At 37.5% G+C, this 72,089-nt stretch overlaps 1 protein-coding gene across 3 annotated transcripts; it reads right to left on the bottom strand.

Moving 5' to 3' along the window:
- Positions 1–28,696: 28,696 nt before the first annotated feature.
- Positions 28,697–71,612, bottom strand: LOC131046907 (uncharacterized). Of its 3 annotated transcripts, none has more exons than XR_009358860.1 (6): positions 70,706–71,612; positions 30,401–30,740; positions 30,149–30,247; positions 29,744–29,864; positions 29,274–29,604; positions 28,697–29,156 (listed from the first exon to the last, which is right to left on the bottom strand). XR_009358860.1 is itself a non-coding variant. In XM_057980739.2 (5 exons), exons 1-5 carry the CDS (start codon positions 71,488–71,490, stop codon positions 29,390–29,392), a joined length of 1,560 nt encoding a protein of 519 aa, XP_057836722.2. In that variant the 5' UTR covers positions 71,491–71,612; the 3' UTR covers positions 28,697–29,389. The 3 variants fall into 3 exon arrangements, 1 of the variants encoding a protein (XP_057836722.2); XR_009358861.1 differs by having other exon boundaries at positions 28,697–29,149; XM_057980739.2 differs by having other exon boundaries at positions 28,697–29,604.
- Positions 71,613–72,089: the final 477 nt, after the last annotated feature.

Below are 72,089 nucleotides of genomic sequence, written 5' to 3'. Positions count from 1 at the left end.
TGCAGTCTTTATGCTCTTTTTATCTAAGATTTGAATTTATATTAATAAATTTGGTGTGAAATAACTACCTAAAGCAAGTGATCTCAAAGCAAGTTCTTTCTTTTTGGGAAGTTGTTGTGAGTATTTTGTAGGTTCATGCCCACAACAAATTCAAGTGAAGAAATTATTTTACCTTTACAAAAAGACATTTTATCCTGCAAGTGGAAAAGGGGGTTGATAAGCATAGCAAGAGAAGAAGAGTTTGATGTTGAAGCAAGATTTCTGAAGATGGAGGCTAACATTGCTAGCCTTTATCAATCCATGGAGAACATAAAAAGCCTAATAGAGTATCTCGTGGAAAGGTTGGACAAAAGAAATGGCAAGGATTTCTACTAATGAAAAACTAGACTTCAACCCCATGATATGCCATTTAGAGTTTGGGTTCATAGCTGAAAATTAGGTCGTCTCATATTGCTAAGCCTTTTAAGTCCAATTTTTTTCTTCAGTTTACCCTTAACCAGAGACTAGAACTGAGTACAAGTTCATTACGTAAGGAAAACTTGGTTACAACAAAGCTTTGCAGACTGTAACGTATAAACTTCTTGCTAAGAAAACAATGAAAGCATATGAGAGGGACTACTATCGACCACTTCCTTTGGTTAAAAAAAAAAATTACTTAATACAAAACTTAAGCATTCAATCAAGAGCACCATACTTGGTTTTCTAAAAATAAATGTTTCTCAAAACAAAGGCCTAAATTACTTGCCTGAAATTAAACTGTGGTTGCAGAGTATACACTATCCTTTCCCTCGAGCATATTCTCTACCAATTGCGCTTCACAACAAACTATAGTTTCAAAATTTCTAATCGCAAATTACAGTCCTTCTCCACCTACCAGATCGTAATGAACTTCTTTTTCCAAAACAAGTAAAAAAAGTCAATCGCCAGAAGATTTGTTTCAAATCAACATTTTTGCTTCTAATACTGCGGACTCCAAATGTTTCCCTTATACAATTGATCAAGAATTAGTTATATCAAAATTTGCTTGATTACTGATGAAATTTCATTTCACCTATGATGGAGGGGTTCGATAACAGATTTCCCCGATTATAGTAAGGTGGTGGTTGGTACACAATGCAAGGCTTTGCATATAGATAATATCTATTATATATATATATGAATGATTGTATTGTATTGTATTGTTTTATTAATTCAAAACAAATGCCACCACAATAACATGTGATACAATTTCTTACCTCAAACTTAATTAAATAAGAGCTTATGCCCACATTAAAAGTTCACTTTATAGAAAAAAAAACCCTAATGACTCAACTGTCTTTCTAGGGCTTGACACCTTGAAACCTAGACCTAGATATTGCAACACTAGACAATGACAACCTTAGACATGGCATTTACTTACAGGCTTCATGCGACTCAGATGGCGATTCGACCTTCCATATATTTTACACCCTCTATCAGATGATACTTACCCTCCCTTCTCGAAGGATACTAAGATACCTGCATCCACTTAGTCATAAGAATGTAGTTAGCCAAATTTTTGTTAACATTCAAGCATATACATAGCAAACCATAAATTTTCTTAATTGATTAACGAAAACATTTCTCAATGGAATTACTGAACCACTATTCATTGCAATCACTTGCTAAACATCATATTACAATGTAATAAAAAAATAGCAAAATGTTTTATGAAAAGGAGGGATGTAACAACATCAAAGGTTCAATTGATGGATCTTCATTCTTACCAAATTCCAATTGGGTCGTAGCATGCACCATCTCATTCTCCCTTGATACAATAGCATTTCAAAGTTCAACACTTTGTAATAAATCCACTACTTTAACTAGTACGGTAGTTTGAAGTACTTTCCTTGTAATATTTTTCTTGAATTGTAATTGACTTCTTATTAGACTTGCATTTGTATTTGAGTGATGATACTCATTATCCATAGCATTATTCACTTCAACCCTTGCTTTACGAAGCCTTCATTTTTGCACATGGGTCCAAGTATATATCCTTTTTTGCTTAGGCACAAGTAATGGCCATTAATTCATTTTTCTTGTCAACATCAATTAGATTGATGCCAACCTTTTGCTTCAAAAATCCAATGTCTTCAAAATCTCCAAGTACACACCATTTGCACAATAATTGCACTTTGTCTTTCTCATTCTGGTAATCTCTTGCAAAATGTCCCCATTCCCTACATTGTTGACATTGTATGATAGGGTGTCCTTTGGGGTCATACTGGATTTGGTTTTACCTTCGTTGATTTGATAACCACCTAGAGATGCATTGTGTTAATTTGATGGACTGCTCTCCCTACATAAAAAGTACTTGTGTACTCCAACTCTTCAAATCGTATGGGCACTCCTTTATTGAATGACCCATAACCTAGCAAATCTCACAAAACATCTTTCTAGGACAATTACCCTTTGTGTGCCCCTTAATTTTGCACTCAGTGCACCATAGTTCATTAGTTTCTTGGTTGGTTTCTTTATTTGACTTCAATTCTTACCTCATTTGGAGAAGGTTCGTCTAGAGTGCATGTATTGTTTTCAATTCATTGTCATAATTCCGTCTTCCTTTATTTTTGTTTTACTATGTGAGGACATTCTATTGTCAATTTCTATGTCCAATGCTTGATTGTAGGCTTCAAAATAGGACAAGGGTGGTATTGCCTTCGCCTTTTTTCTTAATGATAGAAGTAGACCTTCAATGATCCATCGCTTTTTTAAACCATCAATCAATTTTGTTTCTAATTTTACCAAAAAATCTTTAAGTCTGCAATTATAAGCTCCTAATTCTTTGTGCTTACCTTGTTTTGTATTGTAAATTCCCGCTACTATTTCATTATCATTACAATGCAATTTAAACTCGTCTTTGGAGGCCTTCTTCAATCTCTCCCATGCATTTATGGGGGCTTGGTCAATTTCTATATACCAATCAATTGCTAAATCTTGTAGGGTGACTAGAAAATATTGTAGCCAAATTGATTTATCATCTTGCCCATTTGTTGTCTTGATTGTTTCATAAGTCATACAATGCCTAATGAGATCCTCTAATCCATTTCCTGTAAACTTGGGCAACTTTTTCTTTTCTCCACTAAGGTCAATTTCTATGTCCAATGCTTGATTGTAGGCTTCAAAATAGGACAAGGGTGGTATTGCCTTCATCTTTTTTCTTAATGACAAAAGTAGACCTTCAATGATCCATCACTTTTTTCAACCATCAATCAATTTTGTTTCTAATTTTACCAAAAAATCTTTAAGTTTGTAATTATAAGCTCCTAATTTTTTGTGCTTACCTTGTTTTGTATTGTAAATTCCTGCTACTATTTCATTATTGTTACAATGCAATTTAAACTCATCATTGAAGGCCTTCTTCAATCTCTCCCATGCATTTATGGGGGCTTGGTCAATTTCTATATACCAATCAATTGCTAAATCTTGTAGGGCAGCTAGAAAATATTGTAGCCAAATTGATTTATCATCTTGCCCATTTGTTGTCTTGATTGTTTCATAAGTCATACAATGCCTAATGAGATCCCTGATCCATTTCTTGTAAACTTGGGCAACTTTTTCTTTTCTCCACCAAGGTCAATTTCTATGTCCAATGCTTGATTGTAGGCTTCAAAATAGGACAAGGGTGGTATTGCCTTCGTCTTTTTTCTTAATGATAGAAGTAGACCTTCAATGATCCATCGCTTTTTTAAACCATCAATCAATTTTGTTTCTAATTTTACCAAAAAATCTTTAAGTTTGTAATTATAAGCTCCTAATTTTTTGTGCTTACCTTGTTTTGTATTGCAAATTCCTGCTACTATTTCATCATCGTTACAATGCAATTTAAACTCGTCTTTGAAGGCCTTCTTCAATCTCTCCCATGCATTTATGGGGGCTTGGTCAATTTCTATATACCAATCAATTGCTACATCTTGTAGGGCGGCTAGAAAATATTGTAGCCAAATTGATTTATCATCTTGCCCATTTGTTGTCTTGATTGTTTCATAAGTCATACAGTGCCTAATGAGATCCTCAAATCCATTTCCTGTAAACTTGGGCAACTTTTTCTTTTCTCCACTAAGGCTTGCTATGGTTTTATTTTGATGCAAACCTAATGCCTAGAATTTGTCTGCTCAAGAATTTTGATTTGGACATTCTAGTGCTTCTCTCACACTCTCGGTCATGTAGGAATCATCAACTCTTCCCTCAACTTCAACCTTCTGCGCATTTGTTTCGCCTTCAAACTTTCTTTTATACACCCTTGGCTCGACTTCTCCTTCAATTGGCAATCTTTCAATGCCCGAAGGCTACTCTCATACAATTATATGAAGGAGCATAGCTTCGTCTCCCAACTTCCCTTGTCTAGAGAAGGTTTTCTTGACTTTTCAACTTGATTAATTTCTTAGGAAGGGTTCTGACTTGGGAATTTTGAGTTATATTTCCCTCAAGTGTTTCTCATAATCTTCTATGTCTTTCACTTTTCTTGATGATCCTTAAAGATCGTTTGATCTCATCATCTTTACCATGTTGTGGCATCTTCTCACCTTTATTAGGTTTTAAGGGCATGAATCACTCAAATCTAACTCAATTTCATTGAAGACAACAACATCAAATGTTTACAAGATTTATCTAATAAAATAAATACATGAATTAATGATAGAGATGACAATGCATACCAAATACAAAATAAAATATATCTTTATTCCCACATGAAATCATTATAGAAGACCAAAGATGCTCGGCCATAGCTCAAAGTTGATCCAACTAGATCATACTCCTTTCCACAAACCTACGGAAAACAAACAAGGTTGGAGGTGAGTAAGAGTGGCACATAGGTAGAGTTTTGAAGCAATTTAAAATGTTTTCTAAATGTGCTTTCTTGATCAAACCATAAAGGGAAACGAAAGGAAGAGAAAAGGAAAAAGAAGAAAATAGTAGATCTAGGGTGATTTTGCTAAAATGGCAAAATAAATTACAAAGTGTGCTTTTCTACTTTAGAATGAAATGACAACAACGTGAAGGGAATAAATAGAACATATGGATAGGACCATTTAGAACACCATAGATCAAGCATTGACTTTTGGCTAAACAAGTGGACATGAGTTATGGAACCAACTTTAGAAAATTGTAATACTAATGACATGTTCACTTAGAGTGTGACAAAGTCCACGCCCATTCTTCTTATTTTATTTTGTTGCAATAATTGAGGTTGTTTGTTTTGCCTCCCTAGATTGAGGTTTCAGTTGAGTAATAACTCCTTTAGTGTCTCCACATTGGACTGCTCTATGTCCCCAGGATTACATCCGTCCTTGGATAATGGCCTTCTAATGTTGCTAAGATCGGGTTGGATTCCATAAAAACCCTTTACTTAGGCATAGCAATGATACTAGATTAAGGTACAATTTTGTCATGCATTAGGAGCCTCCCTCTCCTTGACAACATCTACATATGATAGAATGGCCTCAACATCCTTAGCTTTAAGGATCCAAATTGTTGAACTAGACTCAATCTCTATAAATACTTCTTGTTTCTTGCACTAAGGTATCCTCCCTTCACTCAATCTTTGGTCTTGCTCAATTCTTTCCTCTCATTGGGGTACTCCCCTCACTTCTAGTTTTCATCCCTACTCTATTCAATGTAAGTAGACATAGCCTCGAGAGAATTCATCCTTAGATTCTTCCAATCTAAAGAAACAATCATACATTGCCTCTCTTTCTCGATCCTTGCCTCAACCTAAGAACAATGTTTAGGTTGTCAAACCAAAGAATCCTTATGGGGGTTAGATTATAACCCATTTGAAGTGTTCAAGACCTATTCAAATTCCTAGTTTTATCAAAAAGGTGACTTCTAACAAACAAAAATTCTTAATCCGACTGTCAAGTGAATGCTCCCAAAGATGATGTTTTCAATTTCCATTGGTAAAGGCTTGGCTATGCTCATTTAGTTTCAGATAAGCTTCAGGCAATTTGGCAAAAAAGGGATTAGGTCACATTAATCCCCTTGCTGATCCGCTGTAATTTTTAAAATAATAAACTATATTTTTCCTGTGATTAAGTTAGATTTTTATTTTTTTATTACACAACCTAATCCCTTTTTTGCCAAATTGCCTAAAGATTATATGAAACTAAATGTTTGCTCCTCCATTCATTATGAATCCTCCATTTATCTAATATGAGTGATTTTTTTAATTTATCTAATTACAATTATAACTTAGGTTTAACCCACTGACGTTGAATGCTCCTTTTTAACCAAGCCCTAATTGAATGTTCCTTAAAGATCGTTTGATCTCATCATCTTTACCATGTTGTGGCATCTTCTCGCCTTTATTAGGTTTTAAGGGCATGAATCACTCAAATCTAACTCAATTTCGTTGAAGACAACAACATCAAATGTTTACAAGATTTATCTAATAAAATAAATACATGAATTAATAATAGAGATGACAATGCATACCAAATACAAAATAAAATATATCTTTATTCCCACATGAAATCATTATAGAAGACCAAAGATGCTCGGCCATAGCTCAAAGTTGATCCAACTAGTACATTAAACCCTCTTTGAGAAATATGTTAATTTATTTGTTGGGTTTGTAGTTTTGATCAAGTAGGCAAGTGTTAGATTTTTTTGTAGTTTTGGCCATGCAAATGAATGTCCCAATGGAGTTGCTTACTCTGCAAAGGCTTTCCTATGTCCACAATCTCATAGGAAGGTTGAATATATTGATTCAAATTGGATCCCCATCTACAAGTTTCACCTCCAAACTAAAGATTGGGATCCAACATTGGATGAGTAGATTTGCATTTCCCAAAAACCAGGTGCCTCCTTTCATTATTCAATCCATATCTTATCTATTGTTGTGTAGAATTATGAATAATTTTGTGGACATGAATCAAAGATCCTCATAACCACGACATTTTTTGAGAATCCAAACACATATGGAGTCTACTAAATGTCATATACTCATAAAACAACCAATTAGGGCTTGGTTAAAAAGGCAATAGTTGGATTAAGGATGTTGTCTTTCATGCAGATATCATGGTAATCCAAAGTTGTGCTAATTTGCCAGTGAGCAGATCTTATCTTGAATGTCCATTATTCCTCAACCGTTTTCCCCACACTACTCTCTCCCATTTCACTTCTTTCTTTTCTATATTCCTCTTTTGCCCAACCAAGCCTCTCCACACACTTTTTGTACTTATTCCAATAAACATAAAAAGATTGGTGACTACCCAAGTTATTCACATAACATCGACTCAAATTCAAGGTAATATCTTGAAGTTTTAAAAATATACCTAGATATGTAAGCTCAACAAATTCTACAAAAAAATAGGATAGTGATGAAACCGAATATCAAGGATCACAATACATTCCTATTCAAGGAGTTTCTTTGTTCTATTACTTGAAACATCCTAATAAGCTAGGAAATGGGCTTCAAATGATGGGCCATAGATTTAAGCAAGATTCATATTCTTTTTGATGCCATGATTCTGGAGTTTAGTGCAACTATAATAGTGGTCAATACTTTCCCCATATGAATGACACTCTCGAACAAACTCATTATCCATACATGCTCAAAATAATGAGATTTAAGAGTGATAATGAATTTGTGGGGTATACATCTAGTTATAGATTGTGAAAGAGAAGAGGATGGACCTACTTCCTATGCAAGAATTGTTTATAACTAGATTAAATGAAGGAAGTTGTAAACAAAGCAATCATAAATCTGAACTGAGTATCAATGCACCTATTGGTTGAAAATTTTGTACACTTGAAGAAATATACAAAATTGTGGTTTCAACCACAGCACGTGAGTAAAACTCACCTAATTAAGAGAAGGCTCCCCCTATCTAACTACAACTTTGAAAATAAAATAGGATGGGACGGCAATCTTTATTCTTCTTTCAAGAAAGACAATCATTTTCTCTTCACAGAAAAGGAAGAAAGACAATCCTTTTCTCTTCACAGAAAAGGATAGCAATTGAATATAAACAACAGTAATCACTTTCAAATGAAATGAGAGAAAAGAAATGAAGTTTCCTGAAAGCGCAAAGACTTCTGTCACTTCCTTTGGGATGGGACGACAATATCAAGCTCAAAGACTTGATTATATGAAGTCCTATCTACCCTTTTCTACACTAAATGCTATAAAGAACAAGTTATGACAGCTCAAAGACTGAAATACCTTATTCTTTTCTTCTTTAAAACAATGAGAAGTAGTGTAATCTCAAAGACTTACAGCTATTTCCCAAACAATCTACTTCTAAATTATGTTTAAGAACAAGTGGAAGAACAAAGGCATACAGATTTTTCCAATAGAAATTCTACTTTAACTCAATTAATCTTCAATACTTGCAGCTCAAAGACTGCAAATCAAATTCGATTAAGCTCTCAAAGAAACACTTGCAAAGAAGGAAATATGGAACACCAACTCAAGAATGTAGCACAAAGACTCAAAGTTTGAGTAATTTTCTTCTATTCCTTTCAATCTTTCAATTTACACATAAAAGCTCAAAGACTTTTTTGTTGCAAATTTGACAAAGTTTTTGCTTGCTTTCACAAAGATAAAAATTACAATAGACCCCTCAAGTATTTATAGAAGAGGAGCCTTGAGAAAAAGGTGGGAGGATCCTAACTAACTTGAAACATACTCTCAACCACCAAGACTTATTCAATAACTAACTAAGACTTATTCCAACTACAGTCCTAATTGGACACAACTTGTAGTTGCCTTACATGTAATTACAAAACACCAAGTAATGTGTTAACTTGCTTTTTACAAAAAAAACTTTTACATGTAACTTGTCAAAACAAAATTACAACTAAAGATTACAAAAGTGGGAAAATACAACTAAATGTTGAAAAACACTTAAGTTGCAACACGTGAATACACAAATCCTTTAAACTTATGCATGCTCATTTGTAGTTCCTTGGGATTCGGTTCATGGGTGTTCTTGGCAACAACCATGGTCTTCACAATAGTGTCATGACACCAGAGGAGCGCAGAGTTGTTTTTATCTAGGATGGACTGGATTTCATGCAAAAGGCTTGGTGTTTCATCAATATCTGAATTGAAACAGCTGAAAAATGTTCGCTCCTCCATTCATTATGAATCCTTATCTATAAATCAGCAAGAACTTCTTCTTCTAGAATCATCTCTCCATCCTAACTTAATATGTTGCAAGAGGCCCTTTCACAATGTGAGACAATATCTCGGAAAACTTCACCCCAGAATCTCTTTGCATCACCGATCTCCTCAATGAGGGATTTAAGAACAAGGGCCTTGTTTTCCAGAAGCTCTTCAAATTCCAAGTACATGACCCTAGAAGAGATGATGGCATGCTCCTGTAAAACACTCAGCTGTTGTTGGGGCATGGTACGCCAGATTGTCAAACTCTCTTCAACACTTTCCAGATTCTTTTTGAAAGTATTAGAAGTCTGATTCAGTTTCTCCTCAATGGTCTCTAACTTAGACATCATCTAAAAAATGTCTTTCATTACCTTTGCACATAGATCGTGAAGTTGATCAACCCAGGAATCTAGTGCTTGTACCTTTTGAGCAGCCCTTTCCACTCAATGAATTGATTCTTGGGAACCAGAAGAACCTATGGAGTTACTCCCTTCAGCAGCAGGTTTTGTGATTTTATGAACGGCTGCCATAAGTTGTCGGTTTTCCTCTTCTAGCTTGGCTTTCTTTGCTAGAAGTTCATCACACCTTTGTACCACCGAAGCTACATAAAACTGAGCATCATGCTTAATGACCTGATGTGTTCGTTTGCCCAACTCTATCCTTGTAACCTTATAATCAACAGCTGACATTTCTTCAAGTGGCTTATTTGCAATAGGTTCCACAATTTCAGCTACCTTCATCTTGTTGCTGTCAACAGTTACTCTGGAGATACTCTTGGCCTTCTTAGCAACTTTGGATCTAGATTGTTTCAGTTGTTGATAATCAAAGGCATCAGGTGAGATTTCTTGCTTCTTCCTTTTCCGAGTAAAAGAGCTGAGCCATGGAGGCAAAGTCATCAACTCCCCTTCAGTAGCAGTTGTAGGCAACGGAGAAGTAGTTTCTGTTTGAATCACCGTGGTCATCCTAGGAGGAATATTTGTTTGGACAGCGACCTAGGTTTTCTCAGTTACCATAGGGCATGAAGATTGCCTCATAAACTCTTCAAAATCAGAAGTGGAAGTATCAATTTCTAACAACGGGACGCAAGTAGGAATATCCTCAAGAACTTCCAACACACTCTCTTGTTGATGATCAGGAGGGGGATCATATGCTGAAATGGGAATAGCATTCTGAGGAGATTCATCCACAAGTAAATCAGGAGGAGAAAGAGGTGTATTAATGGAAACTGGAGGAATGATCTCATGAGGCGAGTCTAAAACTGGAGACTTAGGAGCATCATCAGATTTCTGCTCTTCTTTTGGATTCTCCAAATCGATCACCTGAACATGAAACCGTGATTTTTCCTTCCCACGAACTGTAGTCTCCTCAGGAGGAAGCGCTATTGCCCGACAAACTCGCAACTTGATCATTGTGCCCAAAGATGATGCACCTTCCTTGTCAGCCTGAATCTCAAACTTACGTCCAAGAGGCCCCGTAGAATCATCTTCTTTTCCAACCCTGATTTTTATAAGTCTAACAGCATTATTTTTCAGCCATGCGTTAGTGTTAGCCAAGATAGGCTGAAATCTCTCAAGGATGGATATGCACTCTTTGTGTGACCATTGGATCAAAGGAAGTGGAGCTTCCTCAACCCTCCGCGAAATGTATTTAGGATCAAGTATGTGCCCATCATCAATCATCCCTTGTGGGATATCCACCAAAATCAAATCAACAATTTGCTCAACAATGAGCCTGCAGTAATCCATCTTCAGAACTTCGGCCTCTGTGCGGACATCTACCCAAATGTCTTCAATGCGATGCACATGCATAAAGGATTTCTTGATCTTCTCCTTCATACCCCTATAATCAAAATCAGCTCTAGGTTTAAACCTTTTGAGCTTGATTTCCTGCATTTTAGTCACCATAGCCTTAGCTTTCATAGATGTGACAAGGGAATATCGGCCAATTTTCAATGGATTTGTGGTAGAGATCCCCATCCCAACCTTGTGTCTAGAAGACTGAAAAGTGTGGACAGCCATGATTTGTCTTCCCAACTCCATAAGAATGATCTTGTCAGTCAGGTATCTAGGAAGCATATATGGCTGACCACCATAACATCCAATTCTCAGATAAGTGAAAGTGGGGAACTGTAGAAACAAACATCCATATTCGCACACCCTTTCCCATGACTCAACTGATTCTCTTTTGTTCCTCAGAGTTCTACCAAACTGACACATGAAATATCTGAAGAATGCATCTTGGAATCTTCGGAAATACAGTCTGCTGGGTCTCAAAGGCAACTGATTGTAATATCCCAAACTGGCATAAGTGAGCGATCACCCTTGGTAGAAAGACCTGGAAAGTGTCTAAGTGATACTGCCAAGTATACCAAATATGAGTTCATGTAAAAAGTCATGGTGGAAGGGACTGCTGCAAGTTGTTCGCACAAGGCATCGCTAATGACTTCTCCCCATGATATATGATGTAACTACCTTATGAACATGATGAACTGGTACATCCATGGCTCAAAGACATTAGAATGCTTGAGGCCCATCATCCTGCTGAGAAGGATTATGGTGTCTCCTATCTCCCATTTGAAATCGCAACAATACAACTTAGCCCACCTTGAAAAGGAGGCGCGTGGCTCTTGGATCCACCTGTTGATATGTCGCTTACAATCTTTTTTTTCTTTTCACATAGTAATCAGCTGCACTTTCTTTCGAGATTTCCATGTAAACAGGTGCGGGAAGTATTCTGAAAACCTTCTCGATCGTATCTGCATCAAGACGAATTATTGCCTCACCATCATCATTTTTTATGACTCTTGTCTCAATGTCAAAATGATGGGTGCAGGCGAGAACAAATTCAAGTTCTAGGGAAGCCAATGGGAAAGAAGACACATCATGGATATGGTTGTCCAATAGCCGTTGCATGTTATTATCTTGTGGATCTTCCACCCTCTTAACAAACTCTGACATATCCACGTGCCCTATTTATGTGTGTCTGATACGATCCAAAGGGGAAGAAACTTGGGAAGGTGCCACCTCATTTTGATACTTGTCATACTTGTACTTATCTTTTTTGGAACCGGAGATGATGGCAAATCAGACATTGATTGGAAACCTGGAATACTATGATGAAGACTTAAAAGTGTTAAGGCAACATCATAGTTAGCTGCAAATAACATTCTTCCTTCTTCAAATGGGAAAAACTTCGATTCTTGAACTTCACGATTTTGTGAGAGGAAGAGGGGAAATATATGGAAATGGGAAAATCTTGACTTTAACCAATTTTGAATCTTGGGGAAATTTTTGCAAGTATACAAGTTGGAAAGAACATACATTTAATCAGGGTTTTAAAACCCAAGTGCAAGTACACTTGTAAATTTGCAAATGGAGAAATGGATGGAAAATGAGAATTTGACTTGCGGAAAATGACGGAAATGGAAAGTACGGATATGGGAAACATGAATGGATAGAAATGGGAAAATCTGGAAATGTCATTTTCATGAAAATGGGAAGAACTTTTCAACATGTAATCCGGTTTTTAAAACCCAAATTTTAAAGAGGGGGGTATTTCACATCTTTTCAACTTGGAATTTCAACCATAAATGGTTAAATTCATTAACCGTAAGGGAAGAACAAAAATTTCCAGTCAACTTGTAATTGGGATTTAAAATCCTGAATACAAGTTAAAAGGGAAAAAAGGGGAAGAACAATGCAATTCAAAAATTGCATACCAAGGGGAAAATCTCTCTCACAAAAACCAATTTTGGGGAGAAGAATAACATATTTACAAAAATGCAACTAGAAAGGAAAACTAAGAAAACAAAATAATAAAATGAAACAAGAAAGAAAGGAAAACATACCTTGAATGAAACTGAAAAAGCTTCTCCAAAAATGCAATCAATCTTTGGAATGAAGAAGACAATCCAATAAATAGAGACAATCAAAGATGTCAAACCCTAGCCACGTTTTTTGCAAAAACGCCCAAAACTGAAAAATGTGGCAGCAAATGCGTGAGAAATGGCATGGAAAATGTTTGAATCTTCTTTAACCCTCAATGCCTTATCACTCCAAGCCAAAACAATTCATACCATTGAAGATTCGTGGCATTCCAAATGGCAAAAAACGTGGTGGCTATTATAAAGCTAAAAACCAACAAACACAACCTCCATGTGGCATGAAAGGTGTCCAATCATGCATGAAAATCGAGAGCAATCCTAAACGCCTTCCTCCTCCAACAAATTCTCCACAAAATTCGCCTTGAAATGTTCAACAAAAACATTTTTCTTTCAAATCGGGTTTTTGGAGACAAATAGAAAGTTCGAATTTGCATGAACATGTGAAAATCGGGTTTTTTAGAAGATATAACAAGTTCTAATTTTCACTTTTTCCTCAACAAAGCCAAAATTGGGATTTTTGGAACAAAATGCAAGTTTAAAATGTCAAAAATGCACTTTATAAACAAATTCGGGTTTTTTAGAAGATATAACAAGTTCTAATTTTCACTTTTTCCTCAACAAAGCCAAAATCGGGATTTTTGGAACAAAATGCAAGTTTTAAATGTCAAAAATGCACTTTATAAGCAAAATCGGTTTTTTAGACCAAAGTGCAAGTTTTAAATTGTCACTTTTTCAATTACAAGGCAAAATCGGGTTTTTGAGAGAGAAATGCAAGTTTAAAATCACTTGCAAAGGGGAAATAAAACCCCTACAACAAGTTATAATTTACTTGCACACATGTAATAGAGGTTTAAAATCCCTATTACATGTAAAAACCATTAAAGTAGGGGTTTTTGGAAAGAATTACAAGTTTACCTGTAACTTAACCAAAAAATCCCTATTTTAACTGAAACAAGCCAAAAAACAATATAAACAACAAAAACAATAAAGGGGAAATTTAAAACAAATTACAAGTTTTCATTTTTTAATAAAGTGCACATGTAATAAGCTAAAAATTTCCCTACAAAGACCAAAACAATGGAAATCATTAAAACTTGCAGTTCAAGGAAAATTCTCCACCTGCAGTCCGGATTTTAAAACCCGAAATTGAAGGAAAGACATAGCAAACAAACCCAGAATGCGACGAAATTCGAAATGTAGTTCGAGGATGGACTGAAGATTAAGCCTGTCCAAGGATTAGTCAAAATTATGCCTCAGGAAGTGTGCCATGGAGTAAAAAATTTCATTTTTTCACAAAAAAATTATGTTATGGTCCTTCATTTTTTGAAACAAAAATGAGGACAACAATTGGGTCTGACTGGGGAATTCTTTCATTTATCCTTCAAGATTGTGAAAGAAAAGAATCCAGAACTCTGAGTGCCTTCCTCTTATCCATTGGGTCACAGAGTCAAACAAAGCAAAAACAAACAAACAAAAGACGAAAAACAAACAAGAAAAAGACGTTATTTACAAGAAGTTACCTCAAATCTTTATTCAAAGTAATGCTTTAAATGCTAACCATTATAGGCAGTGCAAATGGTGTACCATCATGATAAGCCAAGATAAAACTATCTTCTCCAGCAACACGGTGAATAGTGAAGGGTCCTCGCCAAAGAGAATCAAATTTACCATGTAAACCTTTTGGTTCCCTTCACTTATCCCAAAGCAAAACACGATCACCAACTTGGAATCCTCTTTGCTTTGATTTTTAATCAAAAAGAAATTTGACTTGTTGTTGATGCTGAGCAATCCGATCCACTACTTGTGATCTTTGTTCTTCCAGCTGAGAAAGATACATGATCCTTTTGTCTAAAGCATTCTCATAAGTTTGATCTTCGATTGCTTTACCCAACTTAAGAGCAGGAAGTTCCAAAGTGATGGGTATTTCTGCATTGATCCCATAAAGAAGCTGAAATGGTGACATACCAATAGCCCTTTTGGGTGTAATTTTGTCCGCCCATAAAGCATCAAAAAGAACCTTATGTCGGGACCTTTGATTTTCCTCCACAAGCTTGCGAATAATAGTAATCAAATTTTTGTTACTTGATTCCGCCTGACCATTACCTTGGGGATAATAATCAGATGAATGAGTTAACAAAATACTATATTCAAAGCAAAATTGTGAAATTTCAAAGGAAGAAAAGGTGGTTGCATTATCAGTCACGATTTTGAATGGAACACCAAATCTAGAAATAATATTCTCCTTGAGGAATCTACACACTATCTCAGAAGTAGTGTTCTTTACTGGTATTGCTTCCACCCACTTGGTGAAATAATCCGTAGCAGTAAGAACATACGAATGACCTGCACTTGAAGAAGGATTGATCACACCAATGAAATTAATACCCCACTGTCGGAAAGGCTCTTCAACAATAACCGACTTCAACGGTAACGCTGCAAGCTTTTTTTTGCCCACAAACTGTTGACAATGTATACATTTGCGCACCCATCTAAAAGCATCTTGAAAGAGAGTAGGCCAATAATACTTAGCTCTCAAAATTTTGTGAGCAGTCACTAGTGCAAAAAAATGACCACTACAAGCCTTGTCATGGAAAGATTCCAGCAATTTAGTTTGTTGTGCTCTATCAACACAACAAAGGAAAGTACCATCAATTGCTCTTTTGTACAAACCGGTATCCCATAATACAAAGTTCACAACTTTCAACTTGATACTTCTTTTTTCCTTGAATGACAAATGTTGTGGACATTCACCATAAGTCAAGAAAAATAATATATTAGAGTACCATTCATCAGTAGTACTGACAAACAACACCTTGGGAAGATCTTCAGAATCATTCAATTCTTGCTCCTATGGAATACCTTCCGCCATCAGCTGACAGAGTCCTCTTCCTCGAACAAGCTTTGTAGGCTTAATCTCCAAATCATACTCTTGGATTTTAGCAACCCAATTCCCTCTTTTTGTGCCAAACTCCTGTTGTGTTAAGATAGGCTTGACTGATGTATCAGGAACTAACACAACGGTATGAGAATTCAAGATGTAAAAACGGAAGTTTTTAACTACTTTAACAACCACATAGGCATTCTTCTCAATAGAGGAATACTTGAGTTCATGAGACCTTAAAGGACAACTCATGAAAGCAATAGGAGATTCAATCCCTTCTGAATTTTTCTGCATTAGAATAGCTGACATAGTATGCTCGGAAGCATAACTATACATGATGAACTCCTTGGTGTAGTTGGGACATACCAACACGGGTGCATGAGCAATTGCATCTTTGATATCATTGAATGCAGCTTTGCCTTCTAAATTCCAATGGAAAGCAATCTTTCCTTTCATCATATCCACAATATGACGAGTCTTTTCTACAAAGTCAGGAATGAATATTCACAGAAAAAATTAACCTTACCAAAGAAGGAATGAACAACAGTCTTATTGGACGCCAAAGGCAGATTCTGAATAGATTTAACTCTTTCAGGATCAACTTTTATTCCTTCCTTGGAAACAATATGACCAAGGAGTTTTCCCTCAGTCACCCCAAAAACTGACTTCTTGGGATTAAGGAAGATGTCGTGCTTGTGACATCTTTTAAGTGAAAAAGATGATTCTCACGGTCTTTAGAAAAAACAGTGAGATCATCAAGATACATTACAATATATCTTCCCACAGTACCACGGAAAGCCAAGTCCATAGCTCGTTGGAAAGTAGCCCCTGCATTGATCAACCTGAAAGGCATTCTGCGGTAGGCAAATGTACCCCATGGAGTAGTAAATGCAGTCTTATGTTGATCAGGTTCGCTAACCTCAATCTGATTGTATCCCAAAAATCCATCTAACATAGATTGCATCTCGGAACCTATCACTGTTTGCAAAACTTGATCCATGATTGGCAATGGATAATTTTCCTTGAGTGACAGTTGATTAAGATTTTTGAAATCCACACAAATACGTATTTCTCCATTCTTCTTATGCACCGGCACTATATTTGCCAACCATATTGAATGATGGATGGGAAAGATAATCCGAGCATCAAGCATTTTTTGAATTTCAGAAAGAATGGTACCTGAAATTTTTTAATTATACTAGTGTTGCTTCTATCTAAAAGGTTTTGCACCAAGCTTGAGGGGAATATCATGCTACACTTCCTTCGGTTGAAAGGATTTTAGATCATCATATGAATATGCCAAGACATCATGGTATTGGCACAAAAGTTGAATGAACTGATTTCTTTCATCTGAAGTCCAATTATTGCCAATATTGACAAATTTAAGATCATCATCTGATCCAATATTGTATTTCTCACATCCCATAGGAGAGTCAACACTTTCTTGTTGCCGCTTCTTGATGCAACAGTCATGTTGATCGAAAAGTTTTTCAAGAGAAACCAACCCCTTGGGAATCTTATTTCCTTTCAGCTGAAGGATATTTTCATCTGATTTGGAAGATGTTTCAGACATTGAATCTAATGACAAAGAAGTAGGGGAATTACTTCCTTCAAAATATAAGTTGTTAAAATCATCCTCTGCTTGCAAGAAATTATTAATCTGTTTATCATCATTGAAGATCTGCCAATGATCCCAATTGTCAAGCACACTAGGTCTGCATATTAACTCAATAATGTATTTATCCTGACCAAAGTCAAGATGAGGAACCAACAAAGTAGCTGAAACAGCAAGGGAATCAGCCTTGTCCTTATACTCACGAGGAACAACTGAGATATTAAAAGAATCAAAATCTTCAATATTTTCCCATACCAAATTGTGGTAATGCTTGAGTCTATCATTCTTAGTTTGATATATATTTCTCACTTGACAAACAATTAATTCTACATCACCCTGGGCATGAAGATTTTTTATTCCTCTTTTCAATGCAATGCTTATCCCTAACAAAAGCGACTCATATTCAGTCGTATTGTTAGTATTAGCAAATTGCAACTTGAAAGAGTAAGGGAAGATCTCTCCTTTAGGGGATATAAGAACTACACCAGCTCCGAATCCATTTGTAGTGTACCTACCATCAAACTCAAGAGTCCACACATCATTTGAACTGCCATTTTCATTGGAATGATTAGTGTTGCCTTCATCCAAAACGGATGCATTATCAAAAGAAAAATTGTCATCTTCTTCCATAGGAGAAGATGAACTCTCCTCTTGTGTAGGTGAAGAGTGAAACTCTTCTTGTTGAGAAGGAAATGAAATATTTTCATCAGCAACAGGAGATGAGACTTCTTCAACCATAACATATGAACTAGAAGACCCATCTTCCGATGCTTGATCTTGATCAATATCAACAAATTTTTCATTTGTTGAAAGTAGTGAAAAGTCGGACCTGCTAGAAGGATAATCTTCAGCAAATTCTGAAATTTCATCTATATGGAGATAATAATTCCCAAAACCCGAAGATTCAAAAAGAATCTGAGCATGGGGATCATTAGACTTGACAACCGTGTACATGGTTTCTCTTTTAGGAATTAGCTTATACACAACACCTTTGACAGGTATTCTTGCTTCCGTCATATCCATGTTGACTTCACCTCCAACATCCTTGCAAAAATTACGACCAAGTAACATTCCATATGACGCAGGAGTATCAACTACCAAGACAATCATCTTTATTTTATTATTTGGAAAAATTGCAAATGCAAATTGAGCATCTTTGATTTGCCCAATAAGAGGTACTTGTTTGTTTTCCATGAAATAACAATGACCAAAAGTTTTGGTCAAGGTCAACCCCAAAGCTTGAGCAACTTTTGCGGGCATGACGTTATCAGAAGCACCAGAATCCAAGACACAATTGCTCAATTGAAAACCATTGATCAACAGGGAAATGTAAAAAGGTTCTATCTTTCCTTCAGTGGAAGATGGAATGGTCACCAAATGATTGGGTAGATTCTTGGGTTCTTGAAGGGTAGTATTTTCAAGTATAGGACGAGTTTCCTTACTTTTAACAAAGTCAGCTAACCTATCAAATTGATCAGGATTAGCTTGTAAATATTTGACTTCGGACATTTGAATCTTAGTATTCCTAGCATGGTCAATAATATCGAAAGCTTGAAATGAACCAGCTAGAGAGGGATTAATATTGTCCAATTGTGGTTTGGGGTTAGGCATACTGAGCTTGGAATCAATAGATGAATCAAAAGGAGGATTTTTGTTACTTGAATTATTGTTGCATCCTTTGGAATGTAGGGCAGCAGTGTTCCCCTTTTAGCAACAGTAACAGGTGTTTGTAAATCATTTGCAACTTTTGCAGCTTCATCTTGTTGAGCCAACCGAGTCTGGGATCTTGTCATCACGACAAATGCTTGACTATGAGTCCTTTCAGCACCATTAGAATCATCATAGTGCATATAGCGTACAGTAGAGTCGCCAATTACATCTTCTTCTTCTTCTTGTTGAGGAAGAGCAACGTCATCAGACTGATAATCAAAATAAGAAGACTCATTTTGATCTGTCTCATAATAGCCAACTGCTGCCTTTGAAGGAGGTGGTTCAAGCGCAAGCCTCTCAGGAGGTGGTGGTAACTTGGGTTTATTCTTAGCAGCATAACTGGCGGCAGTATTAGGATACGTTCGTCTTGGGATATCTTTGTATGGTGCGGGGTAGAAATTCTAAGATACGTGCTTCTTTAAAGCAAGAAGTTCATTTGCTAATTTCTGCACCATTGGATAGGTAGAACTAGAAAACAAACCCTCCATATGTGAACCTCCTTTGGACCGATTAGAATCCTTTTTTATTTTACCAACTAGGATCAAGTCGTCCTCAATTTCAGTAGCCATTGATTGAGCAACTTCTAAATCAGCAGGTGATGCTTGCCTTAAGAAGAAACTGACCTCAGGCAACTGAGTATTAATGAAAAAGCACTTGAGATTTTCAGGAGTAGGTTTAGAATTGATAGGAATTCTATTTGCTAATTTATTGAACTTAGCAATGAATTCACGCATGCCTTCATGGGTATCCTTCTTCATTTGGGTCAACTGGGCCAGCAAGGCGTGTTCATCTTCCGCAGGCTTGAAACGTTCCTCGAACTTGTCTCTCAATGAGTTCCAAGAAACAATCGAACCAGCAACAAGATTGAAAAACCAATTGGCTGCAATACCTTGAAGAGTCTCTATGAATAAACGAACAGCAACATCTTGATGTTCAACTCCAAGAACACCACATGCCATATAGAAATATTTAACATGTTCATCGGGATGTTGCTTTCCATCTCCATCGAACTTGGGAAGATTTTTAAGGGAACCTTGTGGAAGCGGATGAAGAGGTGGGGTTAAAGCCAAAGGACCAAAAGCTACTCCCCACGGACCGGGAGGAGGAAGCGGAGGTGGATTAGCCATACTAGATAATGAAGATATCAGTGGTTTGAAAAAGAAAGAGGAATTTTCACTTGGGATAGATTTCTTTTTCCTTGAAGGAGGATAACTTGCAGTTCGTGAAAGGGAGGATGTACTAGTGAGCAAAAGGAATCTAGCTCGTTTAGCAGGAGATATTTCTTCAGAATGTTCACCTCTCTTCCGACGAACGTAAACACACAAACTTTCCAGCTTAGAGAAATGAAAGTATTTCCAAGTTCTTATTCAAAAACAGCAAGACACTAGTCTTCAAACAAAAGCGTGAGGCTTCCGAATGCGTTGTGTCCCCAACAGAGTCGCCAAAACACTGTTGGTTCAAAATTTTGTACACTTGGAGAAATATACAAAATTATGGTTTCAACCACAGCACATAAGTAAAACTGTCCTAATTAAGGGAAGGCTCCCCCTATCTAACTACAACTTTGAAAATAAAATAGGATGGGACAACAATCTTTCTTCTTCTTTCAAGAAAAACAATATCATTTTCTCTTCATAGAAAAGGATAGCAATTGAATATAACCAACAGTAACCACTTTCAAATGAAATGAGAGAAAGGAAATGAAGTTTCCTGAAAGCGCAAAGACTTCCGTCACTTCCTTCGGGACGGGACGACAATATCAAGCTCAAAGACTTGATTATATGAAGTCCTATCTACCCTTTTCTACACTAAATGCTATAAAGAACAAGTTATGACGGCTCAAAAACTAAAATACCTTATTCTTTTCTTCTTTAAAACAATGAGAAGTAATGTAAGCTCAAAGACTTACAGCTATTTCCCAAACAATCAACTTCTAAATTCTGTTTAAGAACAAGTGTAAGAACAAAGGCTTACAGATTTTTCCAATAGAAATTCTACTTTAACTAAATTAATCTTCAATACTTGCAGCTCAAAGATTGCAAATCAAATTTGATTAAGCTCTCAAGGAAACACTTGCAAAGACGGAAATATGGAACACCAACTCAAGAATGTAGCACAAAGACTCAAAGCTTGAGTAATTTTATTCTATTCATTTCAATATTTCAATTTACACATAAAAGCTGAAAGACTTCTTTGTTGCAAATTTGACAGAGTTTTTGCTTGCTTTCAAAAAGATAAAAATTACAATAAACCCCTCAAGTATTTATAAAAGAGGAGCCTTGAGAAAAAGGTGGGAGGATCCTAACTAACTTGAGAGATTCTCTCAACCACCAAGACTTATTCAATAACTAACTAAGACTTATTCCAACTACAGTCCTAATTGGACACAACTTGTAGTTGTCTTACATGTAATTACAAAACTGCAAGTAATGTGTTAACTTGCTTTTTACAAAAAATACTTTTACATGTAACTTGTCAAGACAAAATTACAACTAAAGATTACAAAAGTAGAAAAATACAATTAAGCGTTGAAAAACACTTAAGTTGCAGCACGTGAAGACACGAATCCTTTAAACTTCTGGATGCTCATTTGTAGTTCCTCGAGATTCGGTTCATAGGTGTTCTTGGCAACAACCATGGTCTTCACAATAGTGTCATGACACCAAAGGAGCGCAGAGTTGTTTTTATCCAGGATGGACTGGATTTCATGCAAAAAGGCTTGGTGTTTCATCAATATTTGAATTCAAGTGGCCGAAAATTGTTCGCTCCTCCATTCATTATGAATCCTCATCTGTAAATCAGCAAGAACTTCTTCTTCTGGAATCAGCTCTCCATCCTAACTTAATATGTTGCAAGAGGCCCTTTCACAATGTGAGACAATATCTCGGAAAACTTCACCCCGAAATCTCTTTGCATCACCGATCTCCTCAATGAGGGATTTAAGAACAAGGGCCTTGTTTTCCATAAGCTCTTCAAATTCCGAGTACATGACCCTGGAAGAGATGATGGCATGCTCCTATAAAACACTCAACTGTTGTTGGGGCATGGTACGCCAGATTGTCAAACTCTATTCAACACTTTCCAGACTCGTTTTGAAAGTATTAGAAGTCTGATCCAGTTTCTCCTGAATGGTCTCTAACTTAGAAATCATCTGAAAAATGTCTTTCATTACCTGTGCACATAGATCGTGAAGTTGATCAACCCAGGAATCTAGTGCTTGTACCTTCTGAGCAGCCCTTTCCACTCCATGAATTGATTCTTGGGAACCAGAAGCACCTATGGAGTTACTCCCTTCAGCAGTAGGTTTTGTGATTTTATGAACGACTATCATAAGTTGTTGGTTTTCCTCTTCTAGCTTGTCTTTCTTTGCTAGAAGTTCATCACACCTTTGTACCAGCAAAGCTACAAAAAACTGAGCATCATGTTTAATGACCTGATGCGTTTGTTTGCCCAACTCTATCCTTGTAACCTTATAATCAACAGCTGACATTTCTTCAAGTGGCTTATTTGCAATAGGTTCCACAATTTCAGCTACCTTCATCTGGTTGTTGTCAACAGTTACTTTGGAGATAATCTTGGCCTTCTTAGAAACTTTGGATCTGGATTGTTTCAGTTGCTAATAATCAAAGGCATCAGGTGAGATTTCTTGCTTCTTCCTTTTCGGAGTAAAAGAGTTGAGCCATCGAGGCAAAGTCATTAACTCCCCTTCAGTAGCAGTTGTAGGCAAAGGAGAAGTAGTTTCTGTTTGAATCATCGTGGTCATCCTGGGAGGAATATTTGTTTGGACGACGACCTAGGTTTGCTCAGTTACCGTTGGGCATGAAGATTGCCTCATAAACTCTTCAAAATCAGAAGTGGAAGTATCAATTTCTAACAACGGGATGCAAGTAGGAATATCCTCAGGAACTTCCAACACACTCTCTTGTTGATGATCAGGAGGGGGCTCATATGCTGAAATGGGAATAGCATTCTGAGGAGATTCATCCACAAGCAAATCAGGAGGAGAAAGAGGCGTATCAATGGAAACTGGAGGAATGATCTCATGAGGCGAGTCTAAAACTGAAGACTTAGGAGCATCATCGGATTGATGCCCTTCTTTTGGATTCTCCAGATCAATCACGTGAACATGAAATCGTGATTTTTCCTTCCCATGAAATGTCATCTCCTCGGGAGGAAGCACTACTACTCGACTAACTCACAACTTGATCCTTGTGCCCGGAGATGATGCACCTTCCTTGTCAACTTGAATCTCAGACTTATGTCCCAGAGGCCCCGTAGAATCATCTTCTTTTCCAACCCTGATTTTTATAAATCTAACAGCATTATTTTTCAGCCATGCATTAGTGTTAGCCAAGATAGGCTGAAATCTCTCAAGGATGGATATGCACTCTTTGTGTGACCATTGGATCAAAGGAAGTGGAGCTTCCTCAACCCTCCGCGAAATGTATTCAGGATCAAGTATGTGCCCATCATCAATCATCCCTTGTGGGATATTCACCAAATTCAAATCAACAATTTGTTCAACAGTGAGCCTGCAGTAATCCATCTTCAAAACTTCGGCCTCTGTGCGGAGATCTACCCAAATGTCTTCAATGCGATGCACATGCACAAAGGATTTCTTGATCTTCTCCTTCATACCCCTGTAATCAAAATCAGCTCTAGGTTTAAACCTTTTGAGCTTGATTTCCTGCATTTTAGTCTCCATAGCCTTAGCTTTCACAGATGTGACAAGGGAATACCGGCCAATTTTCAATGGATTTGTGGTAGAGATCCCCATTCCAACCTTGTGTCTAGCAGACTGAAAAATGTGGACAGGCATCATCTGTCTTCCCAACTCCATAAGAATGATCTTGTCAGTCGGGTATCTAGGAAGCATATATGGCTGACCACCATAGCATCCAATTCTCATATAGGTGAAAGTGGGGAACTGTAGAAACAAACATCCATATTCGCACACCCTTTCCCATGACTCATCTAATACTCTTTTGTTCCTCAGAGTTATGTCAAACTGACACATGAAATATCTGAAGAATGCATCTTGGACTCTTCGGAAATGTAGTCTGCTGGGTCTCAAAAGTAACTGATCGTAATATTCCCAAACTAGTATAAGTGAGCGATCACCCTTGGTAGAAAGACCTGGAAAGTGTCTAAGTGATGCTGTCAAGTATACCAAATATGAGTTCATGTAAAAAGTGATGGTGGAAGGGACTGCTGCAAGTTGTTCGCACAAGGCATCGCTAATGACTTCTCCCCATGATATATGATGCTACTGTCTTATGAACATGATGAACGGGTACATCTATGGCTCAAAGACATTAGAATGCTTGAGGCCCATCATCTTGTTGACAAGGGTTATGGTGTCTCCTATCTCCCATTTGAAATCGCAACGATACAACTTAGCCCACCTTGAAAAGGAGGCTCGTGGCTCTTGGATCCACCTGTTGATATGCCGCTTACAATCTTTTTCCCTTTTCACATAGTAATCAGCTGCACTTTCTTTGGAGATTTCCGTGTAAAGAGGTGCGGGAGGTATTCTAAAAACCTTTTCGATCGTATCTGCATCAAGACAAATTATTGCCTCACCATCATCATTTTTTATGACTCGTCTCTTTGTCAAAATGATGGGCGCAGGCTAGAACAAATTCAGGTTCTAGGGCAACCACCGGGAAAGAAGACACATGATGGATATGGTTGTCCAATAGCCGTTGCATGTTATTATCTTGTGGATCTTCCACCCTCTTGACAAACTCTGACATATCCACGTGCCCTATTTTTGTGTCTCTGATACGATCCAAAGGGGAAGAAACTTGGGAATGTGCCACCTCATTCTAATACTTGTCATACTTGTACTTCATCTTTTTTGGAACCGGAGATGATGGCAAATCAGACATTGATTGGAAACCTGGAATACTGTGATGAAGACTTAAAAGTGTTAATGCAACATCATACTTAACTACAAATAAAATTCTTCCTTTTTCAAATTGGAAAAACTTTGATTCTTGAACTTCACGATTTTGTGAGAGAAAGAGGGGAAATATATGGAAATGGGAAAATCTTGACTTTGACCAATTTCGGATCTTGGGGAAATTTTTGCAAGTATACAAGTTGGATAGAACATACATGCAATCGGGCTTTAAAAACTCGAGTGCAAGTACACTTGTAAATTTGCAAATGGAGAAATGGATGGAAAATGAGAATTTGACGTGTAGAAAATGACAGAAATGGAAAGTACGGATATGGGAAACATGAATGGATAGAAATGGAAAAATCCGAAAATGTCATTTTCACGAAAATGGGAAGAACTTTTCAACATGTAATCCGGTTTTTAAAACCCGAATTTGAAAGAGGGGGGGGGGGGGGGTATTTCAAATTTTTTCAACTTGGAATTTCAACCATAAATGGTTAAATTCATTAACCGTAAGGAAAGAACAAAAATTTCCAGCCAACTTGTAATCGGGATTTAAAATCCCGAATACAAGTTAAGAGGGAAAAAAGGGGAAGAACAATGCAATTCAAAAATTGCATACCAAGGGGAAAATCTCTCTCACAAAAACCGATTTTTGGGGGAAGAACAACATATTTACAAAAATGCAACTAGAAAGGAAAACTAAGGAAACAAAATAATAAAATGAAACAAGAAAGAAAGGAAAACATACCTTGAATGAAACTGAAAAAGCTTCTCCAAAAATGCAATCAATCTTTGGAATGAAGAAGACAATCCAATAAATAGAGACAATCAAAGATGCCAAACCCTAGCCACATTTTTTGCAAAAATGCCCATAACTGAAAAACGTGGCAGCAAATGCATGAGAAATGGCATGGAAAATGTTTGAATCTTCTTTAACCCTCAACGCCTTATCACTCCAAGCCAAAACGATTCATACCATTGAAGATTCGTGGCATTCCAAATGGCAAAAAACGTGGTGGTTGTTATAAAGTTAAAAACCAGCAAACACAACCTCCATGTGGCGTGAAAGGTGTCCAATCATGCATGAAAATAGAGAGCAATCCTAAACGCCTTCCTCCTCCAATAAATTCTCCACAAAATTTGCCTTGAAATGTTCAACAAAAACGTTTTTCTTGCAAATCGGGTTTTTGGAGACAAATAGCAAGTTCGAATTTGTATGAACATGTGAAAAATGGGTTTTTTAGAAGATATAACAAGTTCTAACTTTCACTTTTTCCTCAACAAAGCCAAAATCGGGATTTTTGGAACAAAATGCAAGTTTAAAATGTCAAAAATGCACTTTATAAGCAAAATCGGGTTTTTTAGAAGATATAACAAGTTCTAATTTTCACTTTTTCCTCAACAAAGCCAAAATCGGGATTTTTGGAACAAAATGCAAGTTTTAAATGTCAAAAATGCACTTTATAAGCAAAATCGGTTTTTTAGACCAAAGTGCAAGTTTTAAATTGTCACTTTTTCAATTACAAGGCAAAATCAGGTTTTTGAGAGAGAAATGCAAGTTTAAAATCACTTGCAAAAGGGAAATAAAATGCCTACAACAAGTTATAATTTACTTGCACGCATGTAATAGGGGTTTAAAATCCCCATTACATGTAAAAACCATTAAAGTAGGGGTTTTTGGAAAGAACTACAAGTTTACTTGTAACTTAACCAAAAAATCCACATTTTAATTGAAAAAAGCCAAAAAACAATAAAAACAACAAAAACAATAAAGGGGAAATTTAAAACAAATTACAAGTTTTCATTTTTTAATAAAGTGCACATGTAATAAGCTAAAAATTTCCTTACAAAGACCAAAACAATGGAAATCATTAAGACTTGAAGTTCAAGGAAAATTCTCCACCTGCAGTCAGGATTTTAAAACCCGAAATTGAAGGAAAGACATAGCAAACGAACCCAAAATGCGACGAAATTTGAAACGTAATTCGAGGATGGACTGAGGATTAAGCCAGTCCAAGGATTAGTCGAAATTATGCCTCGAGAAGTGTGCCATGGAGTAAAAATTTTCATTTTTTCACAAAAAAATTATGTTATGGTCCTTCATTTTTGGAAACAAAAATGAGGACAACATGACCCAAATGCTAGCCCTCAAATGCAAAATATGCCAGGAATTAGGGCTCCTAATGACTTCATATCCCAAGAAGATGCAATTAACAGATAGACAAATTACATTGAGGAAGACAAATGTTCATGAAAGAATGAAGATGTCACCCCAAAATTTAGGTGCATAAATTGTTTAAGTAGGTAGAAGTTCCTGACCCTTCAAAAGAACCCTTAAGGAAAGAGGATTTGCTAGCTTTGTGCAAAGCCAATTCATCAAGTTCAGACCTAAAGGATGACAAAGTCCATGTTCGACCAAAGGAGTGTCATGTTGACTTGGTTAGTAGATGTAATGTCCCCAAATTGGTATAGACCTATTTTTCCCCAAAATTGACAATGCCAACAATATAATTCATTATTACTAATAGCATTCTAAAGTTAACTCATTCAAAAGTTATTGAGCTTGAGAGTTGTGAACAATTAACATCATATAAAATGATAAATAATTTTTCTACTAGAACCTAAACCCTGGCTTATTCCCCCTAACCAACCATAGTAGAGTTTGGAGAGTAAAACCACGAAAGGGCGCCCGGAGACTGTTCAACCCAATTAAGCCCAAGAGCATGGAGCATCCAACTAAAACAACTTGCCCCTTAGCCCACAAATGGCAGGAACATCCAACGAAGACAATTCCATCCACTTGGGGTGGACTACTTAATTCAAGGGAACCGTTCTATTGCCTTTCCCTAACATATTTCCTTCCATTGTACATATGATTGCTTGTGAGGACAAGGAATAGATAAATTTATTAATTAAAGATAGATTGACAAAGCTTATTAATATCTTGATCAAAGATTTAAAGAGTATAAATGTATAATAACATTTATCCACATTGCATACCAAATACTTGTTAATTCATCAGTCTGTTGTTTTGCCTGAATGTCGGTATCTTATATCCAATCTGATCTGGTCCTTCAATGCCCTTCACTCCTTGAGTCCCTGCCCTTATAGTCTTCAAGGGAGGGTGAATAGTCACACCTCTTACCATTTCTCAAGAGAGGTGTCTTCCCAAAATAACTGCTGCCTCTTCAAAACGTACGCATCTGATTGTATTAAATCTTGGTTATAAGTTAGGGCATGTTCCCATGTGGCTGCTTAGCTTATTTTGGCTAGCAGCCACTGCTCAATGTTTTTTAAGAATTATTTGTGGAGCAGCTGGCCCCATGAATATTTATTTTTGCTGCTTATTATTAAACAAAACATCTTAACTTTGTATTAATACTATTAATACTAATTTGTGCACTTAAACTTTGAAAAAAAAATAGAAATAAAATCTTTAAAAAAAGAGGGAAAGCAAATTGTGGAGCCACGTAGCATTTTTGTTAATATGCAGTCACTACCTATTTCCAACCCCGCCTTTTTTTCCACAGCTTATTTCTAATTCCTAAACAATAGCTGCTCCACTAAAATAGAGAAAGATTCTAAATTATCCTTTTCTTTCACAATTTTAAAGTTGCAGGGTTACACTTAACTGCTTAAATTTAAGCACAAAATAGAGTTAAGCAGCCACATGGGAACATGAGGTAAGAGACCCAATCAAGAGTATTATCCTTATGTATCTGAGATTGCCGATCAGCAAGGGTGTTTAAGAAAATTGTGAGAAGTCTTATTATAAGACAATTTTCTGAGCACAACAATATATTCCTGAATTTGTTTGTTACTTTATTTAATTCTGATTACATTGATATGAGAATAAGAATTATATTTGATTAAATTTATTATGTCATGATCGGGGGCATGACAGTAGGCCACAGGAAACAGCAGAAAAGGCTGGATGAGTAATGCCAGTTGAGCCATCAGAGCATCAAGATTTCTTGTAACACCATGTTTTATTATATAACAAAGGACCAGCTTTTGCTAACCTGCAAACTTGATTAAGTAGTATAAGTTGTAAGTGAAGATAGGCATAATATTTTTTGCCAAAAATATCTAATTTAGCACTATTGAATTTTGATGCTTATTTTGTAGAAGTCCTAAAATATTTACCTTCTATCATTATAACAACTACAGGTACAATACATTTCTTGAGGAGCTTACTAAGGAGAGATTTCTGCTGTGTCAAAAGTTACCCAAATTCAGTGCTTGGAGTCTTACAACTGATATTATCCAGCTATTTGAAGGACCTGTTTCTCAGAAGTGTTGAAAGCCCATTGCAAGAACCTCTGAATTACAGCAAGGAATTCCTCCGGCTTCTCTTCCTGGGGTAAGTGACCACAATTTTTTATAACTTCAAATTTGGCTCCAGATATAGCATTTGCCAATCGTTCAGCATTCCATGCAGGAACTATCCGATCCGTGTCACCAGTTACAATCAACACTTGATTTTCAAAGCATCATACAGTAGGGCAAATGCAATGAAATCAGCTCTTTAAGCAATTATGTGTGAATGAATAAATAAAACTTAACATCTATGTCTAAACAACATATCAGAGGAAAGAAACTTAAGAATGAACTACCAGGACAGGAGATATCTTTAAGCTGTTTTTGAAGTGGAAGCTTCCCTTCAGATGAAGAGTCTGTTAACATGGCTAATGTAAACTCTATTAGGGCTTTCTCCCAACCTTTGCATTTTAGTGGCTGCAAGGCAAATTAATAAGTGATCATGTTTGAGACCTACAGGTAAAATTCTTCCAAGGATAATATCAATACAAATCCTCATTTTTGTAGAAGAGTAGAATGGAATTGAAATTTGAATCTCAGATGCCCATGTTCTGAATAGTTCAGCCCACAAATTTTGCAAATACAAGAAACCAACGAAACCAGGAAAATATATTTGCATGCTTTCCTACCATCCACTTAACACTGGCTGCAAAAGTTCATAGCTAGATTTGCATTGACAATAAGGACAACAACAAACTCACCTTTGTGTATCCATGTATGATTTGGTCAGTTACTTGATTTTTATCATACCATGCATACCTTACTGCCTCTCTGCTGTACTTATCCATAATAAATCTCACCTGCAAGCATGGAAGTGGGTCAGCAATTGGAGCCTGAAGTGACCAAAAGTTGTCAATGCATTCATCAGCAGGTGTGAACACCGATCAAATATTCTATGCTGAATCTCTACACAAGAAAGTTCCATAATCATAAGTACAAACAATTAACCTTACCAGCATTACTGCAATGCTGGAACGAAGGATGATCGACAAGATTTTCTGGTAAACTGTATTTGCCACTGACTTCATTTCTTGAACCATGTTCACAACCATTCTAGAAGCAACTGCCCACAGCCTAAATAGCATCATTTTGATCTTTCTAAAAGGATTTGCTCCCTCTTCTGGAATAAAGTTATCATCTTGTTGATTTCTTTGCTTTGGATTTCTATTCATGTTTTTGTTCTTTCCAATGACTAAAGGGGCTATAATTGCAGGAGCAACCAAGATGAGTGCTGCAACACGTTCAGGAGCCTCAAAGTATGCATTTGCTGCTACCAGACAGCCTGCAGAATGGCTGCCATTTTATATCTTATACATGACAGCTCATTGTTAGAAACTATCAAATTTTTCTGTTCATTTGCAATAAATAATACTAAACAATAGGAGCATTTTTATCGGGAATAAAGTATAAAATGTATTGAGAAAGATTTACATTCACAAAGTTCAATGTTTTTCCGCCAAATACACTGTTTACACAATTACATGCTATAATTTAGATTAGGATGCCTTAGTGAATTTCCCAACTAAAATAGGCATCCCATTCGACAAATATGACCATCTACAATCTATATGAGCTTCCCGTCAAAGAAAATGACTATCCTAAACACAGATATAATTGTATTTTGTTTTTTCTTTCATCTTTAAGCAGTTTTGATGTTCCAAAACAAATGCATCTGAGAAGCACGGGGAATATGATGAAAAATTTTGGTTTATGAGACTTGGATGCATATTTCCCTAAATCATTTCTATATCTTATTTCTGTATTTTTTACCCTATACTTCAGAAAGTATAGAGTTTTATGAAGTACTCCATTCTCTGAAATTTAAAAATTTCAAGCAATTTTGCCAAGTCACAGCAAACTAACTGAAAACATAGCCTACCATGTATGCATTTTATGTGTACTCATCTATGGCAGACCATATGATCAAAGTTTACCTGCCATCGTAAAAATTCATAACACACCACAAAATAAATTAAGTTTGAACCCCTATTTGTTACCAAAAAAGTTGGAACTTGAAAATGTAATAGCACCCCGAAAAACTTTAATTATTATTAGAATTAAATCTCTGAAATGTAATACTTTTATATTTGACAGTATATTAGATTTATTTAAGTTCTTAGTTAATTCTGCATGTGATGATTTGAAATATGTTGAGACTATACAGCTGTTTAATGATATGCACTGAATAACATTTGATGATGATTAATGCTGACAACTAACTTGTTTCACTTTGCAGCAGTTAGAGTAGGATTTACTTTATTTAAAATTTTGTAAAAATGCAAGTTTGTGCCCTCACCATGTCCAAATTTTTGAAAATGCTTGGAACTTGAATTTTATCGCATGAATTAGGTTGTTCATATTTGAACCAAGTGGACATTTTTTATTTTCTGAAATTTTGAGTTCTTGAAAAATGAGAAAATTGAAGCTCCATTTATAGAGTTTGCTTGAATTTTCTAGTTTTAACATTCAAAGATAATTGAAAAATCTTCAATTTTGAAAGTGAAATTGGATGTTACAGCTTGGGGGATTTTGAGTCTCCTTCATGGGTTATTGTAAGGATCATTTTAAGATCAATTTCAAAATTTTATATGCCATATTTTTGTGCCTTGTTTTTTTTACCATGCTCAATTGTGATGAGTCGTGATGGACCTAGAATGATAATACTAGAGATTTGTAGGGGAATGGCTCCAAACATTTCTTGGGGCACAAAGGGGCTCGAGGATATCTCATACATGAGTTTTCTTAATAAGTGATACCTATCACACGGGTAAGTAGTACCTCCTCTCGAGCATCTTATCCGTGTGTCATTGGTGAGTGTGCTCAATGAGATTGTCTTGTTGTTCCATTGGAGTTCGTATCCAATGAGAATTGTACTTTGACCCACCTTGTCATGTTGATTGTGTGAATCTTGCATGATGTGTATGTTGTGTGTATGCTCAGCATATGGTGTGTGTAAGCCTTCTCCCAATGTGTTTGGTGTGAGTGTACTTGTGGCTCGTGTGACAATCTCTTAGCATAGTGGGAGTCGAGCTTTGGGTACCACGTGGTTGGGTGGTATGGAACCACCATTGGGGATTTGAAAATCTTGGGAAGAGCTCCAGAATCATGATCAAGTTGGTAAAGGCTTTTCAATTCATTATTTCATAGTTTTGTAATATCTTGTAAAGAAATTTATATGTATATTTTAGAACCTCGAGTCCTCTATTGTAATTGTAATTTATTGAAATGTAATCTTTCATTGGATGGAATGTAGATGTCCCACATAAGTGCTAAGAAACTACCTTATTTTGCATGTCATCTCGATGTTGGTCCCGAATGCTTATGCTATTTCATATGCAATTGATCATTTTGGCTATGTTGGTAAATGAACTTAGAGAACATTTAAATTTGGGTTTAGAATGAACTTAGGGATCTATCTAATTTTGCATGTTATCTCAACATTGGTGTCGAATGCTTATGATATTTCATATGCAAGTGATCATTCTAGCTATGTTGGGAAATGAACTTAGAGAACATTTAGATTTGAGTTTAAAATAAACCTAATGTGTTAGAAAACATAATTATTTTGTCCTTGGATCTTGAGAGGTCTTGCGTAGTTCGTCTGCCAAGTTTGGGGGTTTTGTGTTTATAAGAACCCACCACTTGGTGGTGTCATTTTGGTTCTCTCCTTAGTTGAAGGACAATTAGGGTGTGTCAGGAATGCTTCCCCTTGCCCAGTGTTCCATTTGTCTCATGTCGGAGCCTCTTGTGGTCTTCTCAACATTTAAAAGTTATCTCTTTTTCAGGCTAGTGTGAGGTGAGATCAAGTGTCTTGGACCTCTTTGGTTCCCTAATCATTTTTGTCGTTTTTGAGTCTATTTTTTGTCATGGCTCCTTGCTTGTAGTTCTTGACAATTGTGCTTGTTCTAGGGATCAATACTAAGCTTGGGTTTACTCATTGGTCAAGAGACTAACACTAGAACCAATACTTCAGTGTTAGTAAGGACTATAGCATGTCCCTAGAACTCTAGTGCCAAAACAGGATTCCAATTCTAGACTAGGATTCAACGCCAAACTTGGACACCTGTGCAATCACGCTAGTGTCCTTCTTGGGTGCTAATGTCCTCTTCGAATTCTAGTGTCCTCTACTATTCTTTTTTTGTCATTCTTCATTTGTTGGGTGTTCGAATTGTTTATCAAGGAAACTTTGTAGATGAAAGGTGCCCCCTTGGCCTAGAGAGTCTCCCCATGTTGTCGATTCATGAACAAGTATCATACCTTTAGTTTTATGGCACTCATTTGTCTTGGGAAGCATGTCGTTGCTCGTAAGCAACCTATCATCATTCCAATTGGTGGAAGGCTTGTCTCTCTTAGTAAGGCAGCCTCTTGTGTAGGCTTGTCCCTTGGTTTAGGTGTTGTTTTGTTGGTTTTTGACTAGACTGGAGGTAGTTGTTACCCTTGTCCTACTCCTTGTTCCGAAAAATAGTGATTGAGTCGTTTCGTTCATTTTTGTTAGCTCCTAGTCCTTCCACCATTTGTGTGTGTTTTTGTGGTGTTGTGGAGTTTCTAAGAGTGTCTTGGTGTGGATTTGAGGTAGATGTTTCCCTCATCCTAACCTTGTGTTGGATTGTGTGAGGATGTGATCATGGGTTAGTACCCAATCATCATTGGGTGTCGTTTCCCCCTCTCATAGGTTCATCGTGGCGGCTTCATCCCGTGATTAGTATGTTTTCCACTACTGCCACCTTACTTGTAGCAATGGTGAAGTCATTCATGTCATTAGTGCCCTTGTGTCATATGTCACACAACACTTGTGTGCATGATGTTGTCCAAATGCGAAATCCTGTTGCATCTTAGTTATTGTGGTTGTTATTTCAAAACAAAACAAAAAAGTTGTTTTCAATTAATGTCCTAGTTGTGCGGCTTGGAGCATTACACCTTGGAGATGAATCGTGCATTTGTACCTTATATTTGAAATCCTTAGCCAAGATTTTTCTGTACATTATTATTTGTTGTCCTCCACACAAGATACTTCTGCATTCTTCCTACGTAGTTTTTATTCATGATCCCATTCATAAAGGGTGGGGTCCCATCTACTTGGGGTGTTTCAAAGGGAAGAGTGTCTAGGCTCTATGGCTAGCAGAAAAACACCCTCATGATGTTCTTTCTCCCACCTTTGACAGTTCATGACTTCATAACAGAAACATCATTATATGGTAAAATATAAAGGTAAAAAAAGTATTGCGAACAATGATTTCAATATACTTTATATCTGTTCTGAACTGCAGGCATGAAGTATAGAGGTTTTATGTCACATTGTGAATGTGTTTGCAGGCCATATATATTGTCTATATTCTGGTTCTTGCATCATGATTGACTTTATTAGGATGATTATGAAATAGAATTTGATATCAAATATGCTCTTGCTGATAATTTGTACTTCAATATTCATTCTTGTATTAGTAAACAGCTACTTTAATGGTGGCATGGACATTTATTTAAAAAATTTAGTTGAAATTTATGGAAAGAAAAGGATAGCAGAATCACATGAACTGTTGTATGTAGCTTTGTATGTAGCTGATTGGTTTAAAATTCAGAAAGGTTTGTTATGATTACTTTATCATTTATGCTATAAATATATTCTTATGGTCTGTACTTTGATTAAGTATTGAATTAAATGCATTTGTCTGCTTCTAGTCGAAAAATGAATCCTGGGAAGCAATATGACATCAGCTATCTCATGTTCACTACTATTAAATGTCATATCAACCTATTTAGACAATCATCTGAAGAGTTAAAATCAAGAAATATATATACATATAAACATGCACACACACAAGTGAATTGTCTGCATTTATTGTAGCCTAGGGAGCTGGGTTGTGACATGGAATGTGTTTTGTAAGTCAGTTTTCATTAACTTTATTACTGATATGTAAATAGAAATGGATCTACTCTTTGAAAGACCAAGCTATTGTTCTTTTATAACTAATGTTACATGGTTATACTTGACTGGTCTCTGCTGTAACAATGTTCTTGCCGGTTTTGCATTCTGTACATAGGGAAGAATAGTTGATCAATTCCATATAACTTGTCCAAATGGATTTCGTTTGTATTGTTTTTCAGATGATTAATATTTAAGTTGTGTTTCCTACCATTACATTATATGGTTGCTGCCTTATATCAGCAAGTATGTTAAGATTATTTACAAGTTATCCTCTCTCATTGATATGTTGATCAAGACATTATAGTCAATCTTAAGAATTTCTAGCTATGCTTGTACTTTGCTATAATGTTTATACTAGTTGATGAATTTACATCTTTGGAAAAGAAATGTAGAACATTAATGCATTTTATTACGAAACAACAGAAAAAATAGGGTAGATTTCTCACAACTCAGGACAGGTTGTGACAAATGTACCCTATACACCCTTACATGATTTCTTCTAGTTATTTTTGATAAATCTGGGATGGCCGCAAAGATTTTGGGTCAATTATTTATTTTCGGCTGCTTATTTACTAGGCCATTCCCACTGCTAGTTAAAGTAAGATGGTTCTTAATTTAAAAACTTCTGATTAAAAACTTCTGATTTCATATTAGATTCGATAAAGACAAATGAACAAAATATGGCAGAAACTTGTGTATTTTGATAAGTACCAAGCAATCCATGACAGGGATTTCAACCTGGTTACACTTATTCCACCTGTCTTAGATATTAAAACATTGGGAGATTATGTGCAAATGGACATTGAGATCACGAGCAAGAATTTTTACATGACTAAACAGGAAAAAGTATGATACATAAACCAAATATTGGACCTAAATTTCTGAGGACATGTCACCTACATTTCTAGACTCCATACCCTAATGGAAATGTTTTGAGGACACAAGGATGGGTCAAAAACATTCCCCAACCATCCTCAATTTGCTCAAAATTCTGGAAACGTGCTTAGGACAGCAATTATTTTTAAGCAAATGGCGACAAACAGCTAGTCGTCCCCTGTGGCCCAATCAAAAATAAAACACAAAACTGTAAAAGAAGAGTGGAGGGCCCACAAGGACCTCCACTCACCTTTACGCCATTCCTCAACTTAAAGTAGCCACGCTAAAAACTAAAGCAAAAATAAACTTGTTTTGTCAATTTAGACTTTGTGACAAAGAAGATGAAGAAAGAGAATAGCTATGAGAAGCAAAGAGAATAGTAGCAAGAAGGAGAGAAAGCGTCAAAACTACATCATTTTAGGTAAATTTACCATCCATTGTTCATTTGCACAAATTCTTTTGCCTTTGTTTTTGGTCAAAGTTTTAAAAACTTCGGGGTTTTCTTTTGTTTATTGTTTTATCCTTGCACTTGCAGCTATGTTTTTAAGTTTTCAAAAAAAAAGAGCAATGATGAGTTAGGGACATTGAAATTCAACAAAGAGGCCCTATAGGTGCTACTAGGGCTTCTTCTAGGAATGAGCATTGCAAGGATTAGGAGTTCAAATAACAAATTTGCATGCCCATCAAAACTCCTCAAAATTTATGGGCCCATTCAAACTTTTTAACTAAGTTGCCAGTACGGATACAGTACGCCGGTACGACAATTTTTTGGGGGGGGTTGGGTACGTCCGTACAAAAAAATGTAAAAATCATAAATATATACATATATGCAGCCTAAAAAGTAGAAACAAAAATTAAATTTAGAATCCCAAATATCATCCATATGCTAAACAAAACTTGGAACTTGTTGACTTGGTGGTCAGCACCTCCTTCGGGGTTCGTGACATGGCTTAACTGCCTCTCGTGGATCTGGTAAGTCTGGTGTTTGTGACGTTCGTTGACAACTTGAGCTTTTGGCGCAACAGCAAACATACCAACAATTGGTATCAGAGCCTTGGGTGACGGGTTCGAATCCCGGGAGGAATCCTTCATTCTGTTGGTGCGGAACCCTCAGTCAGTGTTGAGGAGGAGATTGTTGACTTGGTGGTCAGCACCTCCTTCAAGGTTCGTGACATGGCTTAACTGCCTCCCATGGATCTAGGTAAGTCTGGTGTTTGTGACGTTCGTTGATAGCTCGAGCTTTTGGCGCAACAGCAAACATACCAACAATATCATATATGATATAAAGCATAACAAATTTACGGTAAGTCAAATCTAATTTCCATTTGTCAAAATTTGAATGTTATAATAGATATATTGAATTCATTGTTCATTGGTTCAACAATAAATTAACACAATTAATAATCAGCATCATATGGGTCACTAGGAAGATCAAGATCAACATCATCATTGACATTAGATGATGTAGCTAGAGTAGTGGAACCACATGCAACCTCACTGCCACTTGCATTAGCAGCAAATTGGCTATTGGACTCCCCAGAAAGTAAAGATTGTGTGGCATCTGAAAAATCCAAATCAGTTCACTCTGGATCTACATCCCAAAACTTTGTGCTCCCATCCTTGTGCTCATTTTGTTTGAGTAAGAAGGCGCAAGTTTGAATGCACATAAACTAGCTCTTTCGCCTTACTTGCTGCCAATCGGTTGCGTTTCACTGAGTGGATAAAGGAGTATGTGCTCTAATTTCGCTCAGATGAAGAGGAACTAGCAACCTATTGAATAATTGACACAAAGTTAGAGGGCGACAATTATAAAATTAACTTTAAATTTTAAATTAATAATTTTATTATTTTAAAATAGTACAAAATATAAGTTTAGAGAACAATAAAAATTAAGAAACTTACTTGCGATAAAAGTTTGATTGCAAGAGTTTGAAGGTTTGGTGATGTATGGCCATTGAGGTACCACCAAGCATGAGCATCCTTCTTGTACTTGTCACGGAGAGTGGAAACACTTTGACCATTGGAGGCTACAAAATCAGCAAACTCACTTGTCATTAAATCCTCCATTTCAGAATCAGGGAAGAGTTTAGTAAGTGCTATCCTACACCCTTCACTGACTTCTGAATCTCTATATGGCAGTACCCTCGATGGCTTAGCAAGCATTTCATCACTATAAAATTTGGGAGTCAATGCAAATGCAAGAAGATGTAGTGGGGTGGTCATTTTGTTCCACCTCTCAAGACAAATTGACTGAACCTCTTTGAAGAAAGTTTCTTCGGGATCTTGCTCTTTTGCATTGATGATGACTTTCATTTCCTCAATCATTGAGTCAATGCCATCATACACCTCTCCCAAACATGGGTGATCCATGTCAGCATAACGGATCATACTCATGATGGGCTTAGTGAAACTCAAAAGATATTCCACTAAATCCCACCAAGTGTCATCTAGGATCAAGTGCTTTACATTTGTTGCCCTTTCAGTATTGGATTGCCTCCATAGGGACCAACTTTGACTAATTACCATGCTAGCAAGTGGCTCCCTCACCTTCACAAGTCGCCTCAAGACGATTGTGTTGGATGCAAATCGAGTCTCAGCAACCTATTCAAAAATTAAAAATAAAAATTAGAATACAAAGAAGACATGATCAAATTTAAAAAATAAATTAGTGATTACTAAAGTGAAATGTAGATTTGAAAAATTGAAGTGTTTCAATTACCTTTAGCAACTCCAATTGTGAAAATGATTTGAAAATGGCCTGTGACATGTTATGGTTTGTGATGAACATTTGGATCTCTTCAGCCTCAACATAAATTTGTTTGATCCAATGTATTTTCCTACCCATCTTTTGGAGCATGAGGTTGAGAGAGTGGACAGCACAAGGTGTCCAATATATGTGTTCAAACCGTGCCTCGATCAACATACCTGCAGCTCTACAATTCTTTGCATTGTCCGTTATTACTTGGACAACATTTGGAGGTCTTGTTGATTTGTGTTTTAGGCACATAACATTCAGAATAAAATACCAAAGCACTTTACCCTCTCTTGAACAAAATCACCTCAGATGCTAAGGGTAAGATCAACTAAAATGATTCCAAGGTTTCTACATGTCAGGTCTTGACGAGTGGGTAACTCAATGGTCGATGTGAATTGTTGTTTTCACTTGGGGACTTACACGAATGTTTAGATTAACTTCATTGATCATGGATATGGATTGGGTGTGTTGATAATTAAGGATATTGCAATGTAGTTCTAGACTTAATTCTAACAAAAAAAATGGGCAAAAGGAATAGGGTTCAGGAAATCTATTCTAAGCCTAGGAATGTAGGAAATAATGAGCAAATTTAGTGGAATCAAACTAGGCAAGGTCTCACCATCAAGTCGAACAGATTTTGACATGAGCTTAGTGCAATCATCTAAGGTATACTTATAGCTTTTCAAATTATCACCATCAAACATTGACACCACCCAAGTTGATGCATATCAATGGACGCATAACAATTGAAGTTAAGCTTGCATAAATTTCCAGTTGAACACGCACGGCACACTTACAATCAGCAAGAAGCTAGTGGTATGGATTAAGGATTCCACACAAATATATTCAACAAATCTTTCACTCAATCTAACAAACATAAAAGCAAATTCTAATCTAAAATTTTACTCTAACTTGGAGGAATTGAGAACCTTGAATGCAAAACAACACTTGAAAGACAAAATCACCATCAAGTGAAACAATGATTTATATTCAAATAGCTGCAGCATATACCAACAATTCTACAAAAACTCTCTTACAAATGAGAGACAATGAGGTATATATAGAGTCTCATACAAAATGGATGGCCAAGATTAAAACTAAATCAAGGGCCAAGATCATGCCAACAAAACCCTAGAGTTGCCCTAATTAGGGTTTACATCAAAAATGGTGCCACCAACATATGGCCCAATAGAAAGATACCTAGTCATCAAATAGGGAATCCTCTAAAAGATTCCTCCCTGCATCTCTCTCTCTCCTAGCATACTCCAAGAATCTAGCCAATACAGAATCTAACTCCTCCATGGAAATGCTGGGTAAGGTATCTTGTTGTAAATCAATCATGTCCAATGCATCTGAGCAAGCATCCAAAGTGTTCTCCCAATCTGGCATGAGAGTTTGCGAACTATGAACATGAATCAACAAAGAGACCAAATCATCTATTTGACTCCTCTTCAAAGAGTCCAACTGATAAAAATACATAAGTTTCATTTTGTCTCTTAATTCTGCTAGGTGTAAACCACTAGCCTCACTGACATCAACTCCCAATAACTCCTCTATTGAGGCAAGGATCTTCAACTAAATATCATGAATTGATCCTTCCATCTCTATACAACTCAATTGTGCGCTCTCATAAGTTGATTTCTTCATGTCCAGTGAACAATACCAGCCATGGAAATCGTATCTATCTCCACTGTGCACAACATTCTCCCTAACCAATGTGGACTTAGGAATCTTCTTCAAATCTCTGAGGCATGGAATAGTCTTCTCCTAAATAGGTTTGAATTCTTTCCAAACTCCTCCAAAATACTGTATTCTGAACATGAGCCCTGTTGTCCTGTCAAATGCCTAGACAGAGTAAGGAAATCATCCTCCTGTCTCTTTGTATTCTCAATCCATTTCTCCACCTCTGAGAGTGTATCTCTCACTGCCTCATAATGTGAATGTAGTCCACGATCAATCGCAATAGGAGAAATAAGGGTCGGATTCTCACACCTTATCCCTACAATGTACTCTCTAAGTCTAATATTCTCTTCTTTGTACTTCTCTTTTTCTTCAATTTCTCTATCCAATCTCGCACTGATTGCCCTAAGGTTATCACCAACCTCCTGAAATTCCTGCTCTCTTGTAGTACGGCCAAGGGCAACTGAAGTAATCTGGAAATCCATGGGAGTAGCAATGTCTGTTGTCATACTTGCAATAGGAACAGCCACTTGCGCAATCCGCATTTCTATCTCATCTCTAGCTATGTGTAACAAAATCTCAGCTCTCTTAGGCTCTTTCTCCTTATTGCTCCTAGCTAGGTAGTCATCAATGTCATCAATAGGCTGTGCCTCTATCATTTTCTTACTTTTCTCCATACTCCTCATCAGCCAATTAGGAATAGCGGCCATCTCCATACCATCATCGAGACACATATCTCAATCAAGCTCTCTCAATGCCGAGATAACATCATCATCATCATCAGGATTATTCTTGGTCAAATCACATACATTCTTTCCCAAACTAACCTCCAAAAGGACAGTAGGGGATCTCGGTTGATCATCATCCTCATTAGATGGAGCAGATGTCGATGTGGCATGTAAATCTTGAATATTCTCTGGTAGTATCACTGTGTTGGAACATTGCTCGAACTCCCTACTCTGTTCTGGCATTTCAACTTCCTTAATTTATGAGACACTGAGAGGTGGTGAAGGAATGATAGGCGAAGGAATACTAGTCTTTTGTTTCTTCTTCTTGACCTCCTCAATCTTCTTCCCTCTAGCCTTGACTTCTCCTCGCGTGTCCTTCCTTCCCTTGGGAGCTTGACTCTCCTCATCCGCATGAATCCTGATATCACTGATAGTCCTCTGATCATCCTCGGAAGTGGATTCCTCCTGTTTCATCTTTTCATAAGTGAAGGTGACACCCATATCAACTAATTTGTTCATTTGAATATCCACCCATGCTCAGGGGAAATTCAAGACCTCTCTCATCAATACATTCAAATCTATTTCTTCTAATTCTGACCAATTAGGCAATAGAATCGCCTTCTTCATTTCATTTTCATATTGTGGATGCGTATGATCCCTGTCATCTAACACTTGGTCAGGAATGAGAAAAAGTTCACACTTTATCATGAAATCCACTGACATTCTGGACCACATTCTTCTCTTTACTGCCTGCTCGTCCATCCGGTTGGCCCAATAGTCTTCCATGTCTACCTTGTGGATGAACTTTTCTCCCCTGATCCTTCCAACTTTCTTATCTGGATCAAATCTTTCTCTTCTCTTGTATGTTACAAATCAATAAAATGCAAGTTCCTCACTTGCTGTGCTAGCTGCTAAGGCAGACTGGCAAACCTCCAATGTCTTCCCAACTGAAATAGGAAATGACATGCCTATTTTGTGCTTTTCCTTCTGGATAGAATCAAACTCCAAAAGTTGTCTCACCACTTCCAACAAGATCACTCTGTCAAAAGGATACCTAGCAAGCCTGTAGGGTTCGGATTGAAATCAATGAATCCTAAGGTATGTGAAAGTGGAAAACTGTATATACCACGATCCATATTTCTCTATCAACTCTGTTGCCTCCTTGGACAACCTCTTGTGGACTCCACCTTGCAACATTCACGTTATGTACATTAAAAATACATCATTCACTCTCCAATAATCTTCAATTTGATACATGTTCAGCGGTGGATAGCACTCATAACTCTTGAATTGTCCTTGTCCATTCCCGACTTCACCTCTACATATCAATCCCTTGTAAGTAACAAATCGTGCAAGCAGGTACACCAAATAGGAAGTCATGGCGAATGACCTGGACCACTCCACATTCCTCAGTTGAAAGTCTAGATTGTCACTTATGATTCTAAACCAATTTATCAATGTTCCTTTTAGACAATCCTGGATGAAATAGAACATCCATCCATCGTATATTGCACCCTGTGGCATCCCCATCACTCAGTTAAGCAGGAATACTAAATCACTATATTCCTCTTTGAAAATTGTGCACAAGTGTCTTGGGAGCCTTGGAATGATGAGGCCTAGGCTCGATCATCCACTCCTTGTGTTACTATGGTCTTGCACGCATCCATCTTCTTCTTATATCGGTCTTCATATTCATCCTTGGTTATCTCCTTCATGTCTCCTCCTCGTGGAATTCCAAACACCTCAGCAATCGCATCCTCAACAAGGTAGGCAATGATGGCACCCTTAGGAGTCTTTATCATTTGAGAGCGAGGATCATAACATCGTGCACACTCCAGGATAAGCCCACTGCACTGTATGGATTGCGTAAATCTAGCGGACTGATAAATGTCACTCTTCATAATGTTCACATAGGCTGAGGAAGGAATATGACTTCCAATTCCAAACATCCGCTGTTGCATCTAGTTCATGTTCAGGAAATGCATGTTCATGTCTGTAATCTCCTTCCATCTGGATGACATCTTGGATTCCGGATAGGATCCAGTCTCAACTATCTTCTGTTGTTCTCTCCTTTCCTTGAGTCCAGACTTCAACATCGTACCTGTACGAAGCTAGAACTTAGAACTTAGGAAAATATAATATTTAGACAAAAATTCTGATTTCCTAATGATTTAGACTAATTTGGGTATGGAAATCAGGAAAATAATCCACATTCTCAATAGATTTTAACAATTGAATGCAAAAATGTGACAAGTAGGGTATAAAACCCTCATTAAGTTCATTAAAATCAATAATTTTCAGACCAAAGTCTGAAAACACCTCCTTATACTTAGAAATTATGTTCAAATTAGAGTGCAAAGGAGTATACCGGATCAACAATGACTAAGGAAAGGTGAGAAAGGTTGTGTTTTTACACAAAACTAAGTCTGAAGACACCTTCCGAAGTCAACAATGGCTGCCAGCAAATCTGAAGACAACTTGCAATTTTACAAATTAATCTCTAAAAACATGTTGCAATCACCCCAAATGTGCACCAACTTGATGAAAATCAACCTCAATGATGAAAGCAATCATATCCAAGAATGTAAGTATGGCTGGTAAAAATAAAGTTTCTGAGGACAAGTCTGAAAATGAATTGTTTCAAACTTACCAGCACTTTGCAAAGTAGTGAAAATCCTTGAAAATGATCAAAAAAAGACAAAGGAATGAGCTCCAAGCAAAATCGCCAAAGTGGGTAGGTGGCTGGAAATGAAAATTTATGAGGACAGCCCCCCTACAATGGAGTTTCAGACCTGCAACAGCCATCAAATGGTCTGAAAATTGACTGAAAATCACTCCAATCTGCCCTTTAGACAAAATCGCCTAAGGCACAAATGAGCTGGGAACACAATGTAGGTCTGAAAATCGATTTTCCAGCCAGCTATGGAGTCACACAAGTCTGAAAAATGGTATGCTTCAGGTCTGAGAACAAAATATCAACAAGCTACATTAATGGCGGCATCACCCAAGGGAAGGAAATCGCCAAAAATGGAGGTAAAACTCCTTAAATATGAAATCGCCCTCCTCCCAAAATGGCGCCACCTCTCTAGGAAAATCGAAATCTGAAAATGAAGCTCCAATGGCAGCCAATGACAGCTCAAACAAATCGCCTTGCTGGAAATGAGAAGAAAATGATGATAAAATCAATCTTCAACCCAATGTGTCACTTGGACACTTAACCAAAAAATCGCCAACTGGAAAAAAAAAAATCGCCCTTGCAAGCACACTTGGCAAATATAATGATATAATAATGTTGGGATCTCTCCTTTTAAACTTGCTTTCACCATCCACTTTCACCACACAAGCAATGTGGGATAAAAAACTTGTTCTTATACTTGCCTGGCAAAAATCGATTTGCTTCTAGAAGGTAAAATCATTTAATGCTCATTGCAAATCATTTATTAATTGTTTTTATTTTTTTAATAATCATTGCACTTCATTAAAAACAATTAAATGAGGCTCAATTATTAAAATATTTCAAAATTTAAATCAAAAATGGCCAATGGGGGAAAATCGATCCAAGTAGGGATAAAAATCCCTATCAAAATTCATCGACTTGCACAAAAATGGGTCTAGGGGAAAATCGATTTGAGTCTGGAATGAAAATTTCAGTTAAAACTTCATCATTTGGCACAAAAATTACCCCTGGTGGAAAATCGACCCCTGTCTGAACAATCATTCGGACACAAACTCATCAAAATCACTCTCAATGGAAAATCGCCTAAGGTCTGGAATGAATATCCGCATAAAAATCCACAAAATCTCGTCACAAAAGGTCCTAGTGGAAAATCGATCCAGGTATGGAGTCATCACAAACGCCATCCACAACCCTATCCATACTCCCAATGGAAAAACGAAGGCAGTCAGGAAAAAATCCCAACACTTGGTTAAAATTAATCATCCCGGGGGAAAATCGACCCTAGTATGGATTCTGAATGGTAGAAAAATAAGGCATGTTTGGATTCCAAGGGAAATCTATGTCCAGTTTGGATTTTGAGTGGGGGAAAATCATGGGTAGTCAGGAATATGAGGGGAAAAGCACCTCTAGTGTGGAATTTTGACCTTTTAACCCTTAAAATATGGATTTTGATCCAGAAAATGATGATTTTTCCACTCAAAATCACTAAGAAACTTCGAAACTCAATAAAACTCATCTGGACTTAGGCAAATTCACCAAAATTGAGCGAAACAAAAGGAATCCCATCAGGATAAAGCGCAAAATCAACTTGAATAACTTCCTAGGAGCGAGAAAACAACTCCAAAGGTCTTGAAATACCTTAGCACTTTAAAATCATCGATGAGGACGTTCAAAAACATGTTAACGCTCAAAAGGTCTACACTTAGACAAAATTAGGATCATTTAAAATCTCAACTTTACGTGCTTGATCCTATAACTTCAAAAAAACCCTAAACGACAATAGGCATGATCAAAAATTTTGAGACTCGAGCACAGGAAACTCAAAATTGCCCACTATGCTGCCAAAACCCTAAACTAACGAATGCGGAAAGCAGGAAAAGAGGGGGTCCCCGTTTTCAATGGGGCGATGTGTGAAAAGGTCACAACAGGTCCCACATCCTGAATGCATTGTATAAGGATGTTAGCAATAAATTGTGCATCCTTCACTTGTCCCTCACAATCCACAGCTTTCAGAAACATTGCCCCTTTAGGGCACACTGCAATTACATTAATTAATGGCCGATTTTTGGTATCCTTCCATCCATTAAAAATGATGGACACCCATGTTTGTTTCCATGAATATCTAATGGGAGACAATGCATTGTCTATGCTTTTTACCTCCTTTTCTAGTAAGGTGTTGTTTCCATGAATATCTAATGGGAGACAATGCATTGTCTATGCTTTTTACCTCCTTTTCTAGTAAGGTGCTACGCACCTTCTCATAACCTGGCCCTGTGTACCCTTGTGGAGCCTCATTTACCTTTCTCAACATATCCTGCCAATATGGTGATCATACCACATTAAATGACAAACCATTTGCATATAGACATCTTCCAATGGATTGATCTGCAATCTCTCTAGGATCATTCTTAAATGCTCTCTCTAATGGTCCCCTGCTTCTCTTCACAATAACAGGTTCTTCTTCATCAATTGTGCCCAAGAATGGGTGGCTATGTACCACGATATCAGGAAAATTACTATGAGATGGAGAAGTAGAGGCCTCTTTGATTTACTTCCTCTTCCTCTCAACAAAGGATGGTTTGAGGTATTACCAACTCTTGCATCTGCTTCCTCTTGCTCTCTAATAAATCTTGCTATTTGTTGAGGTGGCAACCCATTTCCATCCTATCCTAGATATGGTTAGATTCCTTGTTGGGGAATGGCACAAAAAAGGGCTTTGAGACGGCTATAGGAGCTAGTTTTTTTCACACTACAAAAGTTGCATATCCAATTAAATGTTCCACCACCTTTTACTTGGTCTATTATTTTGACATATTTCCATAAAGGTGAATTTGGGTCAGTTTTGAAAGTTCGTTGAGGAATAGAGCTAGAAGTCGTTGTCATTATGCTATCTACAACAAGTTAAAAAATAACTATTTAAATTTAAATATTTTACAATAAATTTAATTTTATATAAATAATAAATGTTAAATATTTAAATTTAATTTAAAGTGAAAGTGAAAGTGAAATTATTAATAGTTATGAAAGTAACTTATAATGATATTTATGTATTTACAAACTTCTAATTTACACAATAATTAAAATATTCATGTTTAAAATAATAATAATAATACGAATTAAAATTAAACATCATATTTAATTTTAATTTGTATAATAATAAATTATAAATATGAATATTTTAAATATTTTGTAATTTAAAAATTTGTAAAAATATCATTATCATATATAGGTTTACTTAAAAATTATGAATAATTTTATTTTCTCATTAAATTAAATTTAAATATTTAACATTTACTATTTATATAAATTAAAAATAAAATATAAATCACTAATTAATAAATTTATATTTCGTTTTATTGATAAAAATCTAGATCTGATAAAATAAAAAAGTCTAAAACTATAGAACAAATTTTAAATTTGAAACAAAATAAAAATTTACATACCTATTGCTCCCACCTGTCGTTGTCGAGCTCCCGCCTGTGTTGTCGTTGCAGAGAGTATTGTCATTGCCAAGCAGAGTATTGTCGTCGCCGATCTTTAGCAGACGTTTACGTTTATTGAGCGATGCGTTGTCGCCCTTTTCTGCCTGCGTCATGATTCCTCCTGCCTACGTCGTCACCCTTTTCCGCTGAAATATGTTTTCGCTTTAAGTTTTAGGGTTATTTCATTCTGCGAAATCAAAAGGAAAAACCCTCGAAAATTGCGCGCGACGTGGATTCGTCTAAAAAACACCAACAATACGCCACGTCAACATCAAGTTTGTTGGGATGTGTGGGTAAAAACTCGGATACGTTTCAGCAACGAAAAAAAGGAACCCTGTCCGATTCCACGGGGATTCTAGTCTGGATCCGAATCTGAGTCGAATCGTACCTAGATTTCGGGAAAAACCTAGCCGTACCGGTAACTTAGCTTTTTACAGTTTGCAATGGCCATAGACAAAGACAAGGGAAAAGTTCAAGGGGAAGTAGAGTTTGGCCTATTTCATTTTAATAACAAGGATTGTAGGGGCAGCTACACAAAGGCTTGCTCTCATCTTTTGTGTATGAGTGGATAGTGGGTAAAAGGTGGTGAAAAAATAACCCTAGCTATGAAGGTCAAGTGACTAGGTTGTACATGGAATGTTATGTCATAGGGCTAATGTGACACTACACAAACTTCCTTGGCCTTTCACACAACAAACTACGAATGATGGATATATTTCACTGAATTTCACAGCTAGATTGCAAATTTAAGCAACCAAAAAGGATACTCAGATAACAAATGAGGACAACTTAAACTATTTTATCATTATCAACAAAGCAATAGAATTACAATAGTTTATTGCTCTGCAGATATTCCTTACAGTGCTCTTATATAGAGTTCCCAAATCTGAAATATTTTTCACTGTCCTCAACTACCTAGCTAAGTGTAAACAAGGGTTGTTGAGTGCGCTTGCCTAGGGTGGAGATCAAATTGGAGGGGGCAATGCCTGATCTAGGGTTGAGCCATGGCAGTCATCAAAGCCTCAATTGCCTAGTTGATGATGTGTCTTCAAACAAGGAACTCCAAATTTGTAGTTGTGTGCACTAACGTAGTTATTGGTGGTGACTAAGTGACTCCTTGTTGCCTTGTTATGCTTCCTTTTCTAACTAGCATTATCACTTGGATTAGGATTATGCTAGGTCTACAGCAAGCATTGCAATGGTGCCCAAGTGCTGGAGAAATGATAGCGTTGGTTCAACAGATGATGGCACACCACATGGATATAAAATAGGTCTGAAAACTCACTCATCAAACCTGATTTAGACCTGTTGTCACAGGGCCCAAGATTGGCACTTGATTTCAATTTTTTTAATTTGCTTTATTAATATTTTATTTATTTTTAAATATATTTAATTGTGGTGTTAAAAATCACCTTTTATATTTGTTGGGCCAACGCAGCTAATGAAAATTACAGTCCTTCCTTCCCCAAATTGCTTGCCCACAAGCAATTTCAAACTTGGGTGCTCAAAAATCTTCACTCCTTCCCATGAGGCGTCCTCAAGTGGAAGATTCTGCCATTTCACTAAATACTCTCAAATAATCGTGTTTATCAGCTTCTTTTCTCTTACATCCATGATTGCTTTGGGCTCCAAAATTAATTTCCCATCATCATCAAGTGGGAGCAGCTCTAATGAAGGAGTGGCATGTCGTCCAAGGGCCTTTCTAAGGTATGACACATAAAAAATGTTATGAATCATGCTATTCTCTGGAAGTTCCAGCTCATATGAAACCTCAACAATCCTCCTTATTATCTTATAAGGTTAATAAAACCGTTGCTTCAACTTCTTAGCTCCACTAACCTTGAGTGAAGATTGTATATAGGGCTGCAACATCAAGAATACCATGCTCCACTCCTCAAAAATCCTTTCAGTTTTGTAGTGATCAGCATACAACTTTTGTTGGTTTTGGGATCGTTGTAGACTATCTTCGAGTGTATGAACAATATCTAGGCTTTTTTGTTGAACTAAATCTCTAGCTCCAAAAACTCTACTATCTGAGAGAATCAAATTTGTGAATGAAATAGCATCATAACCATAAAGAGCCTTGAAAGGAGTCATACCTAGACATGTGGTGAGTAGAATTGTAGCCATACTCCCCAAGGTGGATCCACTTAAGCCAAGTTGTTTGATGTTCAGTAACATAGTTCATCGAGCATCCTTCTATCCATTTGTTCACAATTTCCATTTGCCCCTCAATTTGAGGGTGGTAGTTGTTGTCATTTTATGACACCATTGGTCCATTAGTGAGAATCGATCAGAGATATGATCCATGGACCAGCGCTGCCCCAGTTGATCAAGGAGAAAAGCAATAGAATTATGAAGTGTGAGGTGTTGTCTTGTCGAAAGCAAGTTCCTAGGCCTTCTCTTTCTCTTCTCCCAAGAACTCCGGACCCTCGAGGTTCCGAAGTTCCTTTCATTGGCCTTCTCTTTCTCTTCTCCCCAGGACTCCGAAACCCCGAGGCTACGAAGTTCCTTTCCTTGGCCTTCTCTTTCTCTTCTCCCCGGAACTCCGGAACCCCGAGGTTTTGAAGTTCCTTTCCTTGGCCTTCTCTTTCTCTTCTCCCCGGAACCCTGAGGTCCCGAAGTTCCTTTCCTTGGCCTTCTCTTTCTCTTCTCCCCGGAACTCCAGAACCCCGAGGTTCCGAAGTTCCTTTCCTTGGCCTTCTCTTTCTCTTCTCCCCAGAACTCCGAAACCTCAAGGTTCCGAAGTTCCTTTCCTTGGCCTTCTCTTTCTTCCCCGGAACTCCGGAACCCCGAGGTTCCAAAGTTCCTTTCCTTTGCCTCTTCCGAACTCCAGAACCCCGAGGTTCCGAAGTTCCTTTGCTAAGTCTCCTTCTCTCTTCTCTTAATCGCCTCTTCCCTTCCCCGGAACTCTGGAATCCCGAAGTTCCGAGATCCCAAGCCTAAGTCTTCCCAACTTCCTTCCGGCTTGCAACACTTCTAGATGGTGTGATCAACACTCAAGGTTTTTTATGCTCCAACAACTCTTGCAACCAGTTTTCTATATAAGGTTGTTAGGCCTCATTGTAAAGGGTTCTCTCCCTATTGGCTTAAGCAATTCTATGCTTTTCGCCTTCTCTTAAAGACTTGTATATTTTGCATTTCTGTAACTGTAAGTTTGGCCATTGGCCTTTGAATGAATCGAAATCATCATTCTTGCCTTACTTCAACTTATGAATGTTGTGTATGTGTTCTTACCTTCATTGTGAGTGTATGTTTGTGGCTTTCTTTCACATATATGCTGTGTTAACCTATTTCTGGGTGTGACTTGTGGGAAACCTTCTCCCCTCTTGACATTCAGCAAGTTCTAACCTTCATACGTGCGTTGAGGTCATTCATGCAACTGAAGTTTGTGCATCTTCTGGGTGTTTCAATTGATTCTTTGTGCCATTTAGGGTGGGGAGAGAAACATCTCTTATCTTGGTGCATCACCTCCTTTCATTTTAAGCATTTCTCTCTTCCCTTTTCCTCTACAAGTTGTTAGGATAGGCTTAGAAGTAAGATTTTGAAGTGTTGAGTTGGTTCAACACCTGCACCTGGATTGAGAAGGAAGTCGGCCTTCTCCAGAGATTCAACCCCCTTGCGCAAGGTCCCACACTTCGGGGTTGTTTCCATGTTTCACGAGGTTGTTGAGTTGATAGCTCAGCAAGGGTGCAAGCTTTTGTGATAACAGTAACTAGTGCTTGGGGTCAATTCCATACCTCTAAATCTAAAGGGTTATTGTCAAAACAAGCTGATATATCTGCTATCCTTGTCACTTACAATATTCCTTGGCAGTCCATGAGGTCTAAAAATCTCTAAAACCAAATCAAAACTTGTGAAACCCAACACTATAAATATATGGCATGATAATGAGCAGATTTAGTGAGTCTATCAATAGCTACATAGATACAATCCTTACCTCACACCCTTGGGATTCCTATGATGAAATTCATGGAGATGCTCTCCCATTTCTAATTTGGAATGGATAGGAGCTGCAACAAACCAGCTAGAAATGCATGTTCTATTTGTTTTGTTGGCAAAACCAAACACTCCCTAACATGCATTAGAACATCACCTTTCAGCCCCTTCCATGAAAAATGTTCCCTTATCTGCTTGTATGTCTTGTGGTATCCTAGGTGATCAACAAGTAGTGTATCATGACATGCCCTCAAAAAAATTTCCCTCACCTTTGACTCCGATACAAAATAAATCTGATCCTTATAGAGAATGAGCTCATTCACTACTTTGTACCTATTATCTTGTAGCTTTCCTTCCAAAATGTCAATCAAAATTGTGTTCTTGGCATATTCAACTATTATAGAAACCTGCCAATCAGCAGATATATCGGTCATAGAGCAGAAATAAGGTTTCCTATAGAGTGCATCAACCACCACATTATTCTTCCCCCTAATATATTCAATGTCAAAATTGTAGGCTTGAAGCTTACCCATTTTAGCAGCCTATCATTCAAATCTTTTTATTGAGGAAGAACTTCAAGCTGTTGTGATCTGTTTTTACCACAAACTCCCAATAGACCAAGTATTGCCTGAATTTGGCTAGTGCATGCATGATGACTAACATCTCTTTGTCGTAAATAGAGAAGCTCCTCTCCATTTCCTTGAGCTTCCTACTCACAAATGATATAAGGTGAATAGAGTGTCTATTTTTCATCAACACTGCTCCAATCCCCTCTCTTGAAGCATCACATTCTAAAACAAAGGAAGTGAAAAATCTATAATAGCCAAAATAGAACATAAACACATTACCTCCTTGAGCTTGTCAAAAGATCTTTGTGTTGAATTGCTCCATGAGAAGACCCCCTTCATCAAACCCATCAATGGGACTGGAAGCCATGAAAACCCCTTGACAAACCTCCTATAGTAGCTGCAATGTCACACAAATCCCCTCAAATGTGACAACATCTTGGGTCTACGCCAATCCTATATCACCTTGCTCCTCTCCTCATCCACGCTAACCCTTTGGGAACTAATCTTATGCCCCAAATATAATATGGTGTAGAATGAATGCTTCTCTAATATGCCAAGCACCTCACTGATGTGCTTCACATGAACCTCCCATGTTTTACTAAATCAAGATGTCATTAAAGAAAACCAACACAAACTTTCTCAATTGTAAAATAAATACCTAATTTGTGCATGATTGGAATGTGTCAAGTGCATTTGTCGACCCAAATGGCATGACAAAGAACTCACAATACCCATAACAAGATCTAAAAGTTTTAATGTGCAGATCCTCATCTCTAACCCTTATTTGATAGCACCTCGATCGCAAATCAATCTTAGAGATGTACACCACACTATAAAGCTCATCTATGAACTCATTAATCCTAAGTATGGAATACCAATTTTTATTGTCTTCTGGTTGAGGGCTCTATAATCAATACACAGCCTCAGTACCATCTTATTTCTTGACAAAAACCAAGAAAAATGCAAATGGGGTAGAGCTAGGTTATATGTGCCCCATGTCCAACAACTCCTTAATTGCCTTCTCAATATCCTCCTTGTAACTCCTAGAATAATGGTAAGGAGTAATGATGATAGGGTTTTCTTTTTCCTCGAGCTCAATCACACGCTAAAAGACCCTATCCGATGGTAAACCTGGAGGAATTTTGCTAAACACCTTGCTATGATTATCGAGGACGGACTAAATGTCAACATGATAAGACTTCTTATCCTTGGATGAAATAGTATCTATAATCAAACACTTTTCTGCCCAAGCTACTTATTTTCTACGAAAATCCCTCCCCATCCTCTGAGTTGAAACAACCATGGTGCCCCCATTCGATAAGCCATGAAGGACTACCTCCTTCCCATTGGATTGAATGTCAACTCCGTAGTCTGATAATTTTGTGCGTATTCACCAAGTGAGTGCAACCATTACACTCCCAATACTGAATTCATCTCACCAATTCCAATCACATAGAAGTCATCTCGCATCTTATGCCCTCCTAAAGTCAACTCCATCTGCCCAACCCTTCGGTTGCATGGAATAGTAAACTCATCATCTACTGTAACATTAAAACCCTCAAAGTCTTATGTCCTCAAACCCAACTTAGCCACCAAGCCCTCATCAATGAAGTTGGGGGTTGCTCCACTATCAATCAAAAATATCACCTTACATCCCTGCAAGACACCTGTAACTCGAAGAGGATGATATCTAAGTGCTCCTAAAAGTGCTGCAGCTGTACCCCTTGAAGCATCTCTGCCTGTCTTCTCCTCATGCTCAATCTCATCCACCACAAACTTAGGCTCAGACTTCTCAACCTCTAAATCCTCATTGGATACTACCTCAATGTAGCTTCTGCATACCTATCCCTTTCACAAGCATCTATGTCTTGGCTCCAATGGCTCTCTACATATGAAACACGACTTCTGACTTTGAAGCTCATTCTTAGATTCTTCTGTTTTGCTTGGCTTACGAGGTAGTGCCTTGGGCTGCGAAACATCCCTACAGAAAGATCTCTTGTGCTGTCCTAATGGTGCATTCCTAGAATAGCAATTGTTCTTGGTTGTGGTATCCTCCAAACTCAAGGCCCTCCAAATGGCATACTGCATAGATGTAGTCTCAATAGCTCTAACCAAGGCTTGAAGTGACTCTGATAGTCCCTCAAATATCTGGCGCCATGACTAAAACTTGGTCAAATTTTGTTATATAGTCCTCCACTGAACAATGCTATTTCAAGCATATCAACTCTCTGAAATGCACCTCAAGATCCTTTCTATCAAACCTATCTATGAGCCTTTGTGTGAAATCAAAATATGTCACAACACTACAATGTCCTCGTGTGATTAACCCATGATGCCACCACTTGTGTTTTACAATCTGAATCAAGAATAGCAAACTTGATAGAATTCAACTTCTGTCATAGGGTTGAGTGAAAGATATGTATCTAGTTTCTGAACCCAAGCCCGTGCAGTCATTTTCCCTGAACCATCAAAAGTTGGGAGAGTCAACTTATTCAACCTATGCTATAAATCTATATTAAATTGTTGTATGGCTTGTCTCTCTCTTGATCCATTTCTAGATTTATGGAACTGTATGAATGGGATTTGATGTCTAAAATCCGAAACAAGTTTTGAGTATTCATCTAATACAAGCATTAAAATCATTTCTTGTAGGATTCAACTCGTCATCTTCTTGTCTCAACTCAACTGTAGGCAAGAATGAGGGTTGTGTGGGTTTAGTAACCCTGCTGTTATGAATTTTAATCCCATTCTGATTTGAGTTGCTGCCTTCTACTCCATTATTGTGTACAAATCTGGTGGAATTGTTAGTGCTATTCATGTTCTGCAGCATTTGGAGGAGTATTTGTATTGTTTGCTCCTACAGTTTGGCCATTCGTTCTTGCCTCTGTGCCATTTATTGCATGAAGGCTCTCCAATCCTCCTCCTGATCCAGCATCTTCTTAATTTTGCCTCCAATTCCAAACCCTAACTACTATGGCTCAGCTTCAAGATTCTTTATTTCCCTCTCCAAGGCCTATTGATCCCTTTGGCTCGGTTGCACACACAAGATTTACCCAGCAAGCTGGCAAATCTGCTAGCTCTTATACCAATGTTATGTCCCAAGGTTAATGTGACACTAACCAAACTTCCTTGGCCTTTCAACACAGCAAACTACGAATGGCCGATATTATTTCACTAAATTTCACACAACTAGATTACAAATTTAATCAATTAAAAAGAAAATCAGATAACAAATGAGGGCAAGTTAAACTATATTTTAATCATCAATGGAACAATAGAATTACAACAATTTATTGCTCTACAGAGTTAAAGTTAGACTAAGTCTAGAAACTCGTACAGTGCTATTGTATAGAGCTCCCAAATCTAAAACATTTTTCACTATCCTCAATCGCCTAGCTGAGTGTAAACAAGGGTTGTTGAATGTGCTTGCCTAGGGTGGAGATCAAACTGGAGGGGACAGCACCTAATCTAGGGTTAGAGGCATGACAACCCTCAAAACCTTAATCGCCTAGCTAATAATGTGTCTTCAATCAAGGAATTCTAGATTTGCAAGTGTGTGCACTAACGTAGTTGTTCCTGGTGACTGAATGACTCCTTGCTGACCTGTTATGCTCGCTTTTCTAACTGGCATTATCACTTGGATTAGGTCTTTATGATAGGTCTGTAGCAAAAAACTGCAATGGTGCCCAAGTGCTGGAGAAATGATGGCACTGCTTCGACAGAGTAATGGCATGCCACACGAATACAAAAAAGGTCTGAAAACTCACTTGTCAAACCCGATTTAGACCTGCGAAATGGATCTGCTGCCTAGGGGTTCACTCGCCCAGATCTATGGAAGTCTTGGACAGCGCTTAGTTCCTTGGATGCTTGCCTCTTTTTAGATGTTTGACTCACCAAACTGGTCTGATCGCCCAAGTAACCTCACCTTGGGTCTACTATAATTTAATTCAGTGGCTCTAGATATTGGAAAATCCATGTGCTCAGCCTAGAAGCGTTGGAAATGGTATTCAGTACCTCTACAGGTAGTTAAAATATGATTTGCAATCTGAAAATACTGTGAAAGATGTAATTTACTCAGGTTGGAGTTGAGTCCAAACCTCGAGATGCTCTAAATTTACTGAAGTTGGAGTTGCGTCCAAACCTCAAGATGCTCTAAACAAGGGTTTCATCCCTATTTGGAGCATTTAAAATTCTTGTCATAACAAAATAACTCTTTTTTTGATACCTCCACCCAGCAACCAAAGCCAAGAATATACCTATTAGAAAAATGCACTAGGGCCCAAAATTAGAGCTTCAAATTTTATAATTTACTTTATTTATTTTTAAATTATTTTAATTGTGGTGTTAAAAAACACCTTTTATTAATTGTTGAGCTGAACCAACTAAAGAAGGAACATAACATGGAAGGCGAGACAAGAATAAAGGGCATCCATTAGAGACTACACAACCTAATATGCCATTTCTCATCCAAGCCATGAATGTTATGAGTGAAAGGAGAGAGGGTTCTACCAAGGGAAAAAGAACTACTAGTAGTGTTGCAGGGATATTCAATATGCAATCATACGAATTGGCAAAATCTTCAATTGCCAAAGTTTTCTTTGCCCATGCCATACCATTTCATGTGGCATAGTTCCATATTTCAAACAAATATTCAAAAATACAATTCTTGTTGTTCCCTCATTTGTCCCCTCTAGAGAACATGCAGCAACTTCTTTGCTAAGGAGAGTATTCTATGGTGAGTGGTGACGGAAGATATAAAGCAAACTCTGATGAGAATAGGTTGCTCTATCATTATGGATGGGTGGACTGATATTAAATATCGGCTACTCATCAATATCATTATCACATGTTCAGCTAACTCATATTTTCATAGAATTATTGATTGTTCATAGAAGAGGGAGGATGCACACTTCCAATTTTAGATTTTCAAGGACACCATGGAAGAAGTTGGACCCTCAAATGATGTACAGGTACTGAGTAATTTAGTCAAAGTACGTAAGTTAGTTGGCTTGATGGTGGAGGGTGCTTACAAACACATTTTTGGACCTCATGTTGTGTTCATGTGTTGAACAATGTATTGAAAGACATTGAAAAGATAGATTGGGTGAAGGCGGTGGTGGCAAAAGATAGAGATATACAAATGTTCGTTTGCAACCATCACACCTCACTCTCTTCAAGACTTTTTTGAGGAATGTTTTCTCAAGCCCATGGATACTAGACATGCCAACTGCTTTATTCTGTTAAAAAGAATGTTTGAGGTGCAAGAGCTTTACAATAAATGATGGTTAATTTGGGTTGGGCTAGTGGCATGAGGCAAACTCAATTGGAGGACAATGAGTGAAGCAAAAAATTCTTGATGATAATTGGTGGTCCACAATGAGGAAAGAAATATTTTATTTTATTCTTACATTATTAATGTATTGATGTTTCTAACTTGTAAATTATTTTTTATTTTTTGTAACAACATCCACTCTTACTGGTTTCAATCTTCATTTTTTATTTTATTTTTTTATTTTTGTAAGTTGTTTGTAAATATGTTTGTTGCTTCATCTCACTTCTGTAGATCATAAAATATGCTAATACAAACTTTCCTAGTCTTGAAGAGATTTGTGAGATATTTGATAGCATGCTTAGTTATATAAAGCAAGCCATTCATTCATAGCAAGGATATTAATTTGGGATTTCGTGACAAACATATCAAGCCCATTATGATGCAACCATGGAGCATATAGGGTCTAATGTGATGTAGCAATGAAACACCATGAACACCCCACTTCATATCGCAGCCTATTCTCTAAACCACAAATGGTATTGTGTGACCTAATCACACATCACCCCATCCCAAATAGGGACCCCCTACCTTTTAGGCTCTTTTGGTCGTTTGGTTTTTGTTTTTTGGGTTCTTTTGGTGGTAGTCTCGTTAGTCTCTCGGTTTTGCAAGTGTTTGGGGGGGAACAATTTGATTAAGTCTGCTTTTCGTTTGAGCGATTTTGGTGAAGTCTAGGGCATGTTTTGTCAATTTTAGGGTTTTTGCCTTCAATCCAAGATTTTAGGGGTTTCTTTTAGGGTTTTGGAAAAAGTAAACATACAACTGGAATCAGGACCCTTCAAGGAACCTCCCAGTAAAATTTGAGCGAAAATGGAGCAACTTTCTATATTTAGAAAGTTCCTATTTTTTAGGGATTTTACCGAGTCCCGGAATGTCGTCATTTTGCCAAAAATCAAACTTACTATTTTTCGTAAGTTTCTATTTATAGTAAGTCATTATGTGTCCTATTTTAGGGTCTAACGCTGACATTTTTTTAAAAAGTTTCTAATTTTGGAAAGTTTGTTCTGACAAGACCATTCAAGCAAGGTGATGAAGATCAAGCATTCGCGACTACTTCTAATTACGGAAAGTCAGAAAGCAGACAGGGACAGTCAGAAAATGGTTAAGTGTTGGAAGCCCATTCCTAAAGTGGAAAGCTTGAGAAATTTGTCTGTCCGGGAAATCACCCCAAATCCATATATGGTGGCCTGATCCGGAAGAAGCTCAGAAATCCACCTAAGTCGGAAGGAAGCAAAGAAAGGATGAAATTCCCTCTTCAAGTCAAAAATCCGCCCCAAGCCAAGAATGGGTGCCAGAATGGAAGAGTCATGGAAGGAGGAAAAAATGTTGAATTCCTTCCTTAGGGTGAAATAGCGCCCAAGAGAGGGAAAGAACGCCAAATTCACATGGTCTTGGAATTCATAGTGAATCAAGGAATTTCCTGCCTGAGTCAAAATTGCGCCTAAGCATTGTGGAGGGCGCCAAATTGGGGATGCAAGAAATCCATGGAAATGTTAAAATTCCCCACCAAGTGCAAAATGCCGCCTAGGAAAAAAGGAGGGCGCTAAAATGGTATGCTCATGGACAATGGACAAAATGATGAAATCCTCCTCCATGGTGAAAATTCACCCAAAGCCAGAGAAGGGCACCAGAATTGAGGTGTCATGGAAGAAGGATAAAAATGTCGAATTCCTCCTCCATGGTGAAAATCCGCCCAAGCACTCAGGAAGGCACCAAAGTCAGCAAGTCATGGAGAATTCAACATTCAATGAAATTCCCTCTCCAATGCAAAATTCCGCCCTAGGAAGTCAAAGGGCGCCAAAACTACTCTGTCATGGAATTCATAAAAGGGGTGAAATTCCTTCCTCCTAGCAAAATGTTGCCCTACCCCCCATGAAGGCGCCAAAGTGGAGAGGTCATGGAGGAATGCAAAATCAAAGAATTCCTTGGCCAATGCAAAAATCCACCCCAAGCCAAGGGAGGGCGCTAAAGTTGATATGCCTTGGAGAATGCTCAAACTCATGAATTCCTCCTCCATGGAGAATTTGCGTCCAAGGGTTCATTAAGGTGCCAAAACACACAAGGCGTGCAGGATGGAGAAAATTCAAGATCCCAAGGAATGGAGGGATCAACACCTTGGTTAATGAAAGGGATATCAGAATGGTGAAGGCATGGAAATGATGAATTCCACCATGCAAAATGAATTCCATGCTCAGGATTGAAAACTGAAGAAATTAGTCTAAGGCATGAAAGTCCAAGGATCAAGGAGGAATGAAAAGCAAAAATCCCCTCTGGAAAATTTTTGAATTTTCCATTTTTAGACACCAAAACTTATCAGAATCTGGAAATTTTTATAGATTCGGAATCGTGAGGAATTTCTCTATCCAATGGACTTGGCTCCTAAATTTTAGGATGATCCCTAAAAAATAGGGGATGTTGAAGAAGCATGAAAATTCCCTCCGAAGCAAAAAAGGACAAGTTAGAATGGAAAATCAAGCGAATCTTGAAGAATCTTTCAATTTCCCTCCTAAATTTGAAAGAATGGAAAGTTAATGAGTTGACGAAGGGAATCTTCCAAGTATGATACATAACTTAGTGCATTAAGTGAAACTTCTAAATTCGAACTCACTCACAAGGGAAGTTTCTTTTGCATGGCGCAATGATTGGGAAAGTATAACGCATAATAAATTCAATTACTAAATTGATGCCTCCTAATTTAGCAGTACGATTTGAAGAATTCTATATAAGTATGGAGAGGCATTTCATTTCTCACGTGCAGGATTCAAAAAAGAAGAATTGGAGAAGTGAAGAGAGGTCATACTTAGTCGATTTTTTATCATTTCCAAGGTGCTTTTCAGGATACAGCTACCCTCACCAGGCAAGCATTGATCAAGGCGGAGATGAAAGGTTTCCTTCCTCATTCCCAAATGAATTCCACATGGGAGGAAATCAGCGATACAAATTTGGGCACATTCAATCTGGTTGCATTCAAGATTAGAATGTTCGGGACAGCAGGGCATAGTCCGTCACCAACAGCTGTCAAATTTGTCAAGAGCGGAATTGTTGCGGCAACTGGTTGTCCTCTTACTATTCAGTGTCCAAACTTGATTCTGGAGTGTGCAAAGCATTATAATCTGGAGCAGAAGACAATTTCAACGTCAGATGGCAAGTTGTTGGCGACATTGACTCCGGAGTCAATTGGTGAGGCTTTCGGAATTCCTTCACAATATTCCATGACGTACAGGACCAGCAACGGAGCTAAAGCATTATATGAAGCAGGTCCTGCTAGGTGTGCTGACCTGATTAATAAACAGTGGTTGTTGAAGCCTAGGATGCATGCCTCCAAAATGCCAAAGACTCTCACTATCTTTGAGTTCAAGCACGAATATGTAGACCTGATAATGATGCTGAGCAAAGTAATGGGGTGTTCACATTTTGTGAACTTTGAACCATGGATGTTCTTCTACATAGGCGAGATCATAAATGCAAATGGGCTAGTTAACTGGGCCAGATTGATTAGTCATTACTTGCACGAACAACTGAAAAACTTAAGAGAAAGAAAGTCCCAGTCCTTCTTCATGAGCTCCTACCTAATCTATATGCTTGCGTGAAGGGGAGGATTTGATGGTCTGCCAGCAAGTGGAATCATGGGTTGCGGACTAGCACAACTGAAAGTGCATGAGAGTTATCCCCAGCTGCATCTTCACAATGTTAGTTCTTACAGGCTAGCCAATGACACCTTCACTATGTACTTCACACGGCTTATGCAAAAGCAGTTGCACGTAAGGGTGTCGTCGCAAGCAAGAGCCTTGGTCTAGAGGTATGGAGCCACGTTCTTACAATTTCCTAAATTCACCTACATCAGGACGCAGGGATTTTCATTCCAAACATACAAGTTGCCAAGGTATCCATCAGAAAAGCTCATATTGTTGGAACTCATGAGGCAGTTAACAGCTTATGATCAATTACGGAAGAAGAAGAAGAAGAAGAAGCAATCTATTGAATTCCCAATTGTCCTACATGACTTTGTGGAAATGTGCCCAGGTTTGGAAGCAGCTGAGAGTGCAACAGAGGAGTTGGCATTCTATCGCTTGCCATTTTATACATCCAAAGCCCAGTATGATCCTTACCGCCAAATCACGAAGGTTGCTGGCGTGAAATTCATACACAAATTTCACTTAGAAGATTATTGGGCAGGTGTCGAGGATGACCTTGAGGTCCGGAGGAAAATGCATTCCAGATTGCCCCTTGACACCATCAGGATAAGTGAAATTTACCAAGTGCCGAATCAGTTGAAAGAGGATTCAAATTTGGTGCAACCTGAATTTGAGAAAGTGAAAGATCAGCCCATTCAGTTGCTAGACTGGTCAGAGCCCAAAATTGATGATTTGAATGTCCTGGCTAGACCGGTGCTGAAATTCACTATGCACTGGGTTGACCAGCAAATAAGGAAGTTGGCGGAAGGAAATGTTTGTTTGACATATCAGCTAATGGGAAGTCTAGATTCCCACAGTGAAGCAACCGAAGGTTCTTCACAAGCCTAGGCAAGAGGGGAAGTCCGGATTGATAAAGGGAAAAGTGCCCCAAAGAGACCAAGGGCGGCAAGGAAGAAAGATATCCAGCAGGAAGTTCAACAAGAGGTGCGACAGAAAGAACCTCCGCAAAAGAGAGCAAGGATAGAGAGGGAGCATTCACCGGCAAGTTCCTCAAGTGTACAGGAAGTAGAGATGATTGCACATCCAGCAGGTCCACCTCAAGGAAATACTCCAGCACCAGATATACAGCATTAACGCTTCACACGGACCCAATCAGCCAAGAGGTCAAAGACAAGAAAGTTCTCCACACCAGGAAGAGACTCGTCAGGATAGCTTCGTGGAAGTCATCCTTGGCGAAATGGAAGAAGAATCACAGGAGCGGGAGCACATGGAAGTCCATGGTCACTCCATTCCCGCTCCAGATTGGTTGATAGGAAGGTTGAGGAAGGAACCAGAAAAAGAGATTGATCCAACTCAAGAATTAGAAGAATTGTTGAAAAAGATGGATCAGCCAGCAGAAAGGAAGGCTCCCCCGAAATTTTCTAAGGTTGTAAGGGATGAGTCTGGATCCCAAACCCTGCACATTGCTAAGCTTGCAGTGGATAAAGACAGGAACGAAATCGGGCAGGAAGATTATGTTTTCAAACAAGTTGATCTTGGTCATGTTTCCACGGGACAAGTAATTATAGACTTCGAAGAATCTTCCTTAGCTAGGAAGGAAAAGATGCTGAAGTCAAAGGCGAAGTGTAAGAGACTGAGGGAAGAAAATAGAGCTCTATACGAGTACATCGGAAGTTTTAAAAGGCCACTCAGGGAGGCAAGTCCTTCATTCATTCCTCCTCCTTCCCTTCCTAAGGAAGTTGTTGGTGATGCGGAAGTAATTAGAGCAATGGCACAGAATTCCAAGGAATGGATAGAAGATGTTTACATTGAAGCGGGAAAATTCATCGAAGACTTGGCTCAGCTTCATTCGAAGTTCGTAGACCTCCTAAGCATATTGGAGACAATAGAAGGATTGTGGGAAGATGTGCACGTATACCAAGACTTAACCATTCCACGGCTCAGGGCTCTGACAAAGATTCCAAGGCAAATTCTAATTGATGGGAAAGTAATTCAGGAGAATGAGGTTTATGACTTTCCCCGATGGTCCTGCGTTGTTTGCTCAGGAAAGAACATCTTCGATAAATTCTGCATGGAGACCCTAACTTTGAAGGACTTGATCAGAGGGGTGCAGGAGGAAATCATCAATGCAATTGAGGCACTGTTCGGAAGGAAACTCAATGATAGTGGAATAACAATGAACTCCCTGAAATCTCAGTTGCACGAGTTCTCTTCATAGGTAAATTCCCTAAGGAACATTTTGCAAATGTTTCTTCATTTTCCAATATAATGCAGAAGACACGGGAAATCATGATGGAATGGGAAAGCTTATTTTCCAAGAGCGAGGAAGAAATTGCCTTGATGGAATTCAATATCGAAAATGTGCCAAGTGTCTCCATTGGAGAGCTGGAAGCTGTCGTCAGTAAATTCGTTGCATATGCCATAAATGAACGTGATAATGGTCGTCCATTCTTGGACGAGAATCTTTTGGCTGAATAGTGGCGGTTGGAACATTTTTTACTTTGTGGTGGTCCGGTCAATGCATGTTGAATGCATGAGGAATCTTCTTGCATGCAGCCGCCTTATTAATGGTTCTATGACGGATTCTCTGCGCATGTCGTCGTCGCATGGGGAATGATGGGCATTTATTTCTTGCATGGGAGTGTTTATTGTATTTTGGGCATGTTTGATGTAATGAGGTGCATTTAATGCACTAATGGGCGCCAATTTGGGGCTTTTGAAATAAATGTATATGGGCCTTATGGGGTATTTATTGCTGATTCCCACCTTGTTGCATCTTGAGTGGGGAATCTTCTAGGGTGAAACCCTAATTAGGGTTTGCGTGTGTAATCATGGCCTGAGGCCTATATAAAGGGGCGACCCCCCTCATTTGTAAGGGAGGAGAGATTATTATCTGAGATTGTTGCATCAGGATTGTTGAAGTAGCCAACTTAATACATTGTTCAATTTTGATGGTGTATTCTTGTTCTATTTTAGCAATCTGCATGGTCTTGCTCTCTTCATAGATTAGATTTGCTTTCATGTTGTTAGAAGAACTGGATTTGATTGGATTACTTGTTGCAGAGTCCGAGATCATACTTTTGGTGTGCAACTGATTGTTGCATACTGTGCAAAGTTAGCCTGAGCCCTTTGTTATGTGTGTATGCTTAACTTCAATTATCACTGCAGATTGTTCGATTTGATGGTCTACATTGGTAATCTGAAAAACCTCTACACACCCTTTGAAGATTGCACCGCCTTCGCGTAGTTGTGCTCTGTTGGCGAAGCGAAGCGTGGTTTGATTTTGCATGAGTGATCCCGTCTCTTGTCCTTAGGATTAGATTAGATTCAGCATAGTTCTCTCTACCCTATTAAGCATATTTCGAAAATCCAAAAATCCAAAAATGGGGCTTTCATTGCAAATCATTCACATAGAAATCCTTGAACTTGCATGAGTTTGTTATCCTCTTCAATTGAATATGTAAGGCCCCTTGGGTTAACAGCAAACCCATCAATAAACTGAGTTACGTCCACGCACTGAAGGAACCTTGGAGTTAGCCGTTTGAACTTTTTGTGCAATCTTAGCATACGGACTGATTTTGATCAAGAGAGAGTAAGGTGACTGTTGGTAACTTTATTCTATGTTCGACGATGTCATAAAAAACACGTCAACAAGTATGTAGTGAGGCTTGGGAGAGTGCCTCCTTTTAATGAGGAGGAGGTGAAAAAGGGTTCATTAAAGCCTTATGAAGGATGTATACTAATCAGGAATCTACTTTACTTTGAATGCAATGGTTAGCCTTTGTAAATCTCAAAGGTCCAACATTTAGCAAACCAAAGGTGAGGACTAATGAAGCTATATTAGCTCAAACTAACCCTAGTGGATGGTGGACATGGCACGGCAAGGATACACCAAAGTTGAGGATGCTTACAATTCATCTCCTTTCAACAGTTGCTAGTCTATTTGTTGCAGAAAGAGATTGATTTTGGTTCAGCTACATCCAATCAATCAAGAGGAATAGGCTTATCTCTCCAAGAGCAAAGAAGTTGGTGACCATGCAAAGTGTCTTGCAAATTCAAGATGGACAGACTCCTGAGTGTCATCAAACTCTAGCTGCATGTTGAGATGTTGATCCCAAAAATTGGGCACAAGTTGATGAGGAGGCACAAAAGGGATTAGTTGGGCTTCTTTTGGATGAGGCAGTCCCTAATAATGGCAGTGACCCAATCTTGGCCTCTAATATTGATGCAATGTTAGAAGATATTTATTAGGGGCGGAAATAGATTTTCTATGTTTTTGTTGCTTTGTAGTTAAAACTTGCAGCCTTTGGGCATTTTGTTGTAATTTTTATATAATAGTAATTTACATTGATAACGAAAGCTATGAATTTTGTTAATTTGTGTATCAACTGGATGTGAAATCTAAATTCAACTTTAATGTTATTTGTTAAAGTGAAATAATGTATATGATGCAGTGCTCCTGAGGAGGCGTTCAAATAATTATTTCCTAGAGCTGTGAATTGACTAAATCTAAAATTGAAATAGTGGCAAATATTCTTGGCTTCAAATTTCCTTAAAATAGTTTCAGCATAATGTGAAGTAACGAGTGATGGCTTCCATAATAAGGTGTGGGCAATTTAAAAACAGCTGGCAGTCTAATTCTAAGTAGTTGTAATTTTAGCCAGTGGACTTTGATCTTTCTAATTTTTGCGTCGACTGAGTAGAGGCAGCTAATAATTCTATAACTTCTAACAGTCTTTTTGTGGCAAATTCCCATTTGAGCTTCATTTTTAACACCTTTACGGATGACAGCTTTCCAGTAGGGAGTTTTCTAAACTTACTAATCTTTTACCTCTTCTCATGTGTTGCAAACAAGAAGGCAGATATATTGTTTAAAAGGAAGAAGCTTAGAGGGAGAAGGCAGGGGCCGTACCATATGAGGTTTTTGGCTACAGTTAGATCATGGAATTTAGACTGTAGTGTTGGGTCTGACATTTCATTTGCCCTAGAAAGTTTATATGTTCTGTTGGAGTTCTGGGATGTGGTGTTGGGCATATGCCTTCACTTGTTGATGAAATATGTAAATCTTGGAGTGGCAATTTGTAGTGAAATCTTGTTTGAATTTTGTAGGTGATTTGTTTATAGATTGTAAAACTGGAAAAATCTCATAATATCAGTGGCTGTGATATCAGTATATCTATTGTTATGTTGGACATATTGAAAGTCTGTTAGTATGAGTCAATTTTGAGTTGGAAATTAAACCTGACGCCTTACAAACTTATCCTTTTCGTTGGTTAATATTTAAACTTTTGATGATGTTAAATCTAAATTTGGAGTTATAAAATGTAATGTCCCCTTTTTCGCTCTAGTTTGTTTTGAGGACTGTTGGCCAATTCCGAGACCCGTTGGTCAGTCAAAGGCAGAATTAGGGTTTCCTATTTTCTAGGAGGATGTTTTGACAATTATGGTGGCTTGCATGTTGGATTTTTACAGTTTTGATTCTGGATTCCTTATGGGTTTTCAGAAAGCTTCGCAATGATGGCACATGCATAGCAAGCAGTGAAATTTGGCAAACTTACTATTTTTAGTAAATGGGGGCGAAGGCAACTTATTTCTCTGAGTTTTTCTGGGTTTTCTGAGAGCTTCGCGATGGTGTGACATGCAAACAAGTTTGAAGATTTTTTCGGACTTACTATTTTAGTAAGTTGGGACGGCTGCTCAATATGTGGTTAAATTGCATTTGGACACACTTACTATATTTAGCAATATGCTATTTTTAGTAAGTGATAGTTGCTTCCCGTTTTGTGCCCTAATGGAGTTTGGAGACACTTACTATTTTAAGTAAGTACTATTTTTAGGGTTTTGGGTTGAGCCAATGCAGCACAGGCTATGGTAGTCCACCTTGGCATGATGATCCAGAGATTCAGTTCTATTTGTGGCAGATTCCCATGTTCCAGCTCAAATGGCTATTTTTAGCAATGCAATTCAGTACTTTGGCCTCAGCTCAACATTGGCAGTTGTCAATAATTGAAGGTATATTTTAATGGTTAAGCCTTATATTTATTTTATTTAGACTTGGACGATTTGGAGAGGAGAAATAATATTTTTATCCTAAGTCTATTTGGCAAATATTTTACCTTCATAATGGGGTGCCAAAATGTAGTTCAATTTTATAACTTATGGTTGGACGCCTTTGGAGGAAATTCTCATTAAAAAGGTTTATACTTAGTGTTATTTTAGCATTGGCTAAAGTTGGCGTCCACTTGAGGGAATAATGTATTTGTTGTCAAATAAAATATAATTATTCCTTGGGCAATTTATTGTTAAGGAAAAATACTTTATAAAGTGAAATATTAATAAGGCAAGATGGATGCCTTATGGAGAAATAAGTTAATTTTATAATATATTTCACTTATCTACCTTGGATGCCACATTATGATTTTATTATCATTTTTATAAAGTATATTTGCTTCTATGAGAAGGTCGACTTGGAGAAAAAAGAAATGAAATGCAAATTACAAATTTGAGAGAATTGAATGTGCATTTGGATTTGGCATCCATTTGGGAGTGAATTTGAATTTGAATTGGAGCTTCAAAAGCTATAAATAAGAGTGTTGGGCTCTTGTTTCGGGTATCCAATCTTGTTATGATAACAAAGTGCTGTCAAACTCTTACTTCAAGGGATGCATACCTCCTAGTGCCTCAGTTTCGTGCTTGAAAGATAGCGCCTAGCTGAATGTATGACTGTTTCTCATCCAGAGGAGCAGATTGGGCTCAATGTTGGTGAAGATTTGTGTGGTTTCAGAGTGTTCTTGTTGCTGGTCGCAGCGTGTGCTGAAGTAGATTATTGGTCACAGGTCTCAGTGTGTCATTCTCCTCGTTCTAGGTATTTCTTTTATCTCTCTTTTTGGTTTGGGCAATTCATTTTGTGAGTTTGTAGAGTCTAAAATGGTGTTTTGGATTTTATTTTTGCAAAATTGTACCCTAGCTGGCCGTACAATGTGGCTGACTGGTTTGGGATGCATGCATAAATTATTGGGGTCAATTTGCCATGTTTTGTTGTCTTAGGATTGATCGCCTACCTCCTAGTGATCTTATGCTATCAATTTCATGTCATTTGGTTAAGGATTGAGCGAGTTGTGAGTGTTTTAGTGGGATTTGGTGTTGTTGGTCTGTGTGTTTTCAGCATGCTGGGAGTATATCAAATTTAGAGATTTCTGATTTTGGAGTGTCTTTCTTGTGTGGAGTTGGTTTTAGGGTGTGTGGGATCATTGGTGTGGAGAGAAAGATCTTGGTAATTGTTTGCAGTTGTTGGTTCTTCCTTCTTATCTTCGATGATTCATATTGTAATGCTGGTAGTACTAATAGCAATTTCTATTGATCTTTCTTAGACCCGTTGCAAAGTGGAAGAGGTTGGCCTTGCCGCCTATCTTTGGATAGTGATTTCTCTTAATTTGTAATCCATATTGTGAATTGTAAAGCTGGTTAGTAGTACTAGCAGCTATCTAATTGGATTATTGTTCTTAGTCCCACTGCATAAGTGGAAGAGGCTGGCTTTGCCGCCTACTTTGAATATTGTAATACTATCCTCCCGCTGCATAAGCGGTAGAGTTGATTTGTAATGTCATTTTCAGTCCTCCCGCTGAATAAGCGGTGGAGTTTATTGCTATTTCATTTCTAGTCCTCCCGCTGCATAAGCGGTCGGGTGATTGTTGTTCTTTCAGTTTGTAATCTTCTAATTGGCTGGTTGCACCACCATACTGCTGTAGAAGTTCTTACACCCGATGGATAAGCAAAAGGGGTTGGCTTGCCACCCAATATTGTATTTGAGATTTCATTTCCAGCAGTTATTTGAGCTAACGATCCCCTTGACACCGTATGCTCTCACCCTCCCATACTGGGCTCTCGGTGATTAGAAAGTGTAAGGGTTACTTTCAGCATTTCCTTTCTGCACAAGTTTGATTATTCTAACCTTAACGGGTGAATCTTGTTGTGTTAAAAAAAAAATTTAAAAGTAAGGGGATATTACATAAAACGAAAATGAATGGCTTGTATGAGTGAAGATCTGCTTGGATTGATTGCTCTTCGATGGGTACCCAGTACATGATTGCATCAGTATATGACGAATGCCATCTCAATGTTATTATATAAATATTTGAAATTTCCCCTTTTTTAATTTTCCATAATTTTTTAATAGTTGTCCCTAAAATATGGCCTCAAAAAAAGTATGTCTTGGAAACTAATCATAATCTTGTTATTGAAAGACAAACCAATTGGATTATTGTGCTCCAAGCCTGTTGGAAATATATGAAAGATAAGATGAGAGAAAGGTGCAAGGGGGAGAAAAATCAACCACTATAGATGTGTTCGTTAAATGAAGAAGAGAGAAAATGCGAGAACAGCAAAAGGGCTCCTCTGAGAGCCAATACAGAGGACGACAGCAGCCTGTTGTTGCAAGGCGAGATGGTATCACGTAAACATCGATTTCTTCGCTGCTAGCCCAGGAAGTGCTTGTCCTGGTTACTATCTGGATCTCTCTCATTCTACAAGATTGAAGCTAATGAAACATTGTTTCAGATAAGTATATCTCTCCATCATCTCTCTTCTACACTCCATGGTATGTGTTTCCATTAATATTGTTTTATTTATAATATCTCACTTCTAGTAAGACTTATCCCTGCAAATAAGCCTACTACGTGCATCAAGATCTATCTTGCATTGCCTGATGCATGAGGCTAAAGTTATTAATAATAGGCTTTTGCTGCATATATTACAGCAATATTAAATAATATTTTAGCTTTTCAAATACTTTTTGAAATAATTAAATTAGATTTTTGAGATTATTTGCATTTGTTATCCTTTTTCAAAACACATATAAGGAAAAAGATCTGTTTTATCCACTTTCATTTATCAGTTGCCAGATTTTGTTTTGAAAATAAATGAATTCTTTCACATTTGGTTAAAGATTCAAGAATATTTAACCTCAAATGCATAACAGTTCAATTTTTAAACTACAGGGACAAAGGTGTATTATCAATTCTCTCTACGCCTAGAGGATCAGCTGCGAATGTAATCGAAACTAGAGATTCGTTCTCCATTATCCCCTTGGTCTTGGCTCTGTCAACGAATTTTGTATGACAGAAGACTTTCCTTGTACCGGATTGTTTTGTATTATATGGCTTCTGTACATCCTCAATTGTTTAGGGTTTATCTGCCTTGGCTTACTCCTATTTCTTGGTTCTATTGCATTCTATGTTTATTCTGATCGTTAAAAGTTCTAATTATTAGACCAGATCGACTACTACTGTAGTTTTGAGTCCGTAAGTGACTCCCGGACACATAACTTCTTTCTTCCATATGCAAAATAAATAAAAAATCTCTCTGTCACTTTACAGCGGGCTGTGTTAAGCGCCGTTACAGTAGACCTGGTTAGTTGGCTAAAATCTCTATTTACAATTAGAGCATTTCTTGCTGAGATTTTACCATGAAATACTTTTATTTTTAGCAAAAAAAAATGGCAATAATTATCTAGTGGCAAGGCAAAGAGATTTCCATGATGATAACAGGGTTGGTCTAAACTTAGTACATTTCCTCGCATGGAAGTAAGTGTTACTCGTTTACGAAGAAAATAGTCATAACCCTCTGCTTGCAATCCAAAATCCAAGTACTTAAACTTATTTGCTTACCCAATTAAAATCGCCTTTTGCGACTGCAGGAGGTCAATAAATCTGAGGGCTGCTGCAGCGGAAAATCCAATTGAATAGGGATTCAGTGAGAGCAGATTCGCACTAGCTGGGAGCTCAATTCTAGATGTTAACCCAAATGCAGGCCTATCGAAAGCAACAACTTTAGAGCCGATCAACCTAGCCAGAGGTTTCAGCACCCGGTCCCAGGAGAAGACAGAGGCTCCAAACCCATGTAATAAAATTGCAGGAATCCCAATCGAACTATCAATGTCACTCTGTACACTATTCACACCATTGTCCAGATTTGAAGTACCAGCCACTGAAATTTCACTAGAGCAATCAGCCAATTTATGATGTAAATGAACCCCATTGAACTCAACAAAAAGACTGTCTGAATCAGCTAAACTTAGGGGATCCGCCAACTCATCCTGATCTACTCCAGCAATAAAAACCTCCTTCTTTTTCTTCTTCTTAAGCCTATTTTCTCTTTCTAACTCCTGTTCGGGCATTCCTCCGAAGGACCCAATTCCTGAACCTCCCAATTCAGCTGCCCCTGCATTACATTGCGTCCTGTAACTTGTTTTAGGCACTGCCCACTTCTGTTTTTGCCTGTTACTACATATACAGTTTATCTGGACTAACTTTGTAGCGTGTATACTTCTCATATGAACTAATTTAGTTCTATATAAACATGTTTTCTGCACTGTAATAGCTGAGATTGCGAAACTTGCTCCGTTCAAATTTTGAATATTGGTTGCAAACATTTGGATGGAAGATGCAGCCATGGATTTCAGCTGATATGTGGAAGAAGCAGCAAAATCTGGCAGCTAAAATATTGAAAATATTGAAGGATGAGAGGATGATGATGGGTGCCTAATCGTCAACGATTAACTCGTTCCGTTTTAGTCTTAAGATTAATCTCTCATATAGATCTTATTCGTACCTGTCTTTTAAACAGATATTTTTACAGGCCTAATTATTATTAAATATTATTGTTAACAATCAAATATAAAATTAAAAAATTATGTAAAATTCTTATTTTTAAAATAAATTTATTTAATAATATTTTTTTTAGACGGGAAGAATCAGATAGTCTTCAGGTACCACGTGGGTTAGGGAAGACTAGAAAGCTCTTTCCCAATTGAACTAGCCCCACCCTAAATTTATTTAATCATATTTATTAGCATTTTAAGTGATTAACATTTCACCTCTCATAGTAAGCTTAACACAATTAATAATGAATTTTGTATAATATTAATTTTTATTGTATAAAAGAAAAAAAAATTAATTAAGTATACATATTTGTAAAAATAGTATAATTTGGGTTATTATAAATTTCTTATTGAACAATATTATTTTAATTATTGTAACATTAATTGACTAT

The sequence above is a fragment of the Cryptomeria japonica genome, chromosome 9 (assembly GCF_030272615.1).
Source record: "Cryptomeria japonica chromosome 9, Sugi_1.0, whole genome shotgun sequence".
Classification (NCBI taxonomy): Eukaryota; Viridiplantae; Streptophyta; class Pinopsida; order Cupressales; family Cupressaceae; genus Cryptomeria; species Cryptomeria japonica.
The sequence above is the reverse complement of the archived record's forward strand: the minus strand, read 5'-3'. Positions and strand labels throughout refer to the sequence as shown.

Bases quoted from the DNA above. Each gene is read 5' to 3' on its own strand.
- LOC131046907 (XM_057980739.2), bottom strand. From the start codon at position 71,490: ATGGCTGCATCTTCCATCCAAATGTTTGCAACCAATATTCAAAATTTG. The intron at 30,741-70,705 runs GTAAGCAAATAA...ATAAAATGGCAG, and splicing joins CAAAAGGCGATTTTAATTGG to CCATTCTGCAGGCTGTCTGG. The intron at 29,865-30,148 runs GTGAGTTTGTTG...TTTGCCTTGCAG, and splicing joins TCATACATGGATACACAAAG to CCACTAAAATGCAAAGGTTG.